A 72,089-nucleotide genomic window follows, 5' to 3' on the forward strand; every position below is an offset into this window, starting at 1 on the left:
CATGAACCTTTACATCCTATATAACATTGTAAAGTCGGCCGATTGTATGTTGCAAGGGTTGGGCGTGCGGGGAGTTATTGAAACAAGAAACGGGCACATTCGGTGTCTAAAGTGTCATAATCGGGGTAAAACGTATTCTTCTGGTGTTGCTGTTTCTGACAAAAATAAAATAATATTAATGTCCTATATTTTATAATGTGAGAGGTTGCATTCAAAAGTTTGAAGTAATTGTTTTATAACGGTAATATGAACAACAACCGCAACAACGCGTACAACAGAAAGTTTTAATAGAAAGGAAATTTATTTATGTTTTCAAGATGAGTAAATGTTAAAATATGAGAAAGGGTCCATTTAAAAACTTTTAACTCCGAAAATTCTTCATTCTTACCTGTACTGTCTGTTTACAGTCTCGCAATGCTGCCTGTCAATGCCATTATCGATGCTTAAGAATAATTTTCGGCTTCCAACATTCCTTGGCCGTCTGCCCGTCTCCCATTTGCATTTCTACTACGGCAGGCAGCGGCTCACTCTCTGAAGCTGACGGCGAGGATTTCGAGTGGTATTTGATAAACACGATAGTGATAGCTGGCTTAGTCCTTTCCTCCTCCTTTACTTCCGTCGTACGTGAAAATTATATAACACATGTTATTTATTGCCGTTATTGTTTGAAGTTTCTTAATTATATCTAATATAATATTGTTATCCAATTCAAGTGTAGAAATCATACTGACTGCAGGAAAAACCCTAAAAGTTCTAACTTCATCTCAAAGGATTCTTTCGTACCTGCAATGCACATATACGATGTCTCCAACAATAACGCCCACCCCCACCAGACACCACCAACTATTTGGGTTGAAGTTAAGTTTTTAAGAAATTCAAACATTTTTGACACGCTTTCAGTTGATTTCAGTACAAAAACTTATGTAATTGCTTAGAAACGGTTTAGCATTGATGCTTCCCTGTCACTAAATTTGCATTATACAGTATTCACTTGAAGGTAAATAATTATTTTTGTAACAATTCTGTAAGGTTTATTGTACGGTAAATTGTTTTTTAAGTTTTTTTTCAGAATTGATCTTTGCTTAAGTGTTCTTTTATGCGCGCGTGTCGATTATGGAGATTTTGAGTTCTGGGCGCCTTGATCGTAAACAATTCAAATAAAATCTACCGGAAATTTCATCGTGGGGACAATAAATTGCAACAGGCAGATTTCCATAAGTTCTAAAAAAAAGAAATATATAACGAAAACCGTACGAAGAATTCTAACCATAATGTTTTATCCAAGTTCAGTTTATGATTTCATTTAATTTTTGATATTACAATAAAAATATTTAATCTATTTATAGCATACTATAAAACGAAACAGGAGAATATAAGAAACATTTTGCCACTTCTTCCCTCAAAAGAAAGTGGCCAAACATTCAGATGTCGTAGTAAGAGTCCGCCATGATGATAATATGATACAGCAACTAGTCAGACTACATTCACGTGAGAATGCAGTTCGTCTCTGCTCCCCGGATACACTGAGCGCGCTGTAGCTCGGAACCTTGGGTGTACTTTAGTTTTTTTCTTTGATTGCGCACCCTTGTTCCCATTGCGCATCCAATAACCATTCACTCTTACGTATCCATAACAAGTTGAGCATCTCGATAGAAATAAAGGTTTTTGTGGTAAGCTTCCCTTTGTTTATATTTAGAACTTTAGAATGGTAAAGGATTCCCACCCTTTTCTTTGGGTTGGGGACAAACCATCAAGAAACGTTATTAATGTAATGAGAATAATAGAATGGTAATTATTCAACCTAATTAGTAAGCTTTATTTTTACTACTTACTAATTTACTAAACCTTCCGGATTAGTCGGTAAAATGTAGATTTCACTCGTTGTCATCTCAAAACATAAGACTGAAGATGCGTATTAGTTTAGAAGCTACACACCACAATTTCATCAAGATTCTGATGTTGTGCATGTAACTCATACAAGTAACTCAAAAGAATTATTATAACCATATATAAAGTGTTTCTGAAAATGTGTACTTTTAAACTGAAATAAATTAGTTATTATTTATGCCTTATACATTGTCTGTTCACTTCAAGCATTTCAATGTTCTCGTATATTGCACAATTTTTTTGTACGGCCACTTATTTCGGAACCTTGCCGAGATGTTATTTAAAACTGTGTAACATGTTTTTAACTGTGTTTTATTATATCACGATATAGCCTATTTCCAGATAGTTGGCGTAGGCTATAAAGATTTAATTAGTACACAACATTGAGCAATTGTGAACACGATAACTGTCGTAATTCAATAGATACAGACTAAACTTGATATATGAACTCAGATGAGTGCGCTGGCCAGCCTTTTAACCAATAAAACTTTCAAAATATCGGTAATTCGCATTCAGGATAAACTTTTGTCACAGATATTTCATAACATAAGTGAAAAGTGACATATTTCTTTACTTTACCAAGCCATTTCAACTTATTCTCGTAACTTATTCTTACTTATGTTGTACTCTTAAGGTTTTAAAATGGCGGTCCTTTTCGTAATTTCGGATTGCTTGTAATTACTAAATAAAGCCCATGTTTTTACAAAGTATCGGTAACATTTTTGGAAGGTTTCAAAATTATGGAATTTCTAAATGTTTGAATGTGTAACCATTATAGAATATTATAACTTCAGTGTTGTGAAAGTCGAACATATAAGCTGATAACGTATCTTCCGTTTGATGTTTAGAGATAAAGTTGATAACGTTACAGATAACGCATGTAAACGTTCATAAGCACCTGCTATATTGCAAGCAGTATAATCTGAATATATATATATATATATATATATATATATATATATATATATATATATATATATATATACAGGGTGTATATTATGTCTGGAAACACCCAAATATATCCTTTAATAATTTAAATATAAATTTGAAACCTCTTACAATCGTGATAGAGATTGGGCATCTACTTTTTGGAACAATGTTTTGTTATGTCACACCAACCGGGGACGTCCTGCCGAGGGTATCGTGAATATTCTTAATGTAAGCCTATACCTTGTGATACATAATTTTAAAGGTAATAGCTTACTGAATTGAATGCCACAAACCGCATCTCAAAGGAATTATTCTATCAGAAAATAGAGCATTTTTAGTATTGAAAATTTAACTGATGTTCAACAATGTAATTTTAACATGGTTCTTGCCACAAAAATGTGTTACACTAATTTTTTAGCATTTTTTAAATGTTCAATTAAAATAAAATAAACAATTTATTTTTAAGCTGGTTTCATTAGTACAAATTTTACCAGTTTTTATTACAATGAATAAAACTTATGAGTCACTTTCTCTGATTACTTATGAATCTGTACTTGGTGTTTTCCAGTCAGCAGGAAGGTTTAAAGAGACAAAGGTCACTAGCCTATGAGAAACATTATTGTGTTATTAATCATCTGGTCTACAGGTTTCAGTTTGTTGAGCATGGAGCTTTCACTAGACAGGTCTAAGCTTGGGAATTACAAATGGACAGAAGGTCATATCATTCCTGTCGAGTTAATCAGTGTCTCTGAAGCATTGCTGTCAACAAGTTTATCTAATTACAGTAGTTCAGTTTTTATTAGGCATTTTAATGGAATTGTCTGAAAAGAGAACGAATTACTCTGTTGATGATGCGAGGATATGGGCGATCGTCAAAGATCTTATCGGGAAGTTTTGTAATTTGTTTAATGACACTTTCCCAGAAAGGAATCCCATAAGTGTTTCAACAATATCAAAAAACTTATTGAGCGTTTTGAAATGACAGGGAGTGTATACGTAATCGGCCAAAGTCGGGTAGGATACAATCTGCAACAGATGAAGAACATGCACTAGATGTTTTGCAAACATTTATTGAAGACCCACATACATCGCTCAGAAAAGCTGCACAGCAAACATGATATGCACCCTATGTCTGTGAGTAAGATTTTGAAAATTAATAAATACAAACCATTTAAAGTTTCATTTAGTCCAACAGTTAAGTGAGGATGATTACGACAGAAGAGTTGAGTTTTGTGAACTTGTGATGCGCAAATGTGATGACAATAGAGATTTTCTGACCAACATACTATTTTCTGATGAGGCAACTTTTTTCTAAAATGGCAATGTTAACAGGCACAATTGCCGTTACTGGGCTAGTGAAAACCCACATTGGATTACTGAGTCCCATTCACAGCAACCACCAAAAACTGAACGTATGGTGTGGAAATTTTAGGTAACAAAATTGTTGGACCCTTTTTCATCAATGGAAATTTAAATGCCGAACTTTACTACAATATGCTCCAAAATGAAATAATCCCAGCTATTCAAATTGCATCAGGAGAATACTTTGATAATGTATGGTTTCAGCAGGATGGTGCTCCACCCCATTATGGGAGACAGGTAAGAGAGTATTTGGATTTAAGGTTTCCTCATAAATGGATTGGCCCGAAGAGGAGAAATCGAATGGCCTCCAAGATCTCCGGATTTGTCACCAATCGATTATTTCCTATGGGGTCATTTAAAATCCAATGTTTATAGAAGAAAGCCTCATAATTTGGAAGACCTAAGAAACAGGATTATAGAGGAGATTGCTTTGATAACTGAAGAAATGTTAGGCAACTCTGTCGAATCATTATTTACACAAGATTGGCTCATTGTCAAACCGTAGAATGAACACAGTTCGAACAATTGCTTTGACACCAAATGCAGGTTTAAAACGTTTGTTGTAAGACTTTTCTAACAGCATACATTATTTTTTATTTGTAATAAGAAATCAATAACATAAGTATTTCCATAATTGTACTGTAATAAAAACTGGCAAATTTGTGCTAATAGAAACCAGCTTAAAATGAAATTTTTATTTAATTGAACATTTAAAAAAATGCTAAAAAATTAGTGTAACACATTTTGTGGCAAGAACCATGTTAAAATTACATTGTTGAACATCATGTAAATTTTCAATACTAAAAATGCTCTATTTTCTGATAGAATAATTCCTTTGAGATGCGGTTTGTGGCATTCAATTCAGTAAGCTATTACCTTTAAAATTATGTATCACAAGGTATAGGCTTCCATTAAGAATATTCACGATACCCTCGGCAGCAGGACGTCCCCCGTTGGTGTGACATAACAAAACATTGTTCCAAAAAGTAGATGCCCAATCTCTATCACGATTGTAAGAGGTTTCAAATTTATATTTAAATTATTAAAGGATATATTTGGGTGTTTCCAGACATAATATACACCCTGTATATATATATATATATGCGAAGAAAGAAAGCCAACATATTGATACTATAGTATTGTACTATATTTCGCTTATCGCATTTTCAGGTACAACGCAAACAGAACCTGTTAAATCCACCACATGGTCTACATACACAAATTATACAACAGCGGATTACATTACTTTTGGGTCCTGTTACCATCGATATACACTAGTTCTATTGTAAATAACATACATAAACAATCAACTGAATATATTAAAATGTGTTAAACAAACAAACTTTAGGGATTTATTTAAATCTATTTTGTTTTGTAATTAATGTATGGTCCCAGAAGTAATTATGATTAAGTTATTTTGAAAAGAAAATTACTATTTGATACACTCATAAGAACCAGGTATATAGTGAGTCGAACTTTCAGTTACTCTCCATAGGAATGTCTCATATACATCACGCACTTAATTTCGATCGTAAAGTAAAGGAGATTTTCATATTGCAGATCCTATTAATACGCAGTACGCTTTTTAGTTTCTCTTGTGAAATTTTTAATATTTAAATTGTATAACACAACAAACTCTAGGTTTTATCCGAATCACGATAAAATGTTAAAAAAAGTAAAAAAGACGTTTGCTCACGCATCTGTAAAACTATATCTTTCAAATGAGACAACTTCCATACCTTTACGGGTAAAAAATATCATAAAAGTGCGAGTTAGTGTCAGAAATTAAGATGGTGGCTCTACAGCTAGATCTTAAGGGCATGTTTGTGTAGTATTTGAACTCACTGCTGTGAACTCTCTCGCACTAACTCACTGCTAATAGAGGAAAGGCTAGCAAGCAATCGTTCACTCACTATGGTTATGAATCTCTGCTCCCCGGATACCTGTAGCGCCTGCTGGATCTGTGAACATCGAGGTTACTTAGACCAGTTTTTTTGTCTCACTCGACTGCAGTCACTGGAAAGAACTGTCATTTAATATTGAATGAGGGAAACGAATACATAACCAGTACGTTTTGTTTCTTTTTATTCTGATCACTGGGTTGATTTAATGAGTGGGGGATATGTAACATTCATTTGTCCAATGGCTATTGAATTGACCTCAGCTGCGCGAGCGGTTGGTTGCGAGACGCAAAACGATGATGGGACGCGCGGAGCAAGCAGACAGCTGTGGAACAACAGCGTGGAAGGAGATCCGAAATCAGTGCACTTGTTCGTTTTGAAGCGACGAATTGTATTAGGAGATCAGAGAACCGTAGAGATCTCTCACTGTTACACAGGACTCACATACGTAATGTAAATTGTATAGTTAGTTAATTATCTACAATTATTGGAAGATGGCTTATTTAGGTTTTTAGAGGTTTGTAGATGGATTTATTGCCTCCTAATTTTAAATATATATATATATATATATATATATATATATATATATCTTGTATAAAAAATTACTATTTTAAATCATACATTAATTTAACTTGTGTAGACTTTTAAGCAATTCCACGAACTCGATTGTGAAAACTTATTGATTCTATAATATATTATCTATGTTTTTATTCATACCACATCGAAACATTGCTTACACAATTAAGTTCTTAAAATGTTTCTATCTCGGTGTTAAGCGATCTTCACTCAATAGGTGTTAAAACGAAACGAATTTAACAAAAGTTTCGGGTTAAGATATATTGTATGTTGACTGATGATGGGCCCTCCACACTGAGGACGAAATATTTGAAGAATATAATTGTGTAAGAAATGTATCGAGGCGATGTAAATTGGGGAACTTAAACTATAGTTATGACACCACCCGTGTAAGTTAAAAGTTACACCAATTCCTCCGTAAGGCAGCTTTGGAAATAATAAATCATTGAAAACTTAATTTAAACTCTTTTCATTACTTTATGTGAAGTGAGACTTCTAACTTCGAGCAAAAAATCATGTTCTATTTTAATGAACAGTTTTAGTTTCGTATTCATTAATTTTTACAATCATCTATCATCATCGACGAGCGGAAAATAACCGGGGTCAAAGTAACCACGAGATTCATAGTCGCGGATTGCTCTCTCTATCCGGGGAGCAGAAGTTGACTGTATTCTCAGTTATAGACGATTTTGAAGGACTGTAATTATCATGAATTCAGTCCGCGCTATGATTCCTACAGTAAAAGGGCGGTCTTTTAACAATGGCGGGGCTGTTGAATTGTGTGGCGACGCGGGGGGGGGCGCATATACTTTCTGCGCATGACCGACGCGGCATCTTCAGAAGCTCAACGCGTTTATCATAGTCAACTTTTTTATACCAAGGGTATGTTTTCTTTATTCCCAAATTGATATTGATTATTATTTGTCTTGCCTATTAGTTTGTTTTATTGTGCTAATTCTGTAAGTTGTTTGTTACTTTCAGGAATATGTCACTGGAACATGATGATAACCTATATGATACTATTACTTTCTATATAACAAACTTACGATGTCTGTTGTGTGTTCGTGTGCGTCTGTGTGTTACTCAACGTAAAAACTTCTGTACCAATTATACTGGAATTTACATGAGCAGTCTTAGGGTCCTTAGTTAACATATACGTCTATTGTATTTCGACAACCCTTCCGGGCTACGCCTCTATGGTCTCTAAGGTTGCTAAAAATCCCATCTTGGTCTCTAAAGTTACATTACAGCTTACAAATATAATTAACTGAAAGGTCATGTTAAATGTAATCAACTGTGTAAATACTGTTTTATGACAGCAAAACCGTATGTTTAATTAACTTAACGACTATTTTAAATTTGTTTACATAGTCTTGAAAGAGTATTATAATCGGGTTGATAGTGACTATACTTTTTATTTCCACATTTTCTGCAACCGCTGTTGAGCACAGAGTAAGGAAATATTCAGATAACAAAATTAAAAGTTGTTGTAAAAATATACGAAAATATATAAATTATATAGTAAATATTAAGTAAGTATGTAGTGCTTGGCCAGTATTGTAATTCAGAAATAAAATATAAAGTTACTATATAATTTTTAATATAAATTTAAAAACTGGAAACTAGGCAAAATCAAGTATAGAAAAAAAATACAAAGACCGGAGTAAATTAAAATGGCCATATACACTTTTTACACATTTTCTTGATCGCGGTAACATGGCAAACGCAACACTGGTGTCGGAAATATAAACCTTATAAACTGCGTACGAAGCCGCGGGTAACTGTTAGTTAAGGAATATTTCATTTATGTATATTTAATTTTCTGTATAGCATACGCATACCTGTCAAATATCTGTCTGCTACATTATGAACAAGTAGAGAATTACATTTGATTTGAACTTTTACTGTATTTTACATGTATAGAGAGATTCGAGTAATAAATAAATAATAAACCGATGCTGACCGTCGTCGAGTCGCCGCATCGGTCCAAAGGTACCTCGAGATCCAGAGTCACAGCGCTCTGCATATCCGGAGAGCAGAGACGTGTATGAACAGTGAAATATTGCTGGGACTGTAGTGTTGGGATGCCCTTCCGATGGATGGGTGTCCATAAATAATGTCCTACTCTTTGCTTTCCGCCCCTTTCAAGATTACAAGACAAATAAATACCACGAGTGGCGTAACAGGTTTCGAGAAAGGTTCCTTGTAAAGTTTAAATATATATTTCGAGAACGTATTAAATTAGAAACTAAATTTAATCTCCATTATTATACAATGGGAGAAAACGATGACCTCAATTTATTTTCAAGTTATTCTGCGAACAGTTAGGCTACCCTGACGCTCACTAAAATACCGTCGAGGGACATGCACCATCATCGAATTCGATTTTTCCTAATTAGACATAAAGTTTCAGGAACGTTTTTGTGTATAGTTCAGGTTTATAGCTCAATTCATTCTCGTAGTATCATGTCTACTGACGGACAGACAGACAGAATATAAGCTTTTCCAGCATACTTCGCAAACGCTCAGCTAATAATGTTGGTCGTATGAAGTTGTTTTCTACATATCTAGTTTCCAACAAAAATCTTTTTCAAGCTTTAAAAGGTTATTATTTTTATGATTTCCACATTCTTTACAATACAATACAATACAATCTTTATTTACAAATTCCTTGGAGAATTGTAAGGGCGTCAAAATATCTTTTACAGTGCATAATATATATAAAAGTTTTAGTTGAGTTCAAAGAATTCCTCCAATGAGTAGAATGGGCGATCTTCAAGATATTTTCTTAGTATGTGCTGGAAGTTCTTGCCTTGAAGTTTCCTTATCTCCGGTGGTAGGTGGTTGTGCAGTTTTCTTCCAATGTAGGTTGGTTTTCTCTCGAACAGTGACATGTGGTGGGTCGGTAGGTGATATAGTTCAGCACCCCTTGTGTTGTACTGATGGACATCACTGTTTTTTTGAGGGTTTTCATTACAGGTGCTGGAGATCACTGCTTCAATATAGAGATTCACAACAGTCAAGATTTTAAAAGTTTTAAATGCTGTTCTGCAGCTGTCATTGTAGTGTAATTCTGCTAGGGCTCTGATGGCTTTCTTCTGAATTTTAAGGACTCTCTCTAAGTTAGTCTTTGAGGTTCCACCCCTCTTTAGTCTTTATTTTTAATGTTCTTGACTGGGTAACAAACGCTTTGTGAATAAATGCTCTTTTATTGTCATTTGATGTAGAATTTAACATTTTTGCTGAGCTTTAGCGAAAACTCTCACTCGTGGGGTTGGAAAAAATGACATTTCTGTGTGTCTGTAAGAACGATATCTCGAAAAAGAACTGACCTACAGACTTGAAATTTGCATGAAGCTTCACTAACGTATTAGCAAAACTGAGTCCGATGATGGTGCATGTCATTCCATTGGATTTGGTTGAGCGTTAGTTAATATTTTTACATTTGCTTTATGGGTAATAATGATGGCAACGAGAAAATAACAGAATAAATAAATTTGTTAACGAATTTAGTGCACCCATAAGAGATTTTAACACGTGACATTTTAACACATGTAGCCTAACTATCCCAACACATAAGACACTATTTATAGTGACTCGGTGTGTAGACTTTTACGACTTGCATACTGATATTATACCCAATTTAATGAACAAAGATGTTTATCATGTGGAAAGTACCTATAAAGAGATTTCATTTGTTGACTTTAAAATTGCGAGAAACTTCATTTCTGCAAAGGCAAGAATGAGATCTATGATGGAATATGTCCAACCATGGAATTTGGCAGAGCGTCATTGAATGCTACGAGTAAGTAGGCTGACAGTTTCTCTTTTGCCTGCTGAAGGGGATGTAAAAATGTCTTAATGCCTGTCTTTCTATATGTATGCATAACATCTCGAGGATGAAGTAGCCAAGAACGTAGTCAGGAGAATTTCTTTTTTTTTGGGGGGGGGGGTCTAGACAACTGATATTTTCCCGTAGTGGGCAGAAAGTAAGGCTCCATTTTGTTCCTTAAAATTTTCTTGACCCGTTTCTTTGTTGAGAACGATCTTTCGGCAGTACATGTCAGTAATACTGAATTATTGTATAATAATAATAGTTTACTAAAAAATTAATTGAACATTTTGGGGGGGGGGGGGGTCCGGACCCTCTTGGAAGCCTGTTATGCGACACGTGGTGTGGCGTACTCCTACCTTGTTTATTTTACAAAAGGTTTTCAAAAAATATCAACTTTTTATTTACCATAATATGTTGATTAAAAATTGTCCACTTGTAGACTGTAGTGCCGGAAAGTCTCAGTCTCTAATAGTACATAATAGAGGTTATAGCCCAAGAGCGCAACAGTGAAATATGAACATTGATGATATATAAACAGATTTTTGTTTCAAGCTTCTTATTGCGATAGGATGATTTGAAAGGAAAATAATATGTCCTTTATTGTTGGAATCTACCCCCTTCCTCAGGTTCCAAAACTACATTATAAGGATACACATAGCAGAAATATTATTGTTTTTTGTGTTTATAGATATGACTTAAGATTTTTGTCACCTCGTAGTTCGGCAACTGATTAAACGAAATTTATGTTGAATCTAATCCTCAAAAGTTGTGTGTTTTGCTGATCGATGAAATCTGAGGATTTCTTTATTACCATTTTGGAATGTAAAAATAAAGGTTACATAAGCTATTCGAACGGGCTAAGTAATATTGATTATAAAATATGGAAAAAATTGTTCTTACAGTCGAAGTAAACATTTTTGTCAGTACGTTTTTTCTGTTATTTAACAGGTGGACGAATTTGCCTTTTGACACACTTATTTGACAGAAGCTAGTGAAGGATAAAAACTTAAACAAACAGAAATTTGAAACTACGGCTTTATTCATAGCAAACTTCCCACACTAAGTCAATTCAGAAGTATCATTGAGGTCATGTTAACATAATTTCCTAGTGTTGGGCAATCAGTTAATGGTATTTACTAGGTCTGACCGTCATATGGCGTTCTGAACAAGTGAGACTCAACGAGCTGAATATCTACTGATTTGGGACTGAGATGTTTTTTTATCACGCTTTAAAATTATTTGAGAAGATGTGATATAACTGTAATACTGTTTTCAATATTAATTTTCTTGGGAGAAGAGGAGTAAATGAGGTAACTCCAGAGAACTGTAACTCGTTGTTAAATTGGTATATAACTAAATTAATTAATTTATTCCATCATAATCAGTACATGGTTACAGTAAGGAAACAACACGGAATTGGCTGACCGCTTTTACTAGTACTGTAGTCAGTATAGGACACAATATGCAACATATTTCTTATCACAGTCCAGATTAGAACAGCTGCTGATATCAGCTAGGCTGCTCTCCTTGACGTCTACACTAAACACTGATAAGGCTTGCTAATCTTCACAACTTATACACTTCATTCTTATCGTATAATATTTTTAACAAACCAAAATTGTCGTTCAACTCAGAGAAAATTAAAAAAGAATTTACAATTTACTCATTTTAACTAATGCCAAAGTTCCCCACCCCCCCCCCCCCCCACCCCCCCCCCCCCCCACCCCCCCCCCCCCCCACCCCCCCCCCCCCCCACCCCCCCCCCCCCCCACCCCCCCCCCCCCCCATTTATTTGTAATTAAATGTAATTATCAAAAGTCATGGGTTGTTTAAAACGTTGACTGAAACAGACTCTCTATTACGTACCGCATTGTCAAGAATACTGATTAATCACTCGGTATAGAGCCGTAGTGAAGGTGTTAAGGTTTTTTTTTTTTGTGTCACAGCTGAACGTGAACAGTTGATTTGAAGTATTTTGTTTGGAGTAAAACTCTGATTTAAGGTTACTAAGTGAATTTAAGGTTCGGTTAAAACGTGCTTGACTTGTTTCACAAATTGTTGTAATGTACGAAAAACAGAACGTGTAGTACGTACAAACGTACTCTCATATTCCTAGTAAGCAGGAGGAGGCTTAATTTTATTGTGCTGTTGTTTTTTCTTGCTTGTCAACTCGTTAAAGTTTTCTTAGTGTATTGTAGATTTTCAAGTCCCTATTGTGCTTAAACAATTATTATTTTTGTATGAATCGCACAGTACTTAATTGCTACTAAATTCTTACAATGATCATTACTAATTAGAAAACAAAATTTTGGAAGAAATCCAGTTAGGATTTTACTTTTTAACAAGAAGGAAAGATAGTCGTGGCTAACTTCAAATAACTAAGCACTCGCGAGATACGACAGATTGCTGATCTCCTGATACCAGAGCTGCGCGCATTGGCTCCGAGCGCGTCATTCATTGCTTCACGCCACGCCAGTGTCTCTCTTGTAACAGGCCATCTGACACTGATTTCAAAATGGGAGAATTTGGTTGCATATGTGGCAAGAGCCGATAGTCCAACATGACTTTCCAAGCACTCTATCTGTTGAACTGTAGTGATTGGCTAGTCCGTTATACCACCAAGTACGCTACAAAAACCTGCGACCACTATCACCTTCTGATCTCCGGATTCCAAAGCGATGTTGCAAGTGATGTCGGCTGAAGAAAAAACTTTGCCGCATTCCTTCTTTCTGTATTCGGTTCGGTTGGCGACCAGAATTATAAACTAGTTTTGTCACCTTATCACTGCGCCGCTTCAACTCGTTTAATAAAAGCTTAAAAAAAGATGATGTATAGAATGAAATATAATTTAGATCTCCGTGATCCAAACACCTTATAACGGCTGTTGAGGAAGGCCGATATGGTATTTCCCCCTCTACCTCTGCTTTATCATTCTTATCATCATAATTCCTCACTTCTCAAGCTAACGAGAGCTATCAAGATTTTAAAATAGAGCGAAATACGTAAATGATCGAAGTAAATATGTCCTAAAAACACAATTACATTTTCACAACACCGTTCATATGTAAAAGATGACTAAAGGAAATGAGTCATATTTTAATTTATAAAAAAATTTTATTTCCTGAAGTAAAGTTTAAAAAAACGCGTCATCTAAAATAATTATATTTCATTTTCATTTTCATTTTTCTAAGTCATGAACCTCTTATCTTCAAGAGTTAAAAAATATCCACATGCCTGTAATACTTAGCGGAGTGATAAGAAATGTTTGATCATGAAAGAGAAACATTAAAAATTAATTATAATTACTTCAGTTTCATTATCATAAGTAATAAAGTAAAAGTGCAACGATGTAAATCCCACTCTCCGTGCAAGCCCCCACGTTAATACAAATTAAACCGATAAGCTGTCAAGTTAAATCACCTTCAAAATGACAGAAACCCATTTAATTTCATGGAAATATTTTATAAACTGTTTCAAAAGTAGATTTCTTGCGAAATGCATCATTATTTCAGATTATTTAAAGTACTGTTGGTCAATATATAGAAGAGCAGATTGATTGGTATGTACTATGATGAACTATGTTATTCACTCTATGGTTGCAAATGACAAAATCGAATTACATCCTCTTTATCAAGTTACATCCTCTATGTAACTTGATAAGTTAATGCGATAAAATAAAGGTAGAAACTAAATGTATGCATTTGACATAGAACTTTATTTGTGTACCTATTTCTACTGTTACGATATGTCTGCTGTCAGAGTGCTAAGCAAGAGAGAGAAGATCTAGGAGAACATTTTTTCCGAAATATTCTCCAAAATAATCAATTTTCAAACATACTCTAATTAAAACACAATAGTCCTAATGTACGTAGAAATACACGGTCTTAAAAATCTCCCCCTTTCCCAATAAATCTTTTTCTAAATGGAGATAGATTTACTTTGGGGAAGTTTTATGTGAACAACCAGGAACTTTTTAGTGTATGAAGAATTGTCCCATAATTCCAAATAAGTTAGTCCTATTTTGTTTATGTTGGCCTAATGTTACCCTGTTCAATGCGATTTTTAAATTAAAGTTAAAGTAATTGTAATGATTAATTAATACAATTTTATTGTTTTAAGTAGATTTCATAGAAATCAGTCTATTTGCACTCATGACGGAATTGCTTGGATTTTATACGATTGTGACTCCTGGATTTCAAAACCAAGATAATCCTAAAAATTGTGGTGTGTGTGTGTGTGTGTGTGTGTGTGTGTGTGTGTGTGTGTGTGTGTGTGTGTGTGTGTGTGTGTGTTTATGTGAGCTATATGCAATAAAAGCGGGCTTGTAAACACGATAAGTGACGTAACTTTAAAATATCCCGACCTAACTTGGCACGACAGTACTTGGACTTGGGTGAGATCTTTAGGCTTAGTTAGTTTCAACTTGGCGGTCATTTAAACTAGCAAAAACTTTATCTCAACTCATTCACAGTACAGGCCAAAAACGATACGTTACTTTCATATATTTCGGATTTTTCAGTAAATGAGCTTTTATTCTTTCACTTTTTTCGATATATCGTAAGGATTCAAAATGGCAATAATTCAAAGTTTGGAAAAGGAATGGTTATGTGTGATATATCATATATGTTCCAACGTGTGTTTTATATCAAGTATCGGTTCCACAAAGTTTTTAACTAGTATACAACATTGCGGAAATAAATTGTGAACACGGGTAACTAGCGTAGTTCTTAATACATTCCCACTAAACTTCGTACAGAGGCAATATTTGTATACAGTTTGGATGTGTTCGTTAGCCAGTATTGACTATTCGCAATTTAGGAAAAATGTTTATGGGTAAAATTGACACCATGAATTTGTCAAATAATTCCAAACGACACTTATTCCAACTTATTTTTCGATAATTTGTCAGGTTTTAAGACTGTGGTCGTTTAAATTTATTGAGGGTATACAAGTGATGAACCGTGAATAAAGTATACAATCATAATTTCGGATCGATTGAAATTTCTACCGAATACACCTTTTAGAAAAGAAATTTAAATGGTTGTAAAAATGTTTGTCTTACAAGATATTACGAATTTCTAAATGTTTGAGTGTTAATGTCAACACTGACCAGTTATTGTTCCACCAATGTTGTGTGAATCAAACAAATAAGCTGATAATGCATCTTCATTTTGAAATTTCGAGAAGACAGACTCGTTTTGAAATATACCTATATTTCATCTGAGCGGAAGGGCTACATTTTTGTTTTAATTTTTTAATTGAGTTTACTCCTGGTAGTTGCATTGGTGTGCGGGTAGGTGTGGACAAATCTAGCTACTGTACGATTCACATCTGGTGAACAGGAGGTACAATAAAACAAACACTCTGTTTGCTACTTTTATTTTGCTAGTTTGCTAATTTAAGGAAAATTTCACACGCTTACAGAGTACACGCTTAGTTCATGGGCAAACGTCATAACAGTGACCTTCGTAGCAGCACTCAGCACAAGTGTAGGTTCCATCGTCTATACAGCAAGTTTGGAGTATCTCCCTAGCCGCGTCAACGTGTGCGTACCAGTTCTCCCAACCAGCCGCAGTATGTACAGCTATGTATGATGGCAAAAGCCCTGCATATCAACAAAATATCAGATATTATTTGTTATATTATTTATGTTCATAACTTAGTTTATGTAAATGTAAGTATTCAGACCTAACTTGTAATGGTTTCATAATCTCACTTGAATCGCTTTGCATACTAGCCACTGGACAGTATTATTTCTACTGTATTACTGCATATATTTAACTTAATAATTTTAATAGCATTTATTCCGCTAACTTTCTATTCATAGCTTTATTGACTTTTACGACCTAGCCTTAAACTGATGTTATTATTGTATTAGGACGTTTTGCCGTACACAAATAAACAAGCACTAAGTACATTTTTATGTACAAAAACATGTCCAAACAAGTCTTTGTCCCTTAATAATTTTGAAACTGTTTAATCAATGAAGATGACATTTTTGCGTAGCAACATTTGCATAGTTTCCATGTATCATGAGAGCTCTTTTTTATCTGTCAGTATTAAGCACTGATCAGTATGAATAAAGTATTTATAGGAATTAGGTGATTGAATTATTTGTTTTTTATCTACTTCTTCTTTATACAGCTTCTAATAATTGGAAAAAGTTACAGGAAAAGGAAGGTGCGGTGAATGGAAGTGTGATTTCTTCACTTGACGGACCGAGTGATGACCTTCCAAAGGGGAGATTAGTGGGCTCTATATATGTATACAAGATGACACTTTAGAAGAAGGGGATGTTCCAAACTCTTTCAGTCAAGGCGAATAGGGACAGTACTCCCTCACGATTAGAGTAGGAACACCAAGAAAGCTCCACTCACTTCAACAGTATTCCTCCGCTGTTAACTGACCTATCGACCAACCCTTTTATCCAATACATTCGGTCAGTGATGTGCCGCTCCTGAACATACATGTGGTTGTCAAGATGTAAGTGACACGCCGGATTTTTGCTGTACCCAGTCTAGGTTCAACTAAAAGGTATAAAATACCAGAGGTGGACCCTCGTGGGAAGAGATCAAGACAGAAAAGATGGACGCTGGTGACTTAGCCGTTCTATACACTGGAACTTACAGACTGAAAGAATAACACCTTCGGGTATTTTCAGGAATGTATTGGATTTATACTTTGTGGCCTCTCTTTACAACGAAACTTTTGAAAAATTCATTTCATGCAATTTTAAATTAAACAGATCAGTTTGATTTGCCCTCAAAATATTGTGCGATAAGAGGTCTCTCTTGATAGGGTCAGGAACCGGGAACAGAATTCTTAAAACATCTGTCTACTTGCACATCTTAGTACTATTTAACTAATTCCTAATAGCACATTTGTTGCTATTGTACTATATGAAATAGCGAATTGTGTACAAGTGTGTTTTTGTACTACCAAGGTTTGAACAAGTAGCTTTTTATTTGTAGTAAATCATGAACAATACTTACCGTTCAGATCGCAACAATACGCCCCTAACATCTTACCCGGTACGTAAGCAAAAGGGTAACATTTGTAACAGTGTTCACCTAAAAAAATAAAAGATCATTAATCATTTATATAATACATACAAAATACAATCGTTACTCAAACTGTTTAAAGTACATAATACAAGGGGGTTATTAAATTAAATTTGGTTTATCGTTTAAATTTAATATAGGTTTTGATAGAAGCAATACATGTTATGAATCAAAAGACAGTAATCTTAGGATCCTTAAGTAATAATAAAAGACTATTTAGTTGTCCTTGGTTTATATAAAAGGCTTAGTAATTATATTGCATTGTTTTATGTGTTTTAGAAGGTAAAATCATCAAATTCGGTGAAAAATTGATTCTGAGTTGTTCTGATTAGTTATGAATACATGTGAAGTTCACACAAGGTAGTAAAGTTTTTACTATTAGTGACAAATTATAATTTTGCTATGGAAACTGAGCTTAAGCAATTTTTTATTTAGACTATTGTTTAAAATAGGTGAATTTCTGCAGTTCAAACATATTTCACTTAATAACTCGATGCACAAAATTTAATTTATGTTTTTTTTTTTTTTTATAGGATTGAAAATGTGTTTGAACGTAAATTGTAAAAATAATTAGTTGAAAGTGTGTGTTTCAGGGTAGCGATCTATCTAATCTGGTAAAACTAAAATCTATTATTTTATTACATACAAACCGCTATTACTTACCATCTGTAATGAGGAGGGTATGATCTTCTTCATACGTTAACGCTTACAGTTACGGCTTCAGAATACCTGTGAAAAAAGTTAATATTGATTCATCACAAATGGTAATCCTTCTGAATTAAAACTTTTACCATTCACTACAGCAATCTGCCACACTTATAAAATTTAGTCGAGGAATTGATTTAATTGATGAAGAAAGTGAGGTTGCCTTTCCATCCCGTTCGTGTTGTGTACTGTTCGGTTATTAATTTGGTTAGACTATTATTTAACTCCTGGGAAATTAGAAGTTGGGTAGGTTTTTGACTACTAGAACACTTATTGTTAAGGGTGACGTACACTCCGTTTTTAGTTGTACAGATCGACAGAGATCCCTTATTCTAATTTCATGATTATGTATGATTGCTCTAAATAAATGCAAAGGAGCATTTTGCACAAACGAAGTTAATTGAATCCGGTCCATGCCAACTCTTGGTTGAGGTTGAAATCGAGGAGATGGTGAGGAGATAATGGCGGGTGGAGAGTGGTTCTATCTGATTGACTTCCGCTAATGTCAGTTTTCCATTTCTTTGCTTGAATTTCGTATTGGAGAGTATGATATAATCTGCATACTACGCGATTCCCGTACTTTAATAATCAACCAACATCTTCCAAGATTAAAATAAAATAGGGTTGGTTCCTGTAGGACTTCGTGATCCAGCTCTTCTTGCATGTAAATTCCTTTTAAAATTTTGGTCGTGAAGCGAGGGGCTCTTTTTGACATCATACCTGGATATATTTCGAAAAAGATTAAGTCATCAACGGAGAAAAGGTTTTGGGAAGGTGTTTGAATCCGTTATCGAATTTTCATTATTCTATTTTTACAGTGATTCGAGAATCCAAAAGTAGAAGTAAGAGATGTAAACCTGTACAGCTCAGAGATTGACTTTATCTAGTGAACTCGAAGAATTCAGTTATTCATAAGATGATTAAGGGACCAGAAACAATCCAAGTGGTGGTATGTTCTACAGACTTAGAATTCCATGGAGATCTTTCAGCATTCGGGATGATCCACACCATTAAGACTTGAATTACACAGACTAGAAGACATATTGATAACGTCTTCCGCTCAACGACCCCTCAAAATGTAAATTGAAACGAGATAGAAACTGACATTGTTGTAATCAATACCCCATACCCTCAGGGCCACTTCAGGGATGTGTGTTATTTCTTAGCCAACTACGAATTATACCGTCGCGAAATAACAAATGTAGGTACTTTTATAATACTTGTACGTGTATATGTCAATATAACGCACGCATGTGTTCTCCTTCCACTTATTGAACTTATTGCTTATTAAACTTGATGCGGTAGTTTGTACTTCTTTGTGTTTTACACGAATTCGTTAAACAGTCTCATCACAGAAAACTTTGTAAGTATTTATTTGTTTGTCGAGCTTTTCAGATCGAAACTATTTTTACGAGTTTAATTCCATAATAACTTTAGTAAATAGAATAAGACGTCACATTTCTATTAGATGCCATTAAAGTCTATGGATTGATAAATTTTGTTTTTTCATCACAAACTCTTCAATAAAAGTTTAAGTATAAGTTATTTTTTAGTGATTTCATTATGACTAGTTAAGTATACTTACGAGCAGTTGCAGTAGTGTTCGACAACGGCTTCCTGGTGTTCAATCATGAAATTCGTAGATGTGCAAGTATAGTAATCTGCCAATCTGCACGATAGGTACCTCGTCAGAAAACATGACTGTAAGCACAAAGATGAATAATTAGCAATCATTAGATAGGTAGCCTAAATGTGATCATAAATGTAACTGCCATCTATTATCTTTATATTTGCGTATAGAAGAGCCAAATTGTTTTTAATTGGTTGAATATTTTTTCCATAAGAAAGAAAGTCATCTTTATTTGCATCAATGGAGTCGCAATGGGATGACAGCGACAAAAACGTAGCCAGGAAAAAGTTAGGGAGGAGGGGTCCAGACAACTGATATTTTCCCGTAGTGAACAGAAAGTAAGGCCCCATTTCGTATCCTTAAAAAGTTATTGACCCGTTCCTTTGTTGAAAAAAAGATCTTTCAGCAGTACATGTCAGTAATACTGAAGTATTTAAATAATAATATTCGTTTACTAAAAAGAGTAAATGAAAAAAATTGAAAATTAGGAGGTCCTATCCCTGTATCCCCACACTGGCTATGTCCTTGGACAGCGAAAACGTTTACAGCACCATAATAACTTTATCTCAACTTATTTTCACTCCCTCTTGCTTAAAACTTACCGAGGGGCATAACATAAATTAATTAATTAGATACGCGTCACTCTCCTACGTAAAAGACTGAAAAATATCTGAAACTCGTTTTTTGTTTATCGTATTTTAGCCGACGCTGATATATTAATTATATTTAGGGGTATAATGGTTGGATTTTAAGTAAGTGAAGCTAATGAAACATGATCTTTTAAAAATGTATTTCATATATACATTCAGTCCATTCGCTGTGATTTTGACCCAAAACAGGTGATAACGCTCCACTTCTTTGTTAGGAGAAATTTATTCTATTGGTTAATTGAAAATTAAATTAAATTATAAAACTTTTCATTGTACGTAAGAATCAGACTTTGTATTCGGTTAGTACAAAAGGTTGGAGACTTCCCATTGCTTTTGGCCCAAAAAGGACCTTTCAAAGTGACAGGACATTAAGGAGGGTTAAGGTTTTGGGGTATTAGTCTACCTCCCCTCTCTTGTCAAGATCCAATGTGGAGCGAGAGTGCATCATATCAGTCACACCACCCTGGAAGAAGGGGAGGTCAGCACTATATCACCCTCTCCAGATAGTACGGATATGGAACAGCACACCCTCATGATTCAGGAAAGCAACAACCATTGCCAATGAGGAGACTCTTCCCAATCCACCAGTCCTCCTTCCTCCATCTACCCTTTACCAATATTTGATGTGCCGCTCCAGGGCATCGAAAGGGTTGCCCAATTTTAAGTGACCCATCCATTTTGCTGTAACCAGTTTAGGTTCAACAGGAAGTGAACCAGTCAGAAGTGAACTTATCTTCTGGAGTGAATGGTTAAATAGTTGAAAAAGACTTTAGATTAGATGTTGCCTTCAATCAGTCAATTGTTGACTCTTCCACTTAAAGGCCAGAAAAGCTACAGCTTAAAAGCTGGTCTAAGTAAATAAAAAGACAAAAACCTTACAAGTTTTCCCTTTGCTGCCTTCCTCATCAAATGAACAGCTCGCGGTATGGCAGATTCTAATAAACACTGGGATCACAACAGTTTCCAAGGTCAGGCCACCTCATTAGTTGCCCCTGGGACTGTGGAAAGGCAAAGCGGCACAAAGCCAACACAAACCATGGCCCAGAACCCACAGGACATTGTAGCTGCAATAAACACTCGTTTCAACTGTAAGTACCAATATTCTTATGAGTTAAAATCAACACCAATGTAGTTTAAATGTATCAATTACATGATAATGATAATATGAAATTGTATGAGCCGTACTTGCAACACTAGACACACGTGTTTTTAAACTCAAACATTATGGTTTGCTATAAATGTCATAATTTTACGTATTTGTTCGTTTCATCTTGACGCGTGCTTCGTTCTCATCGTTTGCCGCAGTTTTAATTTTTATGGAAAATGATACGTTCTATGTCAGATGATAGAAGGTTAACGGATATTGCTGCCTGTATCGACGAAGCAGGCAAAAAATATATTACGAGAATATCAAGTAGTTGGAATTGTTAATAAAAAACTTATAGAATAATTTGTTAGATTCCACAAATATTCAAATCGTGAATTTCTTCCACTAGGGCCTTTGTAAGTTATGTTTTAAAACTCCTTTACTCTGTAGATAAAATTTATATATCTTTCAAATCGTGGATTGTTATTGATTGTTGTTTTAATGAAAACAGTGGTAATGAGTATTTTCCTCGTTCCTTATATGAGATCACAATTTTAGCAAAACTTAAATCCTATTTGTCAAAACGGAAATACTAAATAATTTTGATTGAATAAACATATTTTAATTGTTTAATATTTAGAAGTATAAACTGGTGAATTATATGTTGAAAATGATTTTAATTAGGAAAATATATTTTTATATGATTCCAGAATGTAATTTAATATACTAAAAGTGCTTTCCCGGTGTAAAGTCAATCATTCAGTTAATGTAAACAGAAAACATTAGCGTTACCACGTTATTCATAATAAACAACAGTCGGACTCAAAATCAGTTAAAATATGATTTAAAAACTAATAGTAAAGACCAAAAACTATTAAATTATCAAAGTGTTATGTGGAAAAAAATTATGGGTTTACATTTCATAATTTTGTTAAAGAATACGGGATTTACTTCTTTTACTTACTTAACAAGAGAAGGACGAAAGATGTTCGCTGGAAAATCTAACAAACAGGTTGGGAAAATTGCATTCATTTTATCAAAAACCGTCATACATGCTCTCTCTAATTTTGTTTTTCTTTTAGTACAGAAAGATTCCTTTAAAAAAACTACACTTGATTATTACTACATGTTTATGGTTATCTTTCCTTTATAGCATGGTTCCACATAAATTCTCGAATTACGAACTTTTTTTATAATTAATAAATGTGTTCTTTTAGTTGCCTTTCCAACAGGTCTTAATGTTTGTCCACTCTAATAAGTCTTTTTTTAGTACCTACAGTGCATTTTACAATTTACTTTCTTAGTTTCTTGTTTATATATATAATTATATATATATATATATATAAATATATTTAGTAACTTCCACCCCCCCCCCCCCCCACCCCCCCCCCCCCCCACCCCCCCCCCCCCCCACCCCCCCCCCCCCCCACCCCCCCCCCCCCCCACCCCCCCCCCCCCCCAAATGTTGGCCACCATGAGAGCAATCAGTTAAGTAGCTGTCTGATTCTCAATAAGTACTTGTCTGAATCGTTCACCAGTGAACACAGTTTCAGTATAACGTGTATGTTGGCCACCATGAGAGCAAACAGTTAAGTAGCTGTCTGATTCTCAATAAGTGCTTGTCTGAATCGTTCACCAGTGAACACAGTTTCAGTATAACGTGTATGTTGGCCACCATGAGAGTAATCAGTTAAGTAGCTGTCTGATTCTCAATAAGTGCTTGTCTGAATCGTTCACCAGTGAACACAGTTTCAGTATAACGTGTATGTTGGCCACCATGAGAGCAATCAGTTAAGTAGCTGTCTGATTCTCAATAAGTACTTGTCTGAATCGTTCACCAGTGAACACAGTTTCAGTATAACGTGTTTGTTGGCCACCATGAGAGCAATCAGTTAAGTAGCTGTCTGATTCTCAATAAGTGCTTGTCTGAATCGTTCACCAGTGAACACAGTTTCAGTATAACGTGTATGTTGGCCACCATGAGAGTAATCAGTTAAGTAGCTGTCTGATTCTCAATAAGTGCTTGTCTGAATCGTTCACCAGTGAACACAGTTTCAGTATAACGTGTATGTTGGCCACCATGAGAGCAATCAGTTAAGTAGCTGTCTGATTCTCAATAAGTGTTTGTCTGAATCGTTCTTCAGTGAACACAGTTTCAGTATAACGTGTATGTTGGCCACCATGAGAGCAATCAGTTAAGTAGCTGTCTGATTCTCAATAAGTGCTTGTCTGAATCGTTCACCAGTGAACACAGTTTCAATGTAAACGGGCATTAGCATGCGTCAACAAACCATTCGCTCCGTGACTATAGCAAGTGGAATCACAAAGCATTACACTTGACACAAAATGTTATATTTTATGACAGAAAATCGTCGTTCTTTTCCATTTGTCATTGATGAGTTAAACAATACTGGTTTGGTTTATCAATACTAATATAATTCCTAGACTGGACGTAGGAAATGGTGTGATATAGTGAACATGGATTTGGAAGGAAAAACACGTACTGTGCTTTCCTGCATCGTGCATTATCTTTTTATAAGCATGACAACTGTCATAATGTAAGGCATGAAATGTATTAGAATTAAGAAAGCTATTAACCTCAATTTTGGAGTTCTTCTAGATTGGTCTAAAATTGTTCAAGTGTTACTTAACTCGTGCGAGTTGATCAACCAAATGCAACTTAATGTCGTATAAAAAGTGAGGGTGAAACCACGAGAATGTGCTAGTGTACTTATACAATCTTTTCTCATGTTATTTTTAGTAATACTTTCAAGTATTTAAGAATAAATACAGATATTAAAGGGCGTTTTGATATTTTACCTCCAGACATATGTTTAAGTAACGAAATTGCAAATTGTTCAATGCACCATAAGGCTCAAATAGACGAAGTAATTGATCATTTGTGCGTTAGGCCTAGGGCAGCATAATTGCTAATCACCAAGCTAATCCATAAATCGGTAATTATTTGCTTTCAGTAAATTATATAGAGATGTATCTTTTCTGGAAAGTTGTATTGTACTAATTATGACAACATGAAAGTACCCCTCCACCTCTGCATTCAAGGTTAGTCAAATTGAAACCTTTTTCGTATACCTTAAATATTTACTGGTTTTACAGCTTATAATTATATTCTCGTATGCTCTCAATCTGTATACTGAATAAATATTGATTTTTCCAGTCGCACCTGCTATGGTGGATCAAAGAAGAGATGAATACAACAAGACAGTAAATCGGGATATAACGATGCAAATCTTAACCAAGTCGTCTTTAAACATCACACCAACTTCAATTAGATCCGAGCGTGTGAAGAGAAACGACTACCCTAATGTTGACATGGACCTAAATTTAGCCTCTGACTATGACTACAATGATTATCATGATGCAGAACAAACTACAACTGAAGAAAACCACATTACGATTACCACCGATGACAACACAGCACGTCCAACTACAACTGAAGAAAACTACATTACGATTACCACCGATGACAACACAGCACGTCCAACTACAACTGAAGAAGACTACATTACGAATACCATCCAAGACAACACAGCACGTCCAACTACAACTGAAGAAAACTACATTACGATTACCACCGATGACAACACAGCACGTCCAACTACAACTGAAGAAAACTACATTACGATTACCACCGATGACAACACAGCACGTCCAACTACAACTGAAGAAAACTACATTACGATTACCACCGATGACAACACAGCACGTCCAACTACAACTGAAGAAGACTACATTACGAATACCATCCAAGACAACACAGCACGTCCAACTACAACTGAAGAAACCTACATTACGAATACCATCCAAGACAACACAGCACGTCCAACTACAACTGAAGAAGACTACATTACGAATACCATCCAAGACAACACAGCACGTCCAACTACAACTGAAGAAACCTACATTACGAATATACCATCCAAGACAACACAGCACGTCCAACTACAACTGAAGAAAACTATATTACGAATACCATCCAAGACAACACAGCACGTCCAACTACAACTGAAGAAGACTACATTACGAATACCACCGATGACAACACAGCACGTCCAACTACAACTGAAGAATACTACATTACGAATACCACCGATGACAACACAGCACGTCCAACTACAACTGAAGAATACTACATTACGAATACCACCGATGACAACACAGCACGTCCAAATACAACTGAAGAAACCTACATTACGAATACCACCCATGACAACACAGCACGTCCAACTACAACTGAAGAATACTACATTACGAATACCACCGATGACAACACAGCACGTCCAAATACAACTGAAGAATACTACATTACGAATACCACCGATGACAACACAGCACGTCCAACTACAACTGAAGAATACTACATTACGAATACCACCGATGACAACACAGCACGTCCAACTACAACTGAAGAATACTACATTACGAATACCACCGATGACAACACAGCACGTCCAAATACAACTGAAGAAACCTACATTACGAATACCACCCATGACAACACAGCACGTCCAACTACAACTGAAGAATACTACATTACGAATACCACCGATGACAACACAGCACGTCCAAATACAACTGAAGAATACTACATTACGAATACCACCGATGACAACACAGCACGTCCAACTACAACTGAAGAATACTACATTACGAATACCACCGATGACAACACAGCACGTCCAACTACAACTGAAGAATACTACATTACGAATACCACCGATGACAACACAGCACGTCCAAATACAACTGAAGAACACTACATTACGAATACCACCGATGACAACACAGCACGTCCAACTACAACTGAAGAATACTACATTACGAATACCACCGATGACAACACAGCACGTCCAACTACAACTGAAGAATACTACATTACGAATACCACCGATGACAACACAGCACGTCCAAACTACAACTGAAGAATACTACATTACGAATACCACCGATGACAACACAGCACGTCCAACTACAACTGAAGAAGACTACATTACGAATACCACCGATGACAACACAGCACGTCCAACTACAACTGAAGAATACTACATTACGAATACCATCCAAGACAACACAGCACGTCCAACTACAACTGAAGAAACCTACATTACGAATACCATCCAAGACAACACAGCACGTCCAACTACAACTGAAGAAGACTACATTACGAATACCATCCAAGACAACACAGCACGTCCAACTACAACTGAAGAAACCTACATTACGAATACCATCCAAGACAACACAGCACGTCCAACTACAACTGAAGAAGACTACATTACGAATACCATCCAAGACAACACAGCACGTCCAACTACAACTGAAGAAACCTACATTACGAATACCATCCAAGACAACACAGCACGTCCAACTACAACTGAAGAAAACTATATTACGAATACCATCCAAGACAACACAGCACGTCCAACTACAACTGAAGAAGACTACATTACGAATACCACCGATGACAACACAGCACGTCCAACTACAACTGAAGAATACTACATTACGAATACCACCGATGACAACACAGCACGTCCAACTACAACTGAAGAATACTACATTACGAATACCACCGATGACAACACAGCACGTCCAACTACAACTGAAGAAACCTACATTACGAATACCACCCAATGACAACACAGCACGTCCAACTACAACTGAAGAATACTACATTACGAATACCACCGATGACAACACAGCACGTCCAAATACAACTGAAGAATACTACATTACGAATACCACCGATGACAACACAGCACGTCCAACTACAACTGAAGAATACTACATTACGAATACCACCGATGACAACACAGCACGTCCAACTACAACTGAAGAATACTACATTACGAATACCACCGATGACAACACAGCACGTCCAAATACAACTGAAGAAACCTACATTACGAATACCACCCATGACAACACAGCACGTCCAACTACAACTGAAGAATACTACATTACGAATACCACCGATGACAACACAGCACGTCCAAATACAACTGAAGAATACTACATTACGAATACCACCGATGACAACACAGCACGTCCAACTACAACTGAAGAATACTACATTACGAATACCACCGATGACAACACAGCACGTCCAACTACAACTGAAGAATACTACATTACGAATACCACCGATGACAACACAGCACGTCCAAATACAACTGAAGAACACTACATTACGAATACCACCGATGACAACACAGCACGTCCAACTACAACTGAAGAATACTACATTACGAATACCACCGATGACAACACAGCACGTCCAACTACAACTGAAGAATACTACATTACGAATACCACCGATGACAACACAGCACGTCCAAATACAACTGAAGAATACTACATTACGAATACCACCGATGACAACACAGCACGTCCAACTACAACTGAAGAAGACTACATTACGAATACCACCGATGACAACACAGCACGTCCAACTACAACTGAAGAATACTACATTACGAATACCATCCAAGACAACACAGCACGTCCAACTACAACTGAAGAAAACTACATTACGAATACCACCGATGACAACACAGCACGTCCAACTACAACTGAAGAATACTACATTACGAATACCACCGATGACAACACAGCACGTCCAACTACAACTGAAGAAACCTACATTACGAATACCATCCATGACAACACAGCACGTCCAACTACAACTGAAGAATACTACATTACGAATACCACCGATGACAACACAGCACGTCCAAATACAACTGAAGAATACTACATTACGAATACCACCGATGACAACACAGCACGTCCAACTACAACTGAAGAATACTACATTACGAATACCACCGATGACAACACAGCACGTCCAACTACAACTGAAGAATACTACATTACGAATACCACCGATGACAACACAGCACGTCCAAATACAACTGAAGAACACTACATTACGAATACCACCGATGACAACACAGCACGTCCAACTACAACTGAAGAATACTACATTACGAATACCACCGATGACAACACAGCACGTCCAACTACAACTGAAGAATACTACATTACGAATACCACCGATGACAACACAGCACGTCCAACTACAACTGAAGAATACTACATTACGAATACCACCGATGACAACACAGCACGTCCAACTACAACTGAAGAAGACTACATTACGAATACCACCGATGACAACACAGCACGTCCAACTACAACTGAAGAATACTACATTACGAATACCATCCAAGACAACACAGCACGTCCAACTACAACTGAAGAAACCTACATTACGAATACCATCCAAGACAACACAGCACGTCCAACTACAACTGAAGAAGACTACATTACGAATACCATCCAAGACAACACAGCACGTCCAACTACAACTGAAGAAACCTACATTACGAATACCATCCAAGACAACACAGCACGTCCAACTACAACTGAAGAAGACTACATTACGAATACCATCCAAGACAACACAGCACGTCCAACTACAACTGAAGAAACCTACATTACGAATACCATCCAAGACAACACAGCACGTCCAACTACAACTGAAGAAAACTATATTACGAATACCATCCAAGACAACACAGCACGTCCAACTACAACTGAAGAAGACTACATTACGAATACCACCGATGACAACACAGCACGTCCAACTACAACTGAAGAATACTACATTACGAATACCACCGATGACAACACAGCACGTCCAACTACAACTGAAGAATACTACATTACGAATACCACCGATGACAACACAGCACGTCCAAATACAACTGAAGAAACCTACATTACGAATACCACCCATGACAACACAGCACGTCCAACTACAACTGAAGAATACTACATTACGAATACCACCGATGACAACACAGCACGTCCAAATACAACTGAAGAATACTACATTACGAATACCACCGATGACAACACAGCACGTCCAACTACAACTGAAGAATACTACATTACGAATACCACCGATGACAACACAGCACGTCCAACTACAACTGAAGAATACTACATTACGAATACCACCGATGACAACACAGCACGTCCAAATACAACTGAAGAAACCTACATTACGAATACCACCCATGACAACACAGCACGTCCAACTACAACTGAAGAATACTACATTACGAATACCACCGATGACAACACAGCACGTCCAAATACAACTGAAGAATACTACATTACGAGATACCACCGATGACAACACAGCACGTCCAACTACAACTGAAGAATACTACATTACGAGATACCACCGATGACAACACAGCACGTCCAACTACAACTGAAGAATACTACATTACGAGATACCACCGATGACAACACAGCACGTCCAAATACAACTGAAGAACACTACATTACGAGATACCACCGATGACAACACAGCACGTCCAACTACAACTGAAGAATACTACATTACGAGATACCACCGATGACAACACAGCACGTCCAACTACAACTGAAGAATACTACATTACGAATACCACCGATGACAACACAGCACGTCCAAATACAACTGAAGAATACTACATTACGAATACCACCGATGACAACACAGCACGTCCAACTACAACTGAAGAAGACTACATTACGAATACCACCGATGACAACACAGCACGTCCAACTACAACTGAAGAATACTACATTACGAATACCACCGATGACAACACAGCACGTCCAAATACAACTGAAGAAACCTACATTACGAATACCACCCATGACAACACAGCACGTCCAACTACAACTGAAGAAACCTACATTACGAACACAACCGATGACAACACAGCGCGTCCAACTAGAACTGAAGAAACCTACATTACGAATACCACCCATGACAACACTGCACGTCCAACTACAACTGAAGAAACCTACATTGCGAATACCACCCATGACAACACAGCACGTCCAACTACAACTGAAGTAAACAGCATTGGAGATGCCATCGATGACAACACACACCATTCTCCTACAACAGAATTAACTGACATTCTGGATACCATTGATGACATTAAGAATCAATCGAGGTCTACAGAAAGTTCGGATAGTTTACGTCCTGTCAGTAATTTTACGACGCAACCCATTAATACAAAGGACACCACCGACAACGAAAACAATGTGATAACGTCGAAACAAAATATTCTGCATGCGAGTAAAAAGAAAAGTAACATTTTAAGTGATGTCTCTCCTATGAACTCATCTCTTAAGAACAAGTACAGCCGACTCATCGACGAATTCTTCATATATACTATTTTTATGATTTGTGGTTTTGTGTTCACAGTTTCATCAATTTTATATTTTATACATAGATCAAGAAATTCGAGTAGTTATAATGTAGTTGACAGCAGGTATTTGCCACTTAACTCTTACACTCTTACTAAAATAGATACTGCTGTTTAATATATGTATATTGTTGTATGTTTTCACAAAACGTATGTATTTATATATGTAAATATGAGGATGTAATGTAAGTGTATAAAATCTAGAAGTAAAAATTTAATCTTTCTTAATTAGGTTCATAAGTTCATGGATTCCTCTTAATGTCGTTCAATAGGTTTTCAGTAGAGACAACTTTTATTTAATATTCACAATTGTGAATACTCAAAAATTGCAACTGAAAATAACTTAGGCATTCAATAAATTGAAAATATTAATTTGAGCCGTGTTGAAATGAGGCCCCAGAAAAAAGGTGAAGAAATTGATAACTAAATTAAATATTATTTTTATAGCTATTAAAAATTTATTAAACTTCCTTAACCATATTTCGTTTTTAAGCAAGTTATTTTTGAGCACGTTATTTAAAATACAACTTTTTACAATTATATTCGAGTTAAAAACTTATACATAAGTCATAGAATGAACTCCGTACAAAATTGTTCAAAGCGACTACTTTAAATTCCTGTAATTTCTCGTAGATTTGATGATCAATGATTTTTTTCTGTTTTGAAGGAAAAAGTATTTTAAAGGCTATATTTATGAAATTTTAAAAACATCATCAAAGAAACACCGATTGTTTAACTAGTTTACCTAACTAAACCTTCAGTGCCACTGGATAGTGATTGCATAAAATGTTTCCAAATAAAAAATTAGAAAACTCTAATCTTACATTATTATTAGTATATTTAGTACAATACTAACGTCAAATATGCTGGTAATGATTTCATGTCCCAAATCTATTGAAACATAGGGGTATATATAATACAAATGATGGCAACATAGGCTGCGTCAAGAATAAATATGTATTTGAGACTGAAAATGTAAATATTTAATATATTTAGCAGTAAGTATACTTTTTTTGTTAAGATTTGTATATATATATATATATAAATATATGTATTATTTTTCTTGTGAAAATAACTTCTTTTTCAACCCTTAAAAATCAAAGAGGAAGAACAGCTGATGAAAATGTTCATAGTGTAGCAAGAAAGAGATATGAGAACTATTTTGTTATGGTGATCTCAATTAGATATTTAGCAGTTTTTTTAAAGAAATCATACAACACGCATATGTATACACGACTAAATGACTTACCAATACATTGTCGAAAATTAAAAACTTAGCGACAAATCAAGATACTTTGAGGATTTATTCGATGGGTCATTTCATTTTTTTTTTTATTTGTCCTCATCAAGAACTCCTAAGCCTCTTTGCTACTATTACACACCTCTAAATTCGTTTTGAAACTTCCCATTTAAAGGGTGATGAATTTTGGAATGAGGGTATTTACTGTACACATTTTGCTGATTCTTAGTTCGAGACCTGAATCTACGTATACAACAGAAATTTGTTCATTCATGATATGAGTATTTGGGGATGAAAGAAATTATTGAATGTGTCTGTGAGTCTCTGACTCCCTGATATCTCACCAGCTCGGATTGGTTCATCTCATTCGTTCGTTCTTCTTGGATTATTTGGTCAATTAGGGGACGCACCAAACCGAAGAAACCTCCATTTGACCGGCTGGGAGTTCTTCAAATTAAATTTTAAATTTTTATCGCATGGTTTCACTCAATTTAACCATTCCTCCCCCCCCTCCTTCTAAAGTTCTTTAATTTCTTGAGATACTGGTCAATAAGTATATATATATATATATATATATATATATATATATATATATATATATATATATATAATATATATGTATATATAAAGATTATTAACCAATTCCAGTATGTTTCTTTTAGAAAATTATATAAGCCTTGTACATATTGTACACGTTATCAATTTCTTATTAACGATTGAAAGAAAATTAGAACCCGCCTTGCCTGATTGTTGGGGGCACTTTAACAAAACTATTTTAGTTACTTATGGCAATTCCTTACTGCCAACTTATCGATTACCTTTTACGTTAAAAAATCCATATTTAATAAATATCATAATAAATTGATAATCATTTATTTTACCTATGTGAAATCGCACTCAAGTACTTAGTGCCTTGTGACTTGGAACGTGTATAGGCTACAGTTCCAAATATGGACTGCTGCACTAAAAACGTGGAATACAGTACAGAAATAATGAGTTTGGCTGGAAATGCACGTATATAAAAAAACATCCTGTTCATTCCGGTCTCTCTTTCCTTATTGGTTATCAGGCGCTCAGAGAGCATTCAGAGAATGTCGACGTAACTAGGACAGTGTATTCAGTATGATGCGCGACTGGACGACAGTCTACTTCACTGGAGATTTCTGCTTTCCTAATCCTAAAGCGGCAGTGGCGTGTCACCTCCGTTACCGTCTTCGTCCGCCAATCCCCCTCCATCCCTGCCTGTTGTTTGGTAAACACGTCGTCACATTTGAACAATTGCTTCAATGGATTAAACTCGTATAGGATGATTATGGTCCATTCTTCTCCTACAAACCAAGTACTCTTGACTACTCTGTTCTTAACATAAATTGTACCACACAACTAAACATATTGTTTAGAATTGTATGTAGAATGTAAAACAACGACTTATGACTGTTCGTATTGGATCTAAAGACTTGACAACAGTGTAATGTATTCAAGTCACACTGAAATACAATACACTGACTTGAATCAGTGTACTAATTTGATTTTATTTGATTTTATTCCAACCTTGAGTTTTCGTCCATAAGAGCGATGTTAAACCTCATGCACTGTTCTGTCCTTATTTGTTGTAACGTTATGAGACAAGTCTCATTTTGAAGATCTTATCAATAAAGCATCTTATACGCTTTTCAGTTTTTCTTGTAAATTTTATGCTTTTTGAATATTTAAATGGTGAAGTACAAAAAAGTTCCAGGTTCTTTTCTGAATAAACAATTAAAAAATATGGACAAACGACGTTAAGATGCGTCTCATATTTAAAATTATATATCTTCTATAATTCTACAACTAAATGTACGGTAACGTGTATGTCTTACCCAACATTGGTCTTATAGGACTAAACTAAAATCAAGATGGCTACCATTATAAGGTAGAAATGATTCCCTATATTCTCAAATTGAGAGAGCCATAAGTTTACTAATCCTCCAATAAGTAAATTACAGCATGGCCAGTATTGTCGCTCCTCCCCCGCTAACCTCCTTTCTCGCCTAGCCCACCCACCACCTCCCACGTCCTCGGACTTGACACAGGTCGGCGATTGCTGTACCCTGAGATCAGGAACCCATAACACACCCAACAGCTGCATCGTTTACAATATGGTATGCTTACTGAAAGATTGAATTTAGTTTATACTCTTCCCAAAGAGAACTTATGAAGATCTATCTCTACAAATCTAACATCCTTAGCATATAAAACTAAAAATGATAAATTCCAGAGCAATTTTAGTATTATCTTCGAACAATGCACCTGCTGTCGTAGAGAAAACACACATAAACTCAAAACTTAAGGAGCCTGTTAAGGGGCTTACCTGTGAAACTCGTACCCCGTTAGTTGAAAGTTTAACTTTATCAGATGGTGGATTAAAAGACTTGTAGTGTGTATAGTTTCCAAATTTTGACCTAATGGCTTGTTCTTGCAAAGGTCTAAATAATCACGTCTTTTGTACTTTTCTTTTGTGTCTCCTTGCTCAGTTGGGTGAAGTACAATACATCTCATGTAATTGCTCTATTCTTCGTAATTTTTGTAATATGTGTATCTTTAAAAGTACACAGTGTTATATACATGTTTGTAATTTTACGATTAGAGATGTCGTCCAAGTGTTTTAACGACAGTGGCTCTGAAAAAACGGATAAGAGTACGCCACTGCTCATGGGAAGCAGATATCAACTTTCGAATTATTTGAATGGCATCCCTTAACAAGAAAGCCGATTATGTGACTACCACGTCCTCTAATGTGACTCAAACAATAGAGTAACAGTATTATACCGCTGTAACATAGAGAATAGTTATACCGGGTGTCCCACGAAGAGGTTTACACGTTTGACTTTATATTACTAGCCCATTTATGCACAGAACATTTTCAAACTATACACAATTCATTAAATAGGGTTTAAAAATATTCTCTGAAAATGCCAGCGCTCTAGCTATTGGTGAAATAAAATGGTGGCATTTTGAAAAACTACTTTAAAAACAGTAAAAGCCTATTTTTGGTTTTGTAAAATTATTTATTGTCATTTTCTAGAGAAATAAAGCATTTCAACCAGAAAATTAGAACGTGACCTTTTACAAAACCTACAATTACAGTCCACAATTATTCTAACTGCAATCTATCCACATCGACACTGATAACAGGCTTAACATATGAATCGTAAGCTCTTACAAAGAAATTTTGCGGTATCCGCAGAAGTTTCTCTTCAATTAATTGTTTTAATTCCTCATCATATTCGAAACTACGAATATCAACTTGTTCCTCTAAGTAACCCCATAGAAAGAAATCACACACAGTTAAATCTGGGGATCGGGGTGGCCAATCTAAAAAATTACTTCCACCACCAATCTAACTACTCATGTCACTTATTTAGACTATCTTGGTAAGTTCTCTTTTATATAATATAATTAATAAGTAAGTAGTCAAGTATTCTTGAGTCTATAATTTGTCATTGAATGGAAATGGTGTAACCGTTGATACAAATAAATAAATAAATAAATAACTGTCATGAAGGTTGTTTAATAATCGCTTAACAGGACTTGTGAAATGAGGATGAGCACCATCTTGTTGGAAGATTGCTTGATCCATTTCTGGAACCGTAAAATGAGGTAAGACTTGTTCATTTAAAACCTGTTTATACATAATCCCAGTCATTGTACTGTCTGAAATGTCGTAAGATAGCACCCCATTACAACTGACAGCTGCCCAAACAGTAATTCCTTTTAGTTTGAGTAGGTCTGTTCAAGAATCTGGATTACCGGTGCTGTAATAATTACAGTTTTGTCTATTTACAGCACCATTGCTGTAGAAAGTGAAACGGTAATGGAGGAGGTTGGGTTATGTTTTTATAGCACAAAGCAATATTCTTCAATCAAACAGCTGTTTTCAACAATGAGCGTTATTAAAAAGCTGTTCTTTAAAACTGCAACGCAGTAATCAAATCAAGTAATTCAATGAATGAATTTTTATAGGAAGCAAAATTATAAAATTTTCAATATGCCACCATTTTGTTTCCACATGTGCAATAGAGCTTTAATTTTCACAGAATATTTTTAAAACCTACTTTAATAATTGTGTAGAGTTTGAACATTTTCGATGCATAAATGGGCAAGTAATATAAAATCAAACGTTTAACCCTCTTCACGGGACACTCTGTATAACAGAACAAGTGTAATCGAATCGTCACTTAGTCCTGACTTGAAGTAGTATGTGTGCAAACCTGCAGGTTGTGTTTGTTTAATGAACAACAATTAAAAAATTTCGCAGGGGACATTATGCTACAAAAAGTAAGTTTTATATAAATTACTATTTGTTTGCTATATTTTGAATAGATCGCACGGTCAACCTGGAGAACTCTATCTTTGGATAAGTGGATTAGTCAGTTATTATTTATAAAATTATACATTTATTCAGACATATTCTGTGAAATCGTCCAATTATGGTTTATTTGTGGAGTAAGCGATGTGTAAATTATGCTGGCTTGTGAGACAAGCAATTTTGACCATTATGTGACAAGACTAAAATTTCACTTCTTTACGTAAATTTGCAATCTTTCCACCAAAACATTGTTAAGATTAATTTGGCTTTAGTGAAGCGACCTCGAGTTGTACACCATACAACTAATATTAAGTATCAATCAATTTATCTCCGTTTCTTTATTTTTTAGAGGTGTCTCATTTTAGATGCATAATTTATACGTATCCGAAAGTTTTTTAGTTTTTCCTTTAAGGTGTATACTTTTTTAGTACTAACCAATAAATTACAAAAACGTTTTCTGACATTTTTTCTTAATAATGAAGTTATTAAAAAACATAAAATGCACTTAGATGCATACTAATGAATGCCTTCATTGTAGGCGAATCACGATATGGCTTTGGACTCATTGCATCCCGACAAATTGAAGGCGCTAACCGCCTATTTACGTTTATTAATCCTGTGCACTAACGTTGCTTACGTCATTTGTGAATCCATACTTCGTATAACGATTACAGTTCGTATTTAAATTACGTATGTAATTGTTGTATTACGTAGCTTAATATTCTGAAATACTTTTAAAGGGTTTTAACTAGAAATAACATTTATTTAGCAACTGCACAGAAAACTAAATTTCAAACTTTCTGTGGGTTAAAACTAATCAACTATAGATAGTAGACTTTAAAATAAATTAAACTAAACAAATTACAAACATATAGAACGCAATTTGAATCAATAAAAGATGTATTACACTAAAATAAACAGTGAAAAATAACAACATAATAACAAAGTTATTCTCTCATGAGACTGACCTTTTCAAATGATTATTACTTTAAAGCATTTTAATCAAATGAAGCCGTAAAAAATACACAATAGAATTGGTTGATAACGTTGTTTTAATTCAACCAAATGTATTTGAGTGCCTTTAAATGCAAATATTTAAAGGTAATAATATAAGGTAAAATAATTTTGGTTGACTTTCATTGAAATTTTACAAATTACAAAACTACATTAAAAATAATTGAAACTGACATCTAACCTTGAAAAATATGGAAATATTGTACAGTAAACACTTTATTGCATTTGCAGTAATTAAGTTTTGGAAATAACGTTTAATTATTTTACACAGTAATGTTCTGGTTGTTATCTTCTTCAGCTATTTTTTCACAATTCAGCTTGCCTGTTATATCCCGTGGTGTGGGGAATTTCAACAGCAGATAAATTGATGAATCACTTTCACTGACGTTCCCAAGTCGAATAATCATTGCAAGCACAGGATCCCCCACAATTCCGTCTATTCGGTCTCTATTACGTACAACACTCACATGTCCACAATACCTTTTCCAGTCTGAAAGCCCGTGAGAAATCAGAGCTTCATGCAAATTTGATCTAACGCTGATAACGGTACGTATCCTTGGGATCCAATACATTTGACCAAATAAACTCAATTGTGATAAACAAGATATTAACAAGATATCGATTTTGCAGGTTTTTTCGCGAGCTTAAATCGTTCGATTGCTTAACATAATGTCATCTTGCAGGTGCTTTGTTTGTCATAACTCGTACAACGTAGCCAGTCGTCGATCATGTATTTCTTAGGCGTATATATGTATGTTTTACTGTGTGATATAGAGCACTGTCTACGTCCAGCATTGAGTTTGGAGGAAAATTTGGAATAACTTTTTGCGAGTCCTTATTTAAAAATTGACAGCGTTAAGGGGGTTCGGTAGGTTAAAAATTAAAAAATTATACATTTTTTTTATTTCAATTTATTTTTCTGTGTTGTTTTCTGAACATTTTGACATAAAAATTATTTAATTCTGACAATGGGAAGTATTTAAAAAAAAAATACAACATATTGTCTGCACAGCTGCAATTTTTACCAGAATTGTATCTATGGTAACGACAATACTATTATTTATTTGTTATAATAACTAGCATCCAGAAACAGTTGTTTTTCTTTCAATGGTTGGCTAACCTGAAGTATTGTGCCAATAAACAGCAGACAAGAGAAGTAAGAAAACATTGTTTGTTTACATTCATGAGTTTATTCTTTATTGTGAAAACTCAAAAGTAAATACACATTACAATTATTTTTCTAAAGTGTTGTGTCTAGTGTTTTAGAAGAATATATTATTCAAAATGCCTAGGAGTACTAGTGTTTTCAAGAAAAGGAAACGAGTATTTTGTAAGAAGACAGTAGAAACTGAAATTAGGCATAGTCCTAATGCTGATGTTTTGGAAGATATGACTAGTCTAGATGAACCAGTTAGTGCTTCAAAAGCAAAACTAGGAAATATTTCCAATAACTACCAATCTATTGTTGATGGTGAGCCTAGTCTAGCCTATGAAATAGTTGATTTGAATAGTTTGGTGAAAATAATTTCTAATATAGCAGTTTGTAAACATTGCCATGAAGCAATTGATTTCAAAGTCGGTAGGCGTGTTGGACTTTTCTTTTCAGGTGATTTTACATGTTCAGGTTGTAGTACAAAGACATTAGCTTCATATGAAAATTGCTGTACTTTACCTGATAACCCATCACACAATAAAATGTATGACCTAAATGTTAGGTTAGTGTACGGTATGCGTACTATTGGAAGGGGCCAGGTCGCTTGTGAAACTCTTTGCGGCGTGCTAAACTTGCCTAAACCTCCTACAAAGTTTAGTGAATACATTAGAGTTCTAGGGTCTACAGCTGAGGATATATGTTTTTCATTTATGAAAGAGGCTGTAGAAGAAGCAGTGAAAATAAATGATGGAAATAGGGATTTGTGTGTTGCCATCGACGGCACTTGGCAAAAGCGTGGACATACATCTCAAAATGGCGTTGTAACTGCTACAAGTGTTGATACTGGTAAAGTTGTAGATGCCGTCATACTGTCTAAGTACTGTCGTTGTAGAGGCAAGTTTACTGGCCATCATGATGATAATTGCAGTGCTAATTACCAAGGAGTAAGTGGGGGTATGGAAGTGGTAGGAGCCTGTAAAATATTTCAACGGTCCGTTCCAACTTATGATGTTCGCTATATTGAATATCTTGGAGACGGCGACTCTAAAGGGTTTGCTAGTGTATTAGAAAGCATGCCTTATGGTAATGACTGTCCAGTTACAAAATTAGAGTGCATTGGACATGTCCAAAAGCGTATGGGCACACGCCTAAGGACATTAAAACTAAAAGAAGGTAAGGCAAAACAAATTGATGGAAAAACCTTAGGCGGTCGCAACCGACTAACAGATGCTGCTATATTATCAATTCAGAAATACTACGGATTAGCCATACGCAGAAATATAGGTAATTTGAATGACATGAAGCAAGCTATATGGGCAGAATACTACCATTTACTATCAAGTAACTCTAATCCTCAACATGGACTTTGCCCGAAAGGAAGTGATAGTTGGTGTAAATATCAAAAATCATTGGTCCAAAATGAAAAATATGATCATGAAAAACATTTTCACCTACCACTTGCCATAATGGAGAGGCTAAAACCTATTTTCAAAGATCTTAGTGCTCCTGACCTTCTAAAAAAGTGCTTACATGGTAAATCACAGAATCCCAATGAGTCTGTGAACCAAATAATTTGGACTCGCCTACCGAAAACCGTGTTTGTAAGCATTCACACACTTCACTTAGGTGTATATGATGCCATCAATACTTTTAATAAGGGAAATGCAAGGTGTATGGTATTTAAGAAACTGGGATTGATTGTTGGGCAGAATTTTTGTGATGCTATGAAAAATAAAGATATATCCCGGCTAAAAAAGGCTCAGCGCATGATCTCGGAAGTTGCAAAAAGAAGCAGACAATCCCGTGAAAGTGCTAAAAGGAAGTTGGAAGATGAATGGGAAGATTTGGAGGATCCTGATGATCCCAGTTATGGAGCAGGATGCCATTAACTTCAGTTACATATTACCAAGTAAGACCAAATGTATATTTTAACTTTAACGTTGATTTCCCGGAATTTAATTTTTTTCTTACTTATGTACCTTTATCTCAGGAAGTATTAGATGGATCATTATGAAAAAAAAAACCACTTGTACATGCCACCAATATACACATTTTAAGCGCGTAACATTGTAAAAAAAATCTTTAATAATTACGCAAAAAAATAAATAACATAAAATTTTTTCAAAAAAAAAAAACATGTATTTTTAAAAAAATTCCTTTTTAATGAAATTTTCTTAAAAACCAAAATGTTTTGCGCTCTATTTCATGATAAGGACCTAAAAAATAACACATAAAAATTTTACTGTAATCGAACCAGTTGTTCCTGAGAAGAAGGTACATAAAATATAGGAATATAACATTGTAAGGATAGGGCCTACCGAACCCCTGTGACTAGTAGTAATAGTCTCCAGTTAGCCTTGTAAAAAAGGTGGTCTCAAGCCAAAAAATCCATCTTTTAATCCTACAACTATTACACGGTTCTATGATTTTGTATCGGGAAGTAAACACCATCTATAGAATTACTCGGCCAACACTTGCGGAGAGTTTCCAACAACCTATGTTTCACCTAGATAAAACACTTCAGCCACACAGTCTCCAAGTAACTTTATCTGGCGTAAATACGTGTACCCCCAATTTACTATGTCCTATCAAGACATTCCTCTTCTGACCATATCCCTCCACGTGAATCCCATTAAACGCGTCTTAGTGTCCAGTCACTCAATTTAAACCCTAGATTTCACGTAGTTCTGGTGACAACTTCTTACAAGTCAGAACACATTTTGGATATAAAAATCCCAAATGACGCTCCTATCAAAGCCATTTACAACTGCATTGCCACTATCAATTCGCTTCCTATTTTTGCCCACAGGTACAAGTTTTTCACTTAGCGGGTTCCTCGCTTCTTTCCAAACCTTTTTTACAGTTTTTCGGAAACGTTACAATACTTTGCATCATAAAAAACAACGGTGTTTCCCGCACTTCTCTGATACTCTACACTCAACCACTCTTTTGATTACTTCTCTCTCACTATTACGCATCACAGCATCAGTCTTTCGAACAGTAGGAAACATTGATAAATTAGCATGAGAGAATCAATTACGTCATCATTACATAGGCATGTCTATTTGAGCTTAACTTGAGAAAATTTGACAAAAATAGCAGGCCTGCCACTGAAAATTGCTAAAATAAACAAACCCCTCTTATATCATATTAAGTTTGGTACTTACAGTATGTTTTATAATCTGGATATTCATTATGGATAGTTTAAGTTTTTTAATTCACCGCCAATTGGAGTAAATAACGGCGCAATAATTAATTGTTGTTCTCTAATATTATAATGGATTAGGTAATATTTAGAACAACATTTTTCTGGTGTGCTTGCAAAATCAGATAATACCGCTTCAATACATAGTGTGCCGTGTGCTAGGTTATTATGGGTCGTCTCACTCTACGACCAAAAACAAGAGAAAGGAGTGTTTATATAATTTGTTTTATTGGGCGAAAATCAAGATGGTTGCCATTGCAGTTACCATTATAGTACAAAAACATAATTAAAGGTTTCGTGTAAACCAATATAAAACTAAATTTCCAAGTAAAAAACCACTGTTTAAAAAAAAAGTAAAAATGAATTTTAAATGTCTATTTACTTTTTGAAATTGTTTACTCATAGGGAATTAAGCTTATTTTAATTTTACATTACACTCACAATATTGTAGACACAATTTCATAGGAGGTAGAGAATGGAGAAATTGGATAGGAAGGGGGAGGCAAACGTCAGCCTCCAGTGTCATCAATCAATGTCAGATGACGTCAGACCGCTGACGCAACGTTCTATCAGAGTCGCCCTGTATCCGGCGATCAGAAGTGTTCAGGAATATATTCACAGTGAACTTTGTTCCAGGTGTCCCTTGCCATAGACAGAGAAGTGAGGTAAGAATTTTGCCAGTCTTTCCATGTATTTGTTGTGCACGTCGTTTGTATTTTCCTGTGTAAAGTGTAGAGTGTGTAGAGTGTAAAGTCAAGAAGCATTACAGAGCTTACGTGTATTAAAAACTTTTAGCTAATACTTTATAAGTAACGTGTATTATAATTTTGTGTACGCGTTAGACTTATACATTTAAATAGGATACTTTGCCTTAACAAGTTTAAGAATTATGCATAAAAGATTTACCCGTGAGATTAAACATGTTTTAAATTACCAAAGATTGCTCCAGCTAAGAAAAATTAAACATCTTTTTGAGAAACGCAGTAAAAAAGGGGAAATTGAACAAAATCCAGTTTGTTAAAGGCGGTTTGACAGACCTACTTTATACATGTTGTTTTATGAATTCTTATAAACGTGTAGGTCTATCATACTTACTCCACGACATTAAGAAACATAATCTGGACGATCCCGTTGGAAAAGTAACCATTAGAGAACATTGCTTCTTTAACGTATATTATGTTGCTATTTATTTTTCTTAGCTTATTTATTTTAATGGTGTATTTGCATACGAGTTAAATCATGTAATTGAATATTTTCATCAATCTAATCCTGACGACTGGCAAGTACGGAAATTGTTTGATTATTCAAAATTGTCCACTTCTTCTTTAGTCGTTTAATATATTTTGTATTTTTATAATTGTCAGCAATATATTTTGATGATAACTGGAATTCGAAATGTTGCCAAAATATGGTATCTTTAAATCAATTAATTACATTAGTGGGGGGTTTTAATTAAGGAATCATAAATTCTACTTTTTAAACAACTGCTTAATTTTTTTTAATACTTAACCATTTACAGACATGCTATTCCAGTTCTAATGGTTTTGAAAATTTACCAATTCTTTTGTAATAGAATAAAAAGAGTACTTAGTACACTTAGTACTTAGGTTTTATTGGCTATATTATAATTCTAAATATATTAAAATGTGCACCAAATTATTTAAATATGTTCCTAAATGTTATTTTCATTTAAATGCGGTATATATAGTGTACGGATTGTTTATATTCATTATAAGTTAACATATAATACCTGTGATGCAAATTAAATCGTTGTTCAAGACGGGTAATGGAGATGAAGATAAACAAAACAACAACAAAATATTTAAATGAGATTTGGAGAAGCAGTCGGATCCAACATCCAACGGTTTAAAGAGACAAGGTAAAAAGTAGATCGCAAGAACATATAGGTATTTTATAAGTTTTATTAAGAATAAACAATTTTAGAAGTTTAATTTTAGTACCTAAATTTGTATCAAATATTACATGTTGTCGTAAAACACACAGATAAACAGAGTTATGTAAAAGGCTACTAATTCTCTTAGGCGATATTTCTTATTTATTTTGCCCTGTCAAATCATATGGTGTAGTGTTGTAGTGTAATGTATGGGCACTATGTAACGCAAGTTATAAGGGCTTAGTTGAGATAATATGGAATCGAAGGCAGATAATTCTTTTAACGATTTTTGCAGTCGACCTATGGTATACAAAGATTGAAAGTGTTATTGAGACATTGTGTGAGAAATGATCTGGGGATCAGTAGGTATACTGTCTGTGTGTCATATAATAACAGTAATCCGTAAGAAATGGAATGAGTAAAATTTACTTGCGCACAAGCGGAATTAGCGCAGCTAAGAGATCTTGACGGGAAAAAATATGTTATCATGTTATGTTTGGAAAATATCTATATTTGATATTTATGAGGTTTAGGTCTATTATAAGAGAGTGTAAAAAGACAATTGAGAGTGTAAGAAAACTGAACAATTGAATTTTATAATAGTGTAACGTACAAAAACTATGTGCAATTATTTGAAAAAAATCTGAAATTGTCCAAATTAACAAATTTTACCTTCCACAATCATCGTATCGACATAAACGCTCTTAAAACGCGTGCGTACTTTGTAAACCTACGTGATTAAACACAGGTGATAGGAGGGAGGGATTATGATGTCTTAAGCCGACCATATTCAGTGTTACTATATTATAAGGGGCAAAGGGATCAAATTGATTCCCTCCCCACCACGCCCACTCAAAAAGAGGATTGCTCTTGTAGTGCAATATTGACTTTATTCACTCGGAAAGTCGAGAGTTCAGTCATCAGTGTCTTCAGTTGAGAATGCTCTTGAAGTCTATCACTGTTTTATAGCATGTGCTAAATAAAGACACTCACTACCGGACGTTTTTCAATTACAAGAACAGGAAATCAGCCAAGGGCGAGGAATTCCTGGATAAGGACGCACAAATCCAGGAAGAGTTTCAGCAAGTCCAGCTTCTTCGTAGATGCAGATCTCAATCGGCACCCAGCTCAACATAATTTATCAACAAGCAGTACTAAATGTCAAGTACTCAATAAAAGTGCACTATTTTCTAATCTCATAAAACGTTGATCCTAAAATGAGGATCATTTAAGGTAGGCTAAAATATTTATATTTTTCCAATAGCTACTACTTTGTAATGGATAAAGCTCATGAAGTGTGGTTTGTGGCGTAGTAATAAATATCTTTAAAATGATATGCAAATCTTAAGTCTAGTCTTTCACTTAAGATTTACAAGACACTTCTCACAGGCTATCCATCGCGTTGTAGTATGTTTCTTGAATAATAATTAGCATTCTGCGAAGTTAGTATATTTTATCTGTTATAATTTTAAAATATTAAGGTAGTTTAAGACATTTTACACGCTCTCTACATGCATATACATATATAACGCAAATAATACATAAAAACACATTAGATAAGGAAACTACCCTTAATATATAATAAAACTCAGAAGTGACCAGCTAGCTCATATCGTGTGCGACGGTGACGCGCGGCGGTTCATCATTTGACTACTTCAGAAGCAGCGCAGTACTTCTGATATCCTAATACCCTGTATGGAAAGCGAGGACCTGTGTGTGTAAAGGGTACATACACGACGAAAAGTAAACGTTGGGTGGGGTACATCGTTTTACTCACTATATTTCCCAATTTTCAGTAGCCTATATATTTCACTCAATCTTGTCGCTGTTTATATATTTTTTTAATTTATATTCTAAAACAAAAAAATATGATTTTATAAAAAATTTACTTGTTTCGCCTTCTGTATCACAGACATCACTGGCAGTACGTTTTTTAGTAAAAATAATTTACTGAACCTTACCGACGCATATCACTGGAGTGGTTAAAAAAAATGCATTTCTGTCTGACTGTCTCCCGTCTGTTCACACGATATCTGGAGATCGAACTGACATATAGACTTGAAAGTTTTTGCATGAGTATTCTTTTCTACGTACAACATCGAGTGCAATGATAATGATGTACGTCACTCACTCATTCTATGTTTGTTGGCGAACACGTTACATTGGTTCATGATGGGAACGTGAATATCGTAGAATAAACAAAAGTGTAAAATCAAAAGCACGTACAATTTGCATTTTGCCATGTGACATAGTTAGTTAAATATGACGAGGTTACTGTGTTAGATTGATCGGTCGGAATTTCGTTACGGTTTTCGCATTCTTCGTTATCCTTTCTATCGGTCTCATTAAACATAGGTAATAGAGTTGAGAGAGATACCACGAGAATGACATAGCTATAAATTCCACTTACTTTCCTCTGCTTTCACTTAGGATTTTAGAAAAGTGAAGAGTCCTCTTAAATTCCTCTTCCGTGTATCTGCGTACGTGCCTATATGTCTCTTTCCACAGGATATGTCAAGAATAAGCTGAGGTTTAAACCTTAAATTTTGAATACAAGTACAGATGAGCTATTTATCAATTCATTAAGGTATATTTCTCTCTTTTCTGTCTGGAGGCTGAACATTTCTTTGTTTATCCGTAGGACGTTTCACAAATAAAATGAGCTACCTGTATATAGATTTGAACAACCAAACCTGCGGATTGACAACCAACATGTAGGTTGTGATTCCTGACTTAGGCGTGCCACAACGCTTTGGTAAGATTTGTTTATTTTAACCTAGTTTGTAATTATGTATTAGGTTAGTTCTTTACCTGAAGAAGAGATCAGATTGGAGATCTCGAAACGTAGTGTTACTGATTTCTTGTATCACTGAACGATGGCAAATGTCCGGAAAATCCTGTTTCCTTCATAGATTTGAAATTGTAACGTTTGGTCTGGCATACCTATAAACGAATAACAGCCTTTATCGATCATTTTATGACAAAATGTATGACAAGAAACTGGGTTCCGTTGATTATTCAATTTATAATAACTTCTATTTCATTCTACTCACGTTCACTAGGACGGCTTATTTCCGGACTTTTGTATTTGCCCTCGAATTTTTCAATAATAATGGCAAAAACCCGTAATCTTTATTTTACGTTAAACGTTTAAGAATAACGAGAAATCTATGTAGACACAATTTATATAAGAAATTAATTTATCTTGAAAATTAAACAATTGTGCGCCCAACGGGTACCTTAAATAGTCTAAGGTATATTTTATTTAAGCGCGGGATTACATTTAACAAACTACCAAGCATGATATACTGTAATTTAGTTTTAAAGAAATATTTGACCCAGAACATTTATTGGTCTCGTAGCTAAAGTCTAAGAGCATTCAACTGAAAATAAATTCATATATTTGAAATCTACAATAGAAAACGTCATTTATGAAATCGAAAAGTTATACGTTCATCCTACATTCAAACTTACAACATTCAAACATTCACAAGCCATTCATTCAGTGTCAGTTACAACCTTCTTCCAGCCCTGGAGTTTCCACATTGCGTGGTTTCCCAGTCAGAAGCCAGCAAGTAACTCGTCGTTTTAACACCTTGGGCGTTGAGGAATTTTTAATTGAGTCGACTTTAAGACAAATATTACACTATAATAACCTATTCGCTAATACTATAAATTTATATACAATAATAAACCTTTTTAACACTTTTAATATACTTTTTTATTTCGTATGATGTCCATTTCAAATTCTAAGAATTCATCATCAGGTACATGATGATGGGAGTGGGTACCTGATAAAATATATCAAGTGTTACGTAATAATAAAAAAGCGTACATAAAAAAATATATAAAAAGTGTTAAAAATGTTTACTATTGTGTATAATTTTACTAAACACTTTTTGAGGCTACATCTCTAATACTATAATCTTCATATAATTTTAATCTTGGGCTTGTGAAAGATGCTTATTTTAAATATACAATCAGAAAGTAATCAATATTTTTCAGTGTTTTACAATATTTTTTGGTTGGTTAGAAAAATGTTGAAACTTTTAAAAATGTATCTTTAAATATATAATTAAAAAGTATACACATTAGCCATATCTTTAAAATAAGACTCTCACACAGTACTTCTACGATGAACAAGAACGGCTTAATTAAATAAGTATTAGAGAGTTGACATTGAACTTACGAACTAAAACTAAGGTCGTTTTATTACGATTATTATTGATACAAACTGCTGAGTGTGACAAATTCAGCAGTGTTTTACATTTTGTTGGCCACATTTGCCATTTCTCTTGTTTACAGATCACTCCATTGGGTCGTGATTATCATACTATACAAACTATTTACTTTACTATTATACATTATTACTATTATAAAAACTATTATTTTATAAATATTAAAAAAAAAACTAGTAAAACGTTCAAAATTTTAAAACGGAGGGGGAGGGATTTAACCTGTGAGTGTAGCCCCATTTACAGTTCGGAAAAAAAATTCGGATGTGCTCTATGAAACTTATCAGTCTATTTATCAATCACTAGTAGGTGACCCTGAAACAATCTTTAAAGCACACATAATTTATATTATAGCTACTGTTTTCTGTTTCATGTTAGAGGTTTTGTGCTAATAGTCAGCGTTTATAATACAGATAAATCCTTAAAAACTGTTATGATTTTATTATAAGCCTCTCGCGTTTTTAACGTAGTCCTGCTGGTAGTAAATCATATCTGTTTCATGAGTTTAAGTTTTCGAGTAGTCAATATCAATAGCCTGCCATACTTGTAGTTACTGTAAAACTTATTATATGACTAACTATACACGATCGTTATTGTAAAGTTTGGGTTCTAAATCCGAAAGTACTTGGCTCAATTACAGTGAATTAGTAAAAACTGCCGAAATATATAACATGTACAACAGACATTGTGATTAATCTGTAGTTTTTTAATCACGCTCAGCAAATATCGAGATATTGAGGTTGCAAGAGTGCTAGTCTACTGCAGGGGATAATTGCTGGAGCGGTGATGACACAACGATAATGAAAAAATATAATATTGTCATTTCGCTTGGTAAATAACCACGCATCTTGGGGAATAACAAGTACGAAAAAGTATTAAATAAATAAAGCATAGATAATCACGTTGGGTATCTTTAGTCAGAAAATATGTATAATAATTAAATAAAGTGATAAATAGAGTATTATTAACTACTTTGACCAAAATTATTAGCTATTTATTACACATAATGACTGGATAATATATATTTATATAAATTGCTTGGTTAGTTCGTGACACGTATACAGCCAAGATTTCACATGAAAGGAACCATGTTAGAGAATCCACTCACAGACACACTAGCAGCTTCTGGCTCCCTGATACACTAGTGGACTGTGAGCTACCTTGCTCTGTTTGTTGCCGTATCGTCGTCGTATCGGTTTGGATACAAACCGTTACAACAGTTGTTATTTCTGTTCCAACAGTTCCTCTCGTCACAACATATGCATCCTTCCTTACAAGTATTGTGAAGTATGCAGTACAATTAATTGTGACAGTCACAAAATACACTCTTCGATAATGCTATATTTTTCAAAATAACAACTTGTTTTCCAATTATTACAACAACGAACCAAGTGGTCGACCGATTGATTGATCGTAGGATACTTTAAAATAACTACACGTAAATAATGAAATTTGTATTATTTTGTTACGGTGTCACTGTTGTAAAAATTACTATCAACAAACATTATTAAAGTGAGAAGGGTTAATGAAATCAGTTTCTCATAAAACAAGGAAGATGGACGGACTGTGGACTACATACACCGGAAACACAACCTCGATCTTGACACAGGTCGCCGACTTCACTAGTGGAGTACTAGGAGAGCAGAATATCATAGTGGAGACTTGCTTAGTTATCGACAACGTTTCAATGGCACCAACGACACGTGTTGTTCAGTAGCATCATTTTACTTTGCCCATTACGTAACATACACGTCAAATTAACTACCAAATGTTTAAGGTTTCTACAAGCCATTTAAACCCGAATTAACGAATAATTAACTAATAGTCAAAGTTCTGCATAAAAATACTAAAAGAAATAAAGAGTATTTAAGAAATTACCAGTTAAAACAAAACAATGTAAATAATTATTGTTTTGTAATTTTCTAACTCTTTACTAGAAATATCTCAATTCATTTATTCATAATTAAATAATCCAACTATATTCCTAGTAAAATGGGAGGAAAAGCTACATTTACGGATAAATGTGATCAAGATAAATATATTATTAAATACAAACAGACCTTTTTTTAATAACTTGATGTTTTCTTATGTGAATTAGGTTACACAGTGAGTTATACTGGTATTGTAGATTATTGCCTTGTTCAGTTTTGGTATATAATATAAATATGTTTTATTTTAATTCAATAATTTAATTTTCTGCATAATGAAATTGGAGGAAATGTTCAATCATTTTAAGTTAAAAATTATAACTTACCTTCAGAAAGCTCTCTGAAAACGTAGAAACCCACATTGGATTGTGGGGTTTTAGTATAATTTGTTATAAAAATATTCTATTCGAATAAATTTATTTCAAATTGATAGTCAAAAAATACAACATATTGTAAGAGAAGTTACTTAGTTTTGCAACAACTAACAAGTTATTTGAATCTTATTAAACCACTTTTATCGTACCTGAGTATAAAAACCTAAATTCAATGTTTTTACCTTAATTGTATTTTTATTACACAGACCAATGTACTAAATAAATGAAAAAATCATATTTCTAATATTAAATCAATATCGTTTTTCGTAAATCTCTTTTACGGAAATATTATGGTTACCGTTTAGGTTTAAAGGTAAAACTAGACATTAAAAAACCCAGTGAGTTAACGTTTCTGTAGAGTAGATATATAAATTTCACTTTTATGACTAAAATGATTCATGCTACTCTATTAACCAGTTGACTGAGAAAGATAATTTACAGGTAATTTCTAGAGAGGTGATGTTTCGTAGTAAAAAAATAATACGATTCATCAATCAAGATTGCACTGTCAATCAATTGCCTAAACAAAGGTATTTGGAAAACTTGACTGAAGAAAATAAAATGAAATGAGAATTTGATTTTACTGTCCTAAAATCAATAACGACAGTAAGTAGGATAGTCCCACAATACTCCTGCTGCCATCTCTAGGTCAACTACGGCACTTCAGACTGAGAACCGTTTAGTTAATCTCAATACCGACAGATAGCAGCAGCTGTTGCTAGTGTAGTGAACCGACTTCTCACAAACCAATGTCAGCTGTTTCTAGTGAGAACATCAGGATACCATAAACGACAGACCGATCTCAATTGAGTTATAATCTTTGGCAAATGATTTCCTCCTCTCTAGCAGGCTCAATAAAAATAACCATAATAAATTTGTTACCTTGCCAATTCTGGAAAAGAAATAAACATATTCAACAATAAGTAGGTAGAGTAATTAAATATATTAGTTGGTTTAAAAATATTTGATCCCTTAAAATATTAAGTATTATAAACCAGTAAATACACCCAGGAATGTTTACATTGGTATGTGGATTCAAAATTATACCTGCAGAGTACTAAAAATATTCTATAGTACTCATTTTAGTGTCAAATATTAGCACTTAATTTGTAGTAATATAGTAATGACTAATTTGTAAAAATCAGTAGTGTTAAATTTAGCTTTATAATGTGAATTGGATCATATAAAATTGGTTTGTACAGTATTACTGCATAGTATAGTTACTGCAAATAAATAAAAGTTTAAAATGTCTGTTCGCTCCAATTTAAAATTCTATCATCATATCCATGTTGTCAAGTTGATGTACTTTATTAAAAGTCTATTAAAACCATCTCAAGAACGGATCTTTACGGAATAAAACCATTAATTTCAGTTCAAATCATAAAATTAACATTGAATATAGTATTTATATCACACATGCACTTAACATTCAAGAACTGTCACGTCCAGAACACGTAACACACACAGCACGTTCATTACGACGTGATCTTTTACCGTTATCGCATAGCCACAGCTGATTCCTGGCTTTTTGTTTCGTTTTTAACATTTTAATCGTGTCAACAATATTTGAGCTGCATGTTTATATTTGAAACTTATTAAACTCTATTGATTTTGGAGTCTAAATGTCGAAGGGCAGAACAATTACAGTCCAGGGAAAAGTTACAGTCAGTTCCGCAAGCTTGTTACATCCTGTCGGGACCTTATTCGGTTTATTACAAAAATTGGTTTATATACTAATAAACGCATAAACTTATACAGTACGTACAAGGTGTCGAAGAAGGTTCGGTACGGTTAAATATTTTTAAAACAATTCAAGATAGAGCTACAAAACTTGGTACAAACTTTACTGGACAAAATTTAAAACATATTCAGTACCCGCACCTTCCTCAAGGGTACGGTCCACAAGGAGTCAGAAGAAAAGGTTTTAATGTAAGCATAGGTTGGAGTGTACATCAAATTAAAGGTATTTATTTATTAGTAGAGTACAATATCACAAACCTAACCTAAATCGGTACCGTTATTTAGTTGTATTATAATATAATATACCTTGTTACTCGTTACTGGTTAATAGAAATTACATCCGATGTTCTTGGAACTAAATTCTTGGCGGATTAATAACCTAATTGGCACGCGTGTTAATTTTTGCTCTCGTGAACTTTGTAGCTGATCATGTTGCTGCCGAGAAACATCTCGCGCGCCATATCCGCGAGTTTAACTTCGAGTCTCTGATTTTAACCGAGTCTCTGAATCTGATTTCAACTTCGATTTTTAGACTTATAGCTTACTATTTCTGATTTATCTTCACTTTTTTCCGACTACAGCTGCAATGTCGAACCAAGATGCTGACGCCTGCGCTCGTGAGTCGACATCAACGCGAAGGGAAGTCAATTTTAAAGTTTTAAATTATTATTAAGTTCGTATGCAAAATTCCCTTATAACATTGGAACCATTAGGCCCACTCCCATGATATCATTTAGTAACATTGGAACCATTAGGCCCACTCCCATGATATCATTTAGTAACATTGGAACCATTAGGCCCACTCCCATGATATCATTTAGTAACATTGGAACCATTAGGCCCACTCGCATGATATCATTTAGTAACATTGGAACCATTAGGCCCACTCCCATGATATCATTTAGTAACATTGGAACCATTAGGCCCACTCCCATGATATCATTTAGTTCTTTATCACTATTTGGCAACAACGTGGCGATACATATTTTTTTCTAACATCTAGAAGTGGTGCTTTTATGCTTATTTGCCACAATTAAACATATAAGTACACTTTGAAAATCGAGTATTCATCACTATGACCTCAGCGGTATCCAATCCCATGTGTTCCGTCCATTCGGTACACAAACGAGCCGGAAATGACTGCCGTTCATAGATGGCCTGAATTTACAATTATTAGGTAAACGTAACCAAGTTAACGTAACGGTATATTGGATAATTTATACACAGGCAAAACTAAATCAATTGATGATTGCATAACCCTACTATAATGGCATAATCTGTAGATGAAATGGCATTCATTGAAGCAGCAGTAGTTTATTATTTACATTGCTTAGCTGAAAATTCTTGTATATATACCGCGTTATATAATAGTTTCCACTACGATACTGAATTGATGAACGTTACGTTATTTACGATAAACGCGTTTTCGACTGTTGGTGTACAGTCATAACAACAAAAACGGGCCTACCCTGATGGTCGTCCCAACTACAGCAAAAAACCACACTGCTCACTCTCCGCGACTTGAAGATGGCTGTGCCACCAGCAGTCCGAAAACATGTTCGTAAACGTAACTTTCATCAATAATTAAGTATCGTAAAAAAAATTAGAATATATGCGGGACTCGAACCCGGATCTCTCACTTGCCGGGTGAATGTGCTACCATTACACCACAGAGCCCTCACTTTTTACGATCCAATTATATTGTATTTGCCCATATCTGTCACATATGCGTTTAAATAAGCAAACTAACATGTGATCGGAAGACCAAATACCTGTCAAATGACTTGTTTACATTTATTAAATTTGTATAAGTGGTAATAGCCTAATTTAATTTCAATAAACATTGAATCGCAAAAAGTACTTGCTCCGCCGGGACTCGAACCCGGATCTCTCACTTGCCGGGTGAATGTGCTTCCATTACACCACAGAGCCCTCACTTTTTACGATCCAATTATATTGTATTTGGCCATATCTTTTGGTTATTTAAACGCATATGTGACAGATATGGGCAAATACAATATAATTGGATCGTAAAAATTGAGGGCTCTGTGGTGTAATGGAAGCACATTCATCCAGCAAGTGAGAGATCCGGGTTCGAGTCCTGGCGGAGCAAGTACTTTTTGCGATTCAATGTTTATTGAAATTATATCTATATATATATATATATATATATATATATTATATATATATATATATATATATATATATATATACACACAAACATAGTGAAAATTATTAAATATATAAGAGTGTATATAGCTATGTATTTGTGTGAGTGTCGTTAAATACACCTACTTCGCTAAATAAACTTTAGTTTTTTGAAGCAAAAGTATTCAAAAGCCATAATGAACAATTTTTAATTACCTGTTAATGGTGGTTTTATATTCAAGGGTTAATGAGACCTAAACTTGTAAAGGAATTTCACAGAAATCACATCATTGCTCCGTTGCAGTAGGTAATATTTTTTCAATATAGTTCAGGATACCATTCAAGCTGGTGAATCTGGCAGGTGGCTAAATCACATCAACTAAGTGTGTTTCTAGGAATAATATAAAAGAAATAACTAGTTGGAAGACCAGGGTGGGGTAAAGTAATTAATCGACCAATCAAACCAAAGGAGGCGCAGTTAAGGATAAGAATTTTCTATGACGTGTTGACTACGACACCTTTAAGATTGAAAGTTCTACCTATGAAAACAAAAAATGCCATCCTTACGCAGAAAATAACTCAACAGTTGGAACGGGTTTTACTAAATTTGAAGTTTGAGCATCGCATTTTAGAACATGCAATCCATTTGGCACATTGTGCCGTCTGAGCGCACATTTTACAACTTACATAAAGTATATAAAAGTGTCAAACATTTTTCCTTCAAGTTTAAGTATAGATTCATCGCACCACTAATGGTTTGCTTGTTATAAACTAAATTAATGTAGTACAGTATTCACTTTGTATGTAGTAGTAGGCTATTATAAAAATATTGTGTTAACGTGAATAAAACCACAATCAAATACACTCTTTATTATTGACAGGTCAGTAGGAGGCTGAAATTTTTATTATAGAGAGCAATTTGGCCAATTCAGCTTTTATCTCACCCAAATTCAACTCTTCCATAATTGGCCGTCAGGATACATTAGTGGTATTAGTGGACACTAATAAGAAAACTATTTCATTGAAATAATACTTTTGACAAAAAGATGTTACTTATATTCATGCCAATTTAAAAAATAAACTCGTTTTCTTTGAAATCAATCAAAAATCTATACGAAACCGTTTTGATTTCGTATTTACATTTTTACTGCAGACTACTGGAAGACATTTTTTTAAATGTAAAGATTGCGCGTCTACTGTACAATACAGAATTATAATAGTAATATACTGTCGTATAGAAGAGAATACAGCTTTTCAATAATAGTAATTTAAGAGTTACTGTCACAGTGTAAACTAGACGTTCCAGTCCTTTTCTCTTTCGTTATTGACAGTGACCGAAAGAGTACACAGTGATTATTTCTACAAAAGTATGTAGAGATAATACGGGATAACTGATTTAAGAGTTAAGTCTTAATATAAGTCCTTTATTTAAGAACTTTCTTATAATATAAAAGTCATAATGATATCCATCAAATCAATCCGAAAGCACAGGCCTTTCCGGCATTGGTGTCTATAGAACTCGTCTGCTCTCCTAATACATTTCGACGTGCACTCCTGTTGTGCCGGGTTTTATTTCCACTTCCGCCAATCGGAACTCAACATTTCCGACTACGAGTGACTGACTCGACTACTCTTATAAGATCTAATGTTTGTTTGACTTTTGACGGCACTATGTCTTTGAGGAAATAATTTATTGGTCTGCCCAAGTTTGCAAAATGGCAATAACATAATAAAACTTAGAGAACTCGTCAATTTTCACTCTGTATCAATCATACTGTACATCGCCATAATACAATGAATGCTAAGATGGCGACCATGAAAAAGGTTTGAGGGCTTCAATTGTAGTTGTTTTGTGCAGTTCCAGTAGCGACCGAGCAAGCAGGAAGCGTGGAGCGCGCCGCGCGGACAGATGGGCGGGCATCGGAACGGGGGACGCATTTCGTGCGTCGCTCAATCCCGCCAAGTCTGAGTGTGTATCAGGAGTGCAGAAATGCGGTGGGTATACTCTCTGATACTGCCTTCCCGCCACTCCAATGAGATGCGTTTTATCTCGAGTGTTGTAAAAGAACCCCAGTGAGTACTTGTTATATAATATAACTCAGTCTGCCAATTCATTTCAGAAGCTTACTATTATATAATCAGATCAATATAACACTACTTTTTACTGCTACCTATTTTCTAAAACAGACGCCATGACTTGTACTCATTTATCGGATGCAACCTTACGGATTTAGATTCTAATCCTACTTCCAGTGACGTATCCAGGAATATACCTTTGGGGGTGTCTGGAACATCGGTGTCGGGGGTCCGACAATGACCCTAGCTCAAGGTGGGGGTCCGGGGCCTAGCCTGAGAATCTTTTGAAATATTGTCCTAAAATTGAATTAAATAGTTAAGTTTAAGGTATAAATCAAAATAAAAGCTAAATATTAGATCAGAAAGATTAGATACCTGAATTTGAAAGTTGACCACAAACTAACTTATAGAGCTACAATAACGGAAGTCATATTAAAGTTTTGTTTGTTTATTTCTGTCTTTCCAAATATAAAACAAATAATTTTCTAACAATAAGTCTGACGCTTTTCAACCAAATTGCAACTTTAAACATTCATAACTTGGGAAACTTGTGATCCGAATTTTTATGCAAGACCATATTTTGATACAAGATAGGTAAAAATGTATGTAGTTGGATATGTAATTTTAAGTTTACATGAATTAAGCTGTTATTAAATTACTATCACAATTTTATCTTGACCGGGTGGTCTAGAAATTTCGGCATTGGTCTCGTTATGGGAACTCTTAAAGTCATATAATCTTGGGTGTCTAATTTTGTCAACTACTATTTAAAATGTTTAATTTTAAATAAAGATTAGATCTACCAGGTTTTGTTCATTTACGCGGCCGGTAACTTCTTGTTTGGACGTGTAAACCGCCAGACTACCCTTGGCAGTGTTGTCCTATGGTACCAAAGGAAGGCAACAAACAGCCCGGGCATTCATTCACTGCTGTAACAACTGTTTACATCGGTACTACTGTAACAGATACTTTGTACCGAGAGTACCGGTTACCGCAAACTGAAAGTACCCGGTACAGGTTACTGTTACAGGTACCTTTACGATACAGATACTTTACAAGGTTACCGCCGTTCCTGGTACAAACTACTCGGACTCGTTTAGCAATAACAGTAGCCTAACTGGGACATATTCCTCTTTAGGAGTATACTGTAACGTATGATTCTAAATCAGTACAAGAACATTGTGTACCTAGTACAGCTAAAAACCACAAAAAATAGTAAAAACTAACCTCACTTTCATTGTTGTTGTAACGGTGAAACTAAAATATTTGGTGTTTTGAACAAAATATAATCTTATACAGGGTGTCCAAAAAGTCCCGGGTTGGTTAAATATTTTTCAAAATATTTAAAATAGAGCTACAAAACCTTACACAAAGTTACTGGACATAAAAATATATTTTATCACATATTCAGTGATCCGCTACTTCCTCAGGGGGGCGACCCGCTAGGAGTCAGAAAAAAAAATCTTAAATGTAAGCATAGGTTGATATGCATATCAAATAAAAGGTCTTTATTAGTAGAGTACAGAGCCGCAAACCCGACCTCAAACGGATAATCGAGTCAAAAATGACAGCCGTTCAAAGATGGCTTGAGTTTGCAACTTAGGTTAAGGTAAAAAAATAAACTGATGAGCTTTTTGATTTTAACTTTACTAACCCAAAACTCCGATCCCTCTCAGAAATAACGAAACTTATTATTATACAACAACAATTAATTGTAAACAGTTTTGGGTCTCTGTAAATCCGTTTGCGGCTCTGTACTCTACTAATAAAGACCTTTTATTTGATATGCATATCAACCTATGGTTACATTTAAGATTTTCTTCTGACTCCTAGCGGGTCGCCCCCCTGAAGAAGTAGCGGATCACTGAATATGTGATAAAAATAGATTTTTATGTCCAGTAACTTTGTGTAAGGTTTTGTAGCTTTATTTTAAATATTTTGAAAAATATTTAACCGACCCGGGACTTTTTGGACACCCTGTATATGCAGTGCCGAGTATTTCATAAATTAAAGTAGCTATGAAATTTGAATGTCTGTCTGATTATGAATGATGTGGGGAGGGGTACAGATCCTGTTCGTTCGGATTATTTCAAGTATTCCTATACAATTTGTTACCATATAAATCACTACGATTAGTATTTAACCTCTAAAATTCCATACAAGTTAATGAAAATGCATAGAGAACCCATTTAAATATTAAATTTTACTTTTCCTTTTAGAGCGTCAAGTATGTTTGTGTGTGCACTCTCGAACTGAATATTAGGAAGTATTGTTCATTCCTGCTTAAGAATAACTCATTAATTTGTAGAAATCCTATATCTGATATAAATTCATTTGTTATATTGTTGTAATTGTCTGAAGGATAAATATTTATAACAATGAAATAAAATTACTATAAGATTATAGTAAGTCGGGATTAGTGGGGAGTAATTCCTTACTTACCTGCATTATATTTTCACAAAAAACACAGAATTATATTATTAGGAACCCAACAAGGTCCATCTTAGTCGTAATTATCTGTACTATTCAAATGACGATAATTGAGTTATACTACTATCAATTAATGAATTGCTTCAATACAAGCCACACAATTTTACACGTAGGTTCTAGTTGATTGTTACAGTTCTATTGTTACAGCAATATTTGGTGTAACTACATACGATAAACTAATTGCGACACAAGCATTAAAGATTTTTGGACTAGACTTACTTGAAGAGACAACAGGATTTCGGAAATTTGCCATCGTTTTATGATACAAAAGGTATAACACAACGTTTCGAGGAGTGAAATCTACCCTCTACGTCAGGTGGGAGAAGTATTAATACATACACAACAAAGAACAGAATGAAAAAAAAGGGTTCAAACATCAAAGGTTCAATGTCCCGAGCACAATTCACGAGTACGAGAATCACAATCACACATCACACTAATACAGGCGAACGTGGATACTTATATCAGTCTATGCTGGGATAGACTTAATTATCTATAAACACTATATTTACCCTTTCAGGACATTTTATACCGCATTCATGTAATCGGTTCCCATTTTACCTCGCAAACGTTTTGCTTTTACTACCTAAAATTAGATATTTTCTTTTACTCAGCCCACAAGTATATCATGGTTTATTATTAATGATAAGCAAGTTTCACTTTGAAATGTACTCTATTATGTCCTACTGTAATATCGCTTTGATTCACCATAACCATTAACTTTTCGTCTTCAATATCAGGGTTTAACAAATATCCATAACCACCAGCAAAAGTGTTCAAATACTTTGGAATTTGTTCCACACATTAAAATGCGCAAACAATTTTCATATGAAAGTATGTCCTATAGCCTTTAGTTTTCTGTCTGTCTGCATGTGTTTTTTATTTAAAAAAACTATATCTTTTTGAAGATAAAGTTATTGAATTTTATTAATCTTTTACAGACCTTTTTGGAAATAAAAATGTTAACATAGTCCTTTTACCAGTTTCAAAATAGCGAACTTTTAAATTATTCCATCAAAATAACTCAAAACCGACTAACCTCTACCATTTTTAAGCGCCATTTTTATTTAAAAAAACACATACAGACAGATAGACAAAAAACTAAAGGTTTTTCATACGAACTTTTTTGCTCATTTTTACGTGTAGAACAAAATCCAAATTACTGTATTGGGATACTTTTATAGTACACCTGGTATAACAAACTGACATGTATTGTCACAATTATCTTGTAGGGGGGAAAACGTTGTTTTTATTGCAGATCATCAAGTATTTTACTTGATTGAATTTCAATTAGGCCTAGGTAAAATCATACATTTATGAAAACATTCCCCATTCACATGTAGTCTACGGTACACCATTACAAATATGATATCCTTTCCTCCAACCCTAACCTGGATTAGTAGTCTCTATGCAGGAACGATAGAAAATTTGAAACATAGATTTTCCCTACCGAATATTTAGTTTCTTGTGTTCTACTGGAAATTTTGAAGGTCGCAGAGCAATAACCTTGAACTCGATGATTTTAACGTGGATATTGCATTGGCAATGCAAAAATGTTAACATCTTCCATTGCTTGAACTAAACTGGATTTCGCCTTTCCAGATATTTCGCACCAGCATTTATTGAAACGTTGACGTCATCCAGTAATAATATTGAGCTGGATGTGCAGTCCCAGTAATAACATAATATGATACACGAGGAATAACGGGGATTTTAAGTTCTCACAGTGTTTATGATATCGAAGTGGATCCACTGTGCGTGTAATTCTAGGATATTGCGACCTGGAACTTCAGAACACATGCTACATTTGTTGTAATATTAAACTGGGGAATTTCATTCCTAATAAGTCACTTAATGAACTGAAATGTTAATACATACCTTGGATCATCCCGGTCCTTTCTTTAGACAGTGGTTGTTCAACCTCACGCCTTCATCCTGCTTTGTACACCACCAGCACCATAATACACCATAATATTTTCTCAGTTCATATTTTAATTAAAAATAAGGCACATCTGTATCTTCCCTGTTCACTTGTAGTGCGACCTAAAAGTGTTTTTGGTTTCAATTTTAAATTTATACTGACTAAATTTCGTATTGAATAAAATAACCATGGAAACAAAATGTTAATGTACTGTTGTTGAAGTAAGACATTTTTTAAATATTGGAGTTAACCTGAACCTCTGATTTCCAAATCTTACTGCTCTTAAATATGGACAGTATGGACAATCCATACAAACTTTTCCACTGGATCTTAAACAAGTTATTCAGACAAATACTATTATGTACCATTATGAATGGTTTCATTGCTGATTTTTCAATTTAAAGTTTAATTGTTCTTCCGGCTCAGTCGTAAGAGAAGTAGGAAGATTTTGTGACAACCGAAATATTATTATTAGTCTATTCTCGATATAACGAACACTGTTCGAGATCAAACAAATTACTTATAACCAAAAATGTTTAGGAAATGCTGTAATCATTCTAGAATATGTTTGATTTTCTCTAGGTTTATAAATAAAGGAATTGTAATACTTTAAAGGTTGAACGGCCACCATATTGAAACGAAAAGTTGAACCAAGTTGGCCAATGAAACTACTATTTATGAAATAAATTTTTGTATAAAGTTTTAACTTGTTTGGTCGTTTTATGGGATAGTTATTGATTCCACAAACCTCGTTATATATATATATATATATATATATATATATATATATATATATATATATATATATATATATATTATGGGGCTCTGGGGATCATGTTCGGTGAAGTAATACAGAAATGTTCGAAAGTGCCACCATGACGACAATGGTAATAGGCTGTTTTTGTACACAAATTTTATCTAAACTTTTCTTTATGGGACAAACCTCAAGGTTACCTTTGTATAAGGAAGAATCTTTGATAATTTTAGAAGGGCCCTTAGACAGGTTCTTCTTAATTTCGTGTTGCTCTCAGTCCGTCCGACAGTGCGGTACCTGAAAGTTTTAGAGATTTAAAACTTGGCACATCATTATCACTATTAGTTATTTTTTAACTAATAACTTAAGAAAGAACTGTTGATCTTAAGGTCAAAAGGGGAAAGGGCAGTCAGTAGTCCGCCCGTTCATATCGCTTCATTGATTATGATAATGTTCTAATTTTTATAACATTAAAACGCTGTTATGTCTCTAATAGAGCTCTCGCTCGCCTTTTTGGTGTGTCCGCGCGCGTTCATGTAATTAAATTTAACAGTTCTTACTATTCTAATCAGTTGATCAACGTGGCAATATAGCCTATCTTTGTCACAATAGAATTAAATGTTATTACTGATAAAATAATACTGTTTAAATAAATAAATTATATAATAGGGACAACATAGAAAACCGCAGATCGATAGGAGGATCCACACTTGCAACAAGTTTTTGTACATCTGACGGTGAGTATCAGGAGAGCAGAGCTGCATTGTTATTTTTCATTACTCGTTCAGTTGGTTGACTTATTTCTATGTAGAAAGTGAATCACAATGTAGATAAGGATTGATTAGCAATTTGTCTCATCTAACCTCGCATGATAACTCGCCTTATCAAATCAGTTGCGTAATGCGCTATTGTAGTCATAAAATGTATCGTTTATATTCGTTTAACTGTGTAAATCTGTGTAAATGATCAATATTAAGGGGTTTTGGAACATTCCAGTAATAACAGAATTTACAAGCTATACCAAAGGAACGGCAACGCTTTACGTTCCCATGGTATTACATTTACATGTCAACGTGGTTGTATTTTTCCAAGGAGTAGGTATAACATCTTTCGGTTGGTTAGATGTCGGAAGAAGGAATCTCTAAATAACATCCGACGCAGTATCAAGAACATGGTAAAAATGTTCAGAGAAGCATAATGCGTAAAGGTTTTCCTATATTAATTATGAAACATTGCAATATCAATTTGTAACACATATGCCATCATACTCTATGTATGAATATTTTAGATCAATGTTGAAAATATCAGTTTTAAGTATTTTCGGAATATTTATGCAGATGTATAATTTTAGATTCGAGGGTTTCTGGACCACTGTGCGCAGGTTAGACTAGCCTTCGCTAGAATGCAGCACACAACGGGTACCTTACATATATGGGAGGGTCTTATTTTAAAGATAAATCATAATATCGTCCATAGTTCCAATATTGGGACAACAGGGAACTTCAGAAAGTAGCTGACACGGTGTCTTGTAGAGTCCCCTAGTTCTTGGGTTTTTATACAGTATGTCACTTTAAGCATGTAATGCTATGTCATTTTAATGCTCATCAAAATGCTTTTGCGAGGTATTTAATGCTTGTAAGTTATGTTTTTAATATTTAAAGTCCGAAAGTATGCAAAAGTTTGAATTGTTTTCTAAACAATATCGAAATACTAAGAATGAGTGTGGATTGAGCGTATCTTTAAAATATATTCTTCATTAGAAAATTGAAACGGCATATTAACTTTTATACTGTATCAATATTTACACTTAACTTATCTGTATGACACTTCAATATAAAATATTCAAAAAAAGTTCGTAATTGTGATTGTTGAACAGCTGTTAGTACTGCCGACCTATGAAAATTATATTTATTTTTGTTACAAAAGTTGTAGAATAACGTAAATTAATTCGCAATTATTGTTAAGTTTCAGATTTTATGACACTAAAGTTTTTTTACTAGTATGTAATTCATTAGAAAAAATAGAAGAATGTTTCTATAAATAAAATCTATACATTATTATTTTCAATAATATTTTCAATAATTAACATGTTTTCTCCAAATATTAGGATGTACGTTCAGCAAGAAAAAAAGTGAAACCGATTTTGTCTATTCTTCGTACGTTATTTATTTAATTAAAAATTGATTTTCTTAAAGTTTACTATAATTTTTATTGGCTTATTTTACATACATTGGCGAAATCTTTCACCCTGTATAGCTCGTTAACTAAGCGTTTCTGGCCCTATGTGTATATGTATTTTTTTCGTCATTTTCATCGTAAGAACAAGTCCTGACAGTTTCTCCGTTTCTTCATGGGACACCCTGTATAAGGAATTATATGTAGTACTGAAATTTACAAGAAGTAAATATCTAAGCAACTGCCGACAACATAGCATTGGTAACATGGAAACGCTATCAGTTATTTGAGAGATGCTGCACCCTGGTGGCAAATACTGAAACTACTTGATCCTGATGGTTCCACATTAGCCCAATAGATAGAGGCGCCTGTTTATTTCGGTTACAAACGTAGCATAAATTTGTACACTTTTAAAATCTGTTACATGTATTGGAATTCAAAGTAAAATGAGTAAACTGAATATTCCGTATAAAGTAATAAGTTCCTTACGGGATATGTTTATAATAATAACATCTTTTAAAACTTTAGCTTATGAATACTCTATTTGTTTAATTTAATAATGAATTAAACTTGTCAGATTTATACAAAGCTTCATGAAAATGTCTAAATATACAACTCCATTGCATTACAGTGATATTTGCTCAAATTTTTACTTATTTTTATTGTTTCGTTAATATGTTTTTAAGCTGTAAACGTGGATGCTCCTTAATCGCTCATTATTTTCATTACCTCATCCTTCTTCCACCCTTAAAATGCAGAATCTAGTCACCCCTCAAAAGTGTGTAATGTACTTAAATTAGTAACTAATTAGTGGTTAGCCAATAAGTCTTTCAATAATTGTCCAATATTTAAACAGTTTCTGATGAAAGAAGAAATTTATTTTTGGGGAAAACTTCTGTTGCGAGAGTCATGGATTTTCAAAAATTTCGTAATCGTAACAGCTTAAACGATGTTTAAAGCCGTACAGTTGGTTTTTAGTTGATTCCATTACAAAAAAGCAAAATGATTGTTTTCTGTGTTAAACCGTATTTTGCGTAAGTGAAGTAGAGTTTGGAAATATGCCAAAAAATACTTGGGTCTTTTCTAATACAGAATGTCCCCGCATTCACAAAGATCGTAATTAAAGCGGTTAATTCATTGTCAATCGAAAAGCGGGAAATCCTGAAACTGGTTGGTCACTTTTAACCGACGAATCACGAGTTTGGCCACCTCCTACCTATATAAGGTGCGTTTTCCACTCAGCTCAATATATACTAAACTCGTCTTATCTTATCAGTGATAAACGCGCGCCGCTTGATCTGGACTTGGACTTTGCAAGCTCGAGTTAATTTTTGTTCTAAAAGAGCAAGTAGCGCGAAGCGCTGCGCAGCGGGCAAGCATCGCGTGATCTAACCCATTCTGAAAATTTTGTTTATCCTACAACAGGAGCACACACACAGAGAATGAATCGCTCTGGGCGTCGGCAAAACGGCGTAATAGGAACGAATGTGGTACAAGTCGCAACTTGCTAGACTTATACTTGTGTGAGTTTCTGTGGAAACATCGCCACCAAAACACAGATTTGTTCGAACAAATCCTGGAGGACATTAAAAGCGTTTCTGGCCACCAGAATAGTATATTATTTTAAACATTTTTCATTACTAATTTGTGTTTTTTCGTACAAATTAATAAACTCGTTTTTCAATTGTTTTTGCAAATTATTGTCAAAAACCTAGCTTATAACCTAACCTCGATTACCTTTAGAAATTACATTTGTAGCTCTAGTAACGTAATCTAACTTATAGAAATTAAAATAGAGAATGCGGGGACATACTAGAAAAGACCCATATACTTTTGTTCCATGTGATGAATACAATTTTTTTATTATATGGAAAACAAAATGAAAACTTATACGTTTTATCACATAATAACTGAACATAGTTATCCTGTCAAGTTTACGTATTGAAATAAATGTTATTTACTTGTACTAAAACAATAACAAAGTTTCAGGTTGGTGCATTGGAAAACCTCAAAATCTGTACCAGCTGAGTTTTAGATCCCTTTTAATTGAAACGCAAAATTCGCTTCATGAACCTACTTAAGTTATATAAATGTCTATTATTTATGCAGTACGATACAAATTATCATACTAGAAGTTTTTCATAATTATAGTTTTTTGGACAATTTCGGGACCAGGCTCCAGGAAAACGGCTGCAAGTACATAAATATAATAATATTTTTAGTCTGTATATGGTATCATAACGTATTGTATTGGATCATAACGAAAAAAAGTTGCCACAATTATAAAAATATGCTATCATCTTAACGCGTGAAGTTTGACCATTTGGACTAAATTTAAGATAAAGATAAATTTAATAAGAAGCATACTTTACTTATTATTAACGGTTTCACAAAGATCTTTTTAGTAAAATTTAATTTATCAGCTGGATTTTTCAAATTTTATGAACTGTATTTAAAATCCTAATAATGTTACAAATGTGGAAGTGACTTTGTTTTTCTTTCAACATAAATTATTCAACCGATTTTACTGAAATTTTGATAGACATTCTCAGGGTCCCTGTTATTAATATAGGCCTATTCTTAATTCGAAAATCCCACCGGACTAGGCCCCGCCCCACTGGTCTCTAAAACGGCACAAAAACTTTCACCTTTTTCTCTAACCTGTGTAATATGAATTGAAAGTTCCCGTTAAATGTAATCAACTGTTCTGCGTAAGCATTGTATTAATTATGTCAACACAACCACATGATTGATTAATTTAACCAATATTTTTAATTATTCGTATAGTAAAGGCATAAGAAAATTAACAACCCATCTTATTTCAACATCGTGGCAGCAAATAAAGGAAAACCAATTAATTATTTCAGAATTTTATAATGTACTAAATTGGGAACGTGAATTTGGTTTCCTTAGACATTGTGGGCGACATATTTACAGTAACGGAAGGAAAAAAACGGAGGGTCTAACCATTCATAAGCTTGATTCAACAAACCATTCGCTCCGTGATAAAAATTTCGTGACACGAGCGAGTGCAGTGAGTCCGTGATTACAATAAACTGATTATATATAATCAGTATCGTATCATTAAGGAAATGGATGCGAAGTCCGTTTGACGTTTTTCTGTCATAGAAACTGCATTTAGTGACTCGTACATATATCAATTAATACGTTTATTTATAAAATAACATGTTTTAATTCCAATATTTCTATAACATTGAAATGTACTGATTTTGTAGTTACATTTATGTAAATTGTGCAATGAATGTCTTCCTTTTTATTATATCAAATAGTAAATATAGTAAAAAAGAGTCTTCGAAGTTTTCCCAACTTATATGTTAGTTTAAACTAAAACGTTAAAGAAGAATTTTGATTTACTTTTGAGTACTGTTATTTGAAAACATTTAAGATTGTTTAAATTAATTTTAAGATTAAAAATAATATGCTAGTAAATAGATTTTGAGTTGCATATTATTTATTCATAGGTAGTTTCAATAACAAAAGCTTAAAAATCCTACACCACTTTTAAGAATAAAAAAAATAAATGCTAAGTTTACAACATAAAACCAATTTTTACTCCTGGATTGTCACCCTTTTTATTATTTTCGATATTCATTGTACACCCTTAATATTATGGATGGGTTTAAAATATATATATCGCAAAGCTTTGAACCCCTTAACTGTGAATTTTTAACAATTTCAAATTGAGTTTAGTACGAAGATGGTGTATAAATACATTCTATATAAGTATTCTTCTAAGGAAAAGAAATTCTAGACAATATTTTTATTTCTAGAAGTGATTAAGAAAATAATTTGTCTTGTACCTTTTTCGATATCTCGTATTGTTTCAAGATGTGTGCCATACTAATATGCACTAATTATGAATGCTCTTTCTTACTAAAACTTCCACAACTCATAATACTGGGGTAGTACTTACACATACCTTGGATGTGATTATTAGACATTGAATAAAGCGTTTCAAGATGGCTGGAGTAGCTCAGCTATGCAGCATCGTAGGGTAAGACTAAAAAGGAGGTTTAGATTCTTAGCTCGAAAACTACCTTTACCCTTATACTGTTGTTTAATATTTCGTAAGGTTTCAAGATGGTAGACGTTCAAACTTTTCAGAAGTATTACAGGCAAGCGACGGAGCAAGATCGTCGCATCTATATTTATAACAGATTCAAACAATATCGGCACGATTTTATTTATGATGTATCGAACCGTATCCCCTAAGACGTTTAAATAATAGTGTATCGTCTTAGTTTCTTAAATAATTTTATCGGAAAATAAAAATTAAATTAAATCCTCTAAAATTATGATATTTACAAGAATATCATACATATTTCATAAATTTACATGTGATCGAGTTTATTCTGATATTATATGAGTCTTGAAGATGAAAAAAATCAAAAAATTTTTTAAATACGCTATATTAAGTATGCCAGCTATACAGCAAAGGTGTTATATACAAACTAACCTATCTCGTTTTACAAAACTATTCACTATGCGGAATTATTATTTTATTCTCCGTGGCTTTCATAAATATACCTGTCTTCCAACTCTGCCGGAAGTGGTAATTCCTATTCATGCTTTGTGCTATTTTCTATGCGTGCTGCAACCCGTCAATTATATTAATTACAGATAAAAGTACAAAAATCGGTACTGGTACAAAACGATGGCATTTACGAAAATATGTTACAAGGCAAAATTTAAACCGCATACGAGATCATGAAAGGGTACCACGTAGATATAAACGTCTGTATAACCTTCATGGTCTTGTTGGCTGAGTGTAAGCGAAACCTGACACTCGGGGATGTAAGTATTCATTTCTGCATGTCTGTCTGCAAGATTTAGTTTGATGACGGTCTTATGGGCAACCATACTGGGGACGATAATGTGGCACGATATTTCGATATGATATCATCTGTAGACTGCATACTAAATAGTAAATAATGAATACTATGGTGGTGAATGACCAATCATGGAATTTGGCTGAACGTCATTGAAGCTTATAACTCAGTAGATTTCTCTTTTGTCTATAGGGGGATTGTAAAATTTTAGTTTGTTTGTGATTGCCAGTCTGTGAGCAGCACTTTTCAACAATGACATGAGCTATAAACTTGACATTTTTCATGTAACTTCAGTAAAGCCTCCTACACGAAATGTGGTGTGGTTCCCACCACCTACCTTGTTTTTAAAGTTTATGAAGTACACACTGTTATACAAATCACTCTTTGAATTTTAAAGTAAGAAAACATTTGACAAACAATACCAAGGACTCGGTGTTTTAGAAGTGACTCTCACATTGTAAGAATTCATGATACCCCATTAAAAGCGTCTCCTTCCAATTTCGAAAGTACTATCAGAACCAGTTGATGCAGGAGACTATCCTAGATGAAAAGCATGAAGATAAATAAATAAAAATTAAATACATCACCACGGAAGAGCCAATTGATGCAAGTTCTAAGACGTTGGACTTTGAGTACGAGTTTGAGATAACGCGGGTTCAAATCCTGCCCGGGCCAATGCAATTTTTATCAGTACTGCTAACCTTTACTGTACCGACTCTTCTCTATTCTGCTTGTTAAATTTTCCGTCCAAGTCTATTTTTTATAGGCCTCATCTTTAATAAAAAAAACAACATTTAATAAAATTGTAAGAGGTAATAATATTTTTTACATGCCAAATTAAAATATAGAAATACTATAAAATATTTCATATTCTTAATTGACAATTTTAACAATTTCAAATTCTTGAGGGTGGTATTTATACAATCTCGACAATCAAAATGTACTAGGATGCTTCGGTTTTGATATAGACCCATAGTTCACTTCATCAGCTTCTACAAAAATTCCCAGCTTTGTGGCAACGCATTGTGATGAGAATATCAGAAATACAGAAATGACGTCGAAATGCTGTGGGCCAAAGATTTAGAGCTCCCGGCGCAATTCCATTTCCACTTAGCGCGACCCCCCCCCCCCCCGACAGAACCACCCCTTCAGCCCTCCACCCGGTTTTGCATACAACAAACAGAATATTTCCGAGCGCGAATAAATCTTTGCTCCTGACGGCCCGGCCCACGGTATGAATAAATAAGAGAACAAGCGCGTGAATGAGTTTTTGTGAAAAATAATTTCACCTTCTTCCGGTAGCATCGGGGGACCGGCCTGTCACGGAGCGCGTATTCATTCCCGGTTCTCGCCCCGTTCTACCATCCCAGAGAGCGATTTGTTCGCCACGATAGATAAGTCAGCTGAAGCTTAAACTTAGTGGCGATCTAATTAAGGTGAGAAAAAAATGTTTCACTTTGCGTATTTTGTTTTGATATTCACCAAAGAATAATACCAATGCAGGAATTCAAAGGACGAATGGTATATTATCTGTATCCGTTTGTAATATAAATTTTAAAGTGCATATCACAAATATTTACACAATATGTGGGGTAGAGAAAGTAAGATAGGGAAGAGGAAAGTTGAGAAGGATACTGAATATAAAGTTGTAATTTCTAAGTGCCAGTAACCCTGGATAAGAAGTATGCAATTAAATGTCTAGACTAGTGATGGGAGAATCGAATACAGAATCGAATAGTATTCGAATACAGCCAGAGTATTCACATATTCGAATACATCAAAATGAATTCGAATACTTTTGAAATGAATACAATTTCTCTGGAAGAATTGAATTCAAACCAGGAGTATTCGTTTATTCTGACAAATAGTATTCAAATAAAATATCCAAGAGCTGTATTCGTATTCATATGAGGTTTAAAATGAATACATATATGGAGACTTTGAAAAGAATAATTTAGGGGAGATTCATAATTTGAAAAAATAATTACAAATTTTAATACTTGAAAAAATGTATAATTAATTGTATAATTATTAAATTTAAAAATACATATTATTTCAGAGTTACAGTTCTAAGCAATAAAGACAAATATGAATATTTATTTTATATTGTTGTGTAAAAACAAAATATTATTGAGGTTTTCTGGCTTCAGTCTATTTCTACGGTAATTAGTGACAGACCTGCTGTGGAAAATAGTCTTTCAAACGGAACTGAAGTAGCAGGTAAACAGAGATATTTCTTCCGAAGTTCGTATATCATGGTATGACTTGTTTATACAAGGCACCAAAAGCCAAAGTATTCGAATACATATTCGAATACAGTGGTGAATTTGTGACAAACAAGTGAAATAACCCAGGAAACCAATAGATTGCGGGAAAGAAGTAAGACAGAAGTAAGACCTGTCTGTTAGAAACGCTCTGCTGAGCAAAAGTATTCGAATACATATTCGAATACAGGGGTGAAATTCGAATTCACTGTATTCGGTTCTTTAAAGTATTCGATTCTCCCATCACTAGTCTAGACCCTACTCGTAAGACACAATGGATTGTCTTTACAAAACCTCTATCATAGACCTACCTCTATACTGCATTTTAAGTTAAAGATAAGTAATTTCAGAACCAATAATTCTTCTTAATTTTGTAAGGCTGTAGTCGTAAGAGTATACCTGTAATAAATTACAATTATGTGAGTATTGTGCACTCTAATTACTTAACAATTCAGGAAATCATACTCATAGTCAATTAGTATAATTTAATCACATTATACCCCAAACAGTGGCGCACCCAGAAATATTCTCTGGTGGAGGAAGGATATCCGGAACACTGGCGATTCGGAAATAAAGATTTTTTTAAGGAAAGGCCGATCCCCTTTTAAGCCATTCTTTCCTTCCTCATGGGCCACTGGCTTGTGCGAGGATCTTATCAAACAGAATAAGAGGGTGAGTCGATACAGTACAAGGTCGATGGTACTGATAAAAGTCCTTCGGTCACAGACAGGACTAGAACCTGCGCTATCTCTAACTCAGACCCAAAGTCCATCTTCTTAGACCTCTCGGCCATCGGCACTTCCATTATTTATATTAGAAACTCCTTCCCATGCTAACAGGAGGGTCCGGGCCCTCCCCCGGGATATTTTTGAAATATTGGAAATATCAGGTCAGAGTGTATAAAGTTTGCAGTAAAACAACTCTACTACCAATCATCAGGGTAATTATATGGGGATAATTAAAGTCTTCTGTTTTATGAAATGTATTTAACTAAAACAAAATTTTTAGTAATAATATTGAAAAAGTAAGTTTAAATCACAAATCAAGACAAAACTAAATCTTAATGTCTACTCTCTAATAAAAAGGTATAAATATCCGAGTTTGGAAGTTGACCACAAACTAACTAATAGAAATACAATAACGGATATTGTATTAAAAATTAGGTTGCTTTTTGGCGTTCCTACATATAACAATATTTACAAACAATAACTTCCAGTTTTTAAATCGATATCAACAACAAAATATCAGTTTTTGGCAATTTTAAACCAAACTCCAACTGTGCAAATTCATAATTCGGAACCTTGTAATTAATTATAATTGCAACTGAAATTATAATTGTGCTACGTAAACTTCAGAA

General features: G+C 34.4%; 2 protein-coding genes and 1 long non-coding RNA gene across 3 annotated transcripts; 2 read left to right on the forward strand and 1 right to left on the reverse strand.

The window, feature by feature from the left end:
- Positions 1–15,854: 15,854 nt before the first annotated feature.
- On the reverse strand, positions 15,855–19,995 carry LOC124364964. Its single transcript, XR_006922683.1, has 4 exons — positions 19,843–19,995; positions 18,216–18,281; positions 17,484–17,561; positions 15,855–16,096 (listed from the first exon to the last, which is right to left on the reverse strand). It is a non-coding gene; the product is annotated as an uncharacterized LOC124364964 (long non-coding RNA).
- Positions 19,996–21,462: 1,467 nt separating this feature from the next.
- On the forward strand, positions 21,463–26,567 carry LOC124365580 (cell wall protein IFF6-like). Its single transcript, XM_046821573.1, has 3 exons — positions 21,463–21,625; positions 24,803–25,522; positions 25,627–26,567. The coding sequence occupies exons 1-3, from the start codon at positions 21,463–21,465 to the stop codon at positions 26,565–26,567; spliced, it is 1,824 nt and encodes a 607-aa protein (XP_046677529.1).
- Positions 26,568–26,593: 26 nt separating this feature from the next.
- LOC124365581 (hyphally regulated cell wall protein 3-like) lies at positions 26,594–29,848 on the forward strand. Its single transcript, XM_046821574.1, has one exon. The coding sequence runs from the start codon at positions 26,594–26,596 to the stop codon at positions 29,846–29,848; it is 3,255 nt and encodes a 1,084-aa protein (XP_046677530.1).
- The last annotated feature ends 42,241 nt before the right edge of the window (positions 29,849–72,089 follow it).

Source organism: Homalodisca vitripennis, chromosome 6 (assembly GCF_021130785.1).
Source record: "Homalodisca vitripennis isolate AUS2020 chromosome 6, UT_GWSS_2.1, whole genome shotgun sequence".
In the NCBI taxonomy this organism is placed as follows: Eukaryota; Metazoa; Arthropoda; class Insecta; order Hemiptera; family Cicadellidae; genus Homalodisca; species Homalodisca vitripennis.

What these genes read in the sequence shown, in the direction of transcription:
- LOC124365581 (XM_046821574.1), top strand. Translation starts at nt 26,594, where the DNA reads ATGACAACACAGCACGTCCAACTACAACTGAAGAAGACTACATTACGA.
- LOC124365580 (XM_046821573.1), top strand. Translation starts at nt 21,463, where the DNA reads ATGGCAGATTCTAATAAACACTGGGATCACAACAGTTTCCAAGGTCAG. An exon ending in AATAAACACTCGTTTCAACT is followed by an intron (nt 21,626 to 24,802) that starts GTAAGTACCAAT and finishes TGATTTTTCCAG; the next exon opens with TCGCACCTGCTATGGTGGAT. An exon ending in CATCCAAGACAACACAGCAC is followed by an intron (nt 25,523 to 25,626) that starts GTCCAACTACAA and finishes ATACCATCCAAG; the next exon opens with ACAACACAGCACGTCCAACT.